We start from the raw sequence: 71,452 nt of genomic DNA on the forward strand, positions 1-71,452 counted from the left end.
GGGAAGGAGGGTGGCACAAGGCTTTGGCCTCTCGGCCTCCACCATACTGGGGTGCCCCGTGGTCACTACAGTATCCCACAAAGACATGGACACGGTAGCCAGCTCCACATGGTCACGTAGCAGGGGTGGCCCCAGGCCTCTGTCGGGGCAGGATGACGCTGGTTCTGCAGGGCCGTAGGTCCCGGCCGAGCCAGGCAGGCTTGGTGCAAACATGGGGTGAAAGGCAGCGCTGAACTTACGCTCATCTTCTGCAGCGCTGCAGCTGCAGCATGCTGGCCCTTTCCAGCTGGTGCCCTGGTCCTCCTGAGAGAGGGCGCACCTATGGGAGGAAAAAGACGGGGCACTGTTTTGCACCATCTCCATGCCACGCGAGCCAAGGCCCTAGCCAGAAGACGGGCTTTGGGAGGCCTCCCAGGAGACGTCCCCGCCGTGGTGAGACAGGGCAGAAGCAGCAGCAGAGCAGGGTGGCACAGCCGCTTCTTACCCCGACTGCCCCCCCGGCCCCCATAGCAGCAACCTGCCCCTGGGCAGGCGTCTCAGAGGCCTGGTGCTCTTTGGGGAGAGGGGAGCAGCTGCCCTCCTCCAAAGCCCCCACCTCTTCCCAGGGCCTCTGCAGCACGAGGGCCAGAGCCCCCTCCGAAACACCCCCCAAGGCTTCTCTCCCTCAGCAGACGCCCACCAGGACTCCCACTCACGGCGGGTTTCCCAAGCCCTGGGACTGCTGCGCTGCCCACAGCGCTCGCCGGCTTCTCCATCGTGTCCCCCCAGCCCCCCTTTAGGCTCTGTGGGTCCTACCTGCCAGCGGATGTCCCCAGGAGGAACAAACCCTTGTACCTGCTCTTGAGGACCTGAGTGGGCCCAGCTGCACATCGGTCCATGTTGCTGCCGGCTGTCCTCCTTGACAGGGCAGCACCTTGCGCTCTTGCAGGAGACTTTCTCCTCCTCATCTTGGGAGAAATGAAGCTCCCCTGCAAGCTCGTGTGTCCTCCTTCCACTGCAGGAGTGTTGCCTGCCCAGGGGAGGCCACTTGGGCGAGAGCCCCAAACTGATTGCCGGGAGGAGAACACCTGCCACGGGCACACAGCCACCAGGACACGGCGAGCTCCTTCCAGGCAGGAGGTTGTGGCCCACAGTGCCATGGTGCAGGGCGGCCAGGTTGACTTCACAGAGGCCTGGCCCCGCACGGTGTGAGGTCATGGCTGTGACATCACAGATGGAGCTACCAGGGGGCGGGGGGCAGGGAGAGACCCCGCCGCCCACTCGGCACTGTGTTTTGCACTTGTGACTAGACGGTGTTGAAAACACACCAGCGGTGTAGCTGATGCTGAACAGTGCTTGCAGAGCGCCAAGGCTTCCTCTGTTTCTCTCCGTGTGTCCCTGAGCGAGAAGGCTGTGCGGGTGGGCAAGAGGCTGGGAGGGGACACAGCAGGGGCAGCCGACCCAAATTGACCACAGGGCTATTCCATGCCATGTAACGCCATGCTCCGCAATAAAGCCTGGGCCTTTGGGCTTTCCAAAGCAGCCATTGCCCGGGGACTGGCTGGGCATCGGTCTGCTGGGGTCAACCCACCACAGCCTGTTTAGAGAAGGGAGGGTGTTTGCTGTGTGTTTTGTAGTCTCTCGGGGGACCAGGAAGGTCCCTGCATGGGGGCACAGGGCGCTCCGAGGACACTGAGCATCTGGGATAGCAGCACAGGGTTAGGGAGGATCCCGAGCAGGGCCTCCCGCCTTCCCCCTGCCTGGGCAGGGCAAACCCTGCCGGCCAGGGGGGTCCCCATGGGGCAAGGAGGGGGCGCTGGCTCTGGGTGACAGTGGGCTGAGGCTGCATGGGGCTTTGGCTTGCTCAGCCCCTCTGGCTCCACATCGGGGAACTCTGGCCACCAAAGTGGCCCCAGGCATGTGCCAGGGGCTGCTGCCCACCCCCATCCTCAACAAGATGCACGAGCACCCAGGACACTGCAATGGCTCCTTCTGGGGAGGCCCACAGACCCCAATGGCTCCTCTGGGACAAGCCAGCTTGCAGTCCCTTGCCGGGTTGTGACAAGAGTGAGCACCTATAGAAGAAAAAAGAGAGAGTCCTGCTGCGCACTCTCTCCCCCCCATGCGAGCTGAGGCAGGCGGGAGCCCCCAGTGCAGAGGCCCTGGCCAGAAGACAAGCCTTGGGAAGCTCCTTGGCAGGTGTCCCCACCACAGCTCCTCCACCAGCCACAGTCCCCCTGCCTAGTCTTGGTGCTTGTCCTTGCCCAGGCACCTGCACTGCTCCAGACAGCTTTGCCCGGTGTACTGGTGTATTGGGTGTCCCTGTCCAGATGTTGGCAGTGGCAGGACTGCCAAGGGAGCCTCTGTGGGCAGAGGCCGGGGCTGCCCCATGCCAGACATGGCCAGTCCCAGCCAGCTCCAACGGACCCATTGCAGGAGACAGCTGAGCACATCCTACACCTTCCTGTGGTGAGACCGACCCCAGGGGTCAGTAGTGGGTCCACTCCTGTTTAACATCTTCATTAATCATCTGGATGATGGGGCAGTGTGCCCTCAGCAAGTTTGCTGATAACACAGAACTGGGAGGAGTGGCTGATGCACCAGTGGTTGTGCTGCCCTCCAGAGGGACCTCAACAGGCATGAGAAATGGGCTGACAGAAGCCTCATGAAGTTCAAGGAGTGAAGGGCAAAGTCCTGCACCTGAGGGGGGAACAACCCCATACACCAGTACATGCTGGTGTTCATGTTCAACACCAATGTGCCCTTGTGGCAAAGGCAGCGAATGGTATCCTGCACTGCGATAGGAGTGTTGCCAGCAGGCAGAGGGAGGTGATCCTTGCCCGCTCCTCAGCACTGGTGGGGCCGCACCTGGAGTGCTGTGTCCACTTCTGGACTCCCCAGTACTGGGGAGAGTCCAGCAAAGGGCCAGTAAGATGTTGAAGGGACTGGAGCATCCCTCATACAAGACAAGGCTGAGAGAGCTGGGACTGTTCAGCGTGGGGAGAAGGTGGCTCAGGGAGGACCTCATCAATGTGTATAAATTCCTAAAGGGAGGGAGCAAAGAGGATGGAGCCAGGCTCTTCTCAGTGGTGCCCAGTGATAGGACAAGAGGCAATGGTGTCACAGTCCATTTGGATCTCTCAAATTTACAAGACCACGTACTCTGTGAATTAAACCTTATATTATGAGCTCATTAGGAAAGAAAGCAAACAAACACAACAAACAAGGGCTCAATCCCCTTTGTACAGACTAGTCTAGCATGTGAATTCACTAATTCATCACTTAAGTCATGAGGTTTCTAACTCGCAAGTTCTCTAATTCATAACGCACTGCTCGTAACTGGTAATTCGTACACCTATGAGCAAAATAGTTACCTAGCCAATGGTGAGAGTCCTCATCCTTTCTCCTCTGTCACGGTGTGGGCATGCCCTGTATCACACCAGGAAGCACAAAAACCTCAGCAGCCCAGCTGCTGTTGGATCCACTTCAAAAACTTTTTGGGTAAGCTGACATACTTGGAAGTTTGGTCTATAACATTTCCATGAGTTAGCAGATCCTGAAGAAACTGCCAGACAACCAATACGAAAGGATTATGGCTGCAGGAGACAGCAAGTTGCAGGTGATAGTGGCTGCATAATGACCTTTAGCCCTTTCTGGCCACCATGTCCTGCCTACATGTTGCCCTCACTTTGACCTAATGGCGCTGCTCCCAGCATGCATCAGGCCTCAGCATGAGCTGTGTGTTAGCCAAAACCTGAGCAGGAGTTGAGTGAACAGTCGTACAACGGGCACAGGCTGAAACACAGGAGCCTCCTCCTGAACATCAGGAAACACTTTTTTACTGTGAGGGTGACCAAGCCCAGGCACTAGTTGCCCACTGAGGTTGTAAAGTCTCCCTTCTTGGAGATACTCAAAAGCCGTCTGGACATGGACCTAGGCAACTGGCTCTGGCTAGCCCTGCTTGAGACCGGGGGGGTTGGACCAGATGACCTCCAGAGGTCCTTGCCAACCTCAGCCATTCTGTAACTGTGATACACAGAGGAGATGGGGGAAAAAAAAGAAAAAGAAGAAAAAAAAGAAACAGGGTAAAAAGAACACTGCAACAAAGTCATTCCAATCACTAAATTTGGTTAATTCTCCTTCTTCCATGGGGAAAAAAAGCAGTGTTTACTCTTGAATAGTATGGTGATACCAAGCTAACTAACCTCCATGTTTATATCACGCATTGTCTAGCAAGCAACCAGAATGCAGGCATAGGACAGACAGCATGCTTAAAGAATGAGATATTTTACTATAGTTGGGTTTATAGCATGGCTCCAAGTATTTAAAAAACTTCAAATGGCAGTCTTCCAAATGTTGCCCTGTCTGTTCTCAGTTAGTCCAAAAGATCACACCTGACAGTCTAGGTTGCCTCTTAAGCTTACCAAAAGGAAGTGTATCACTTCGTATCTCCAGCCTGAATAGACAATATTCATTGGGATAAGCATGCAATGCAAAACTAGACTCACATCTGAGCTGTAAGAATAGTTCTTTCTTCCCGTCAGTTGCTGTCATATACTTTGCATCCCCATCCCCATATAATTTGTAACGGAATCAGAAGGTTGTTTTTTTTTTCCCCCTTGGTGATATTAGAACAAGCAGCCTTGGCAAAGGAACTTTGTGACTGTGGACACACAACGCGCAAAACCTGGGACAGGTTTGGTCAAATTGGCATTTATGATGCTGGTAGTTTGCAAAACACTTACCTTGGGGGTCAATACAGCAGTTAATGAAATTAATCAACAGTGAAGAGAGGTGTTTCAGTTGTTTTAAACAGGAACTCATCAGAGACGAACTGCATTGTAGAGGAGGTACGTGGTGTAGAGAGAATGTGGTCACTGAGAAGTCACATGTGTAAAGACTCTTGAAGTGTCTTGAACTTACCAGATGGAACATTCCCATTTTTAAATGAAGTCACTATGTTCCCATTAACAAGTTAAATTGGCAAGACATTCTCTGTCAAGAACAGGTCTGTCAATTGTTTTCAGGCAGTTTTACATGGTACATTTAAGGATTAACATTGCTTCAAGGCTAGATTTGCCTCCCTATAAGTGTTCCTATTCCAAACCCATCATATTTATTTGTCTCAATCAAGCAACTGCTGTAATACCCAGAAGACTGAGCTCGTAAATACCATACTGCCTATTAACACTGTAGACAAGAAGTTCCCTGTCCAACCATGCCTGGGGTTATTACACTGGTTGTGCATTACAGCACACTTATTTCAGTAAATCCAAATGTCACCAAATGGCTTACCAATTATGTATGCATAGCATCATCCTGTGCCTGCACTGACAAACAACAGAGGTTTCCTCTAGGTTAGAGGCACACCAAGAAGGAGGTTTTCTGATGTTTTCACCAGCTGCCAGATCAGTCATGTCACTTCAGGTCTACTCATGCTCCCACAGATCTGGGTCCAGGGAGGAAATGAAAAGCCCTTTACCAGCTCCTCAAAGCATAGGTACAGTCATTCCTTTGCTTTCTAGAATTTATACCTCTAACAGCACTGTTAACCTTTCACAACCTTACAGACAGTGCACTGAGACAACATACACTCTGACGCTTGCACCTTTTGCCTCGCTTTTTGCCCAGCCGGCCTTTATTTACTGTGGGAACCTTCTGTTCTCCCTCCCTTGCTCCCAGCTAGGTACTCTTTCCTAAAGAAAAGAGAGAGTCTTTTCCTACATTGCTTAAACTCTGCCCCAGAATAGATAGCCAGGGACCTCTTGGGAACTTCACAAAGCCAGGCTACCAGTTCAGTTAAGGGAAAATGAACACATGACCACCCTACTGCTCTCCCCAATCTTCAGCCTGCCTCATCCTACTCTGGAAACACACCATGCTCTTCCAAAACTGCTTTCCCAACTAATTCCTGGGAAGATCCACCCACTCTTCCCTCTGCTGCCTATTTCTTAATTTATCCCCATGCCATACACCCCACCCTCTTCTAAATAGATCCAGCTGGAGAATCCAGGACCTCATCTTGATCCTCCTTCGTTTGACTGGAAGGCCTGACAGTTCTAAGATTTGACCTGTAGCAGCTCAGCTACTGATGTTGGCTAAGTCTTTTCTCAAATTTCTTTCACCGTGTCTCTGCCGGAATTCAGGGGAGAACACCTAGTATCTCATTACGTGGACAGAGCACAGATCAAGATTAGATCTTGTTTGAGGCCTTACAAGTGCCAGTAATAGAAATAATAGCAGAAGACAAAAAGACTCAATGCTTCTGTGGTATTGTATTACCACCCTTGCTCAGCCAAGGAATTTCAGTTTGCTGCCTCCTTGCCTCAGCTAGCTAAGGAGGAAACAGAGCAGGCTAGTGTGGGACAGCACTCCAGTTTATTTAAAACAAACAAACAAACAAAACTGCAGCAACTCTTTTCCCAGTTCTTGTGGAAATTAGTGTGTCACAGGGGATACGAATAGCTTGTGAACCCCTCATGGGATAGCACCAATTATCTGATGTGGACTCACACTGCCAAAAAGCCTGCACAAATATAGTATTGATCTTATTCAAAAAAGACCTTTGTGAAACAGATAGAAGTTCTCGCTGAGTGACTACTACGATGTCCTGGTGACTATAGCCTTGAAATGCTCCTTACTACAATAATAAATGTGTGACTAAGCAGGTGAACGTGATTTAGGCTGCAGCAAACATAAAGGACAGAAGGAAACGTTAATGTTTCAAACTTTTTCTGTGCTTTCAACTACCATAGCAGCTTACAGAAAGGCAAAACTGGCTTATTATGAGTCAAGTGTGATTCAAAGGCATATTTTACCCACAATTCAGAACAAAGCACAAAAAAATAAATGCAGATGTATGAAAAACATTTGTAGGTTTAAAAGTGGAATAAGGCATATAGCTGAATGTTAAAATACAGAAGTTATCCCTTTAAAATTATCACAGCATGTTCACTCAGGAACACGTCCATGATTTGGGATACATGCTTACTGAAAGATTCAGTAATAATCCAAGTCTAACTATATGACATCGCTCATTTCACAACATGAAACTCTGCAGGAAGGTGCAATTTCCATAGCTACTAGTAAAGACAAAGTTTCTCTCGAGGACTAGTCAAATTGTGACAGATTATCGCTATACTGAATTTGGCAAGGGATGCAAAGAAAAGTAAGAATGGCTTTTACAGATACATTGGCCAGAAAAGGAAGATTAAAGAAAATGTACTCCCCGTGGTAAATAAGACAGAAGAGCTGGTGACAACGGACATGGAGAAGGCTGAGGTACTCAACAATTTTTTTGCCTCAGTTTTCAATGGTAATTTCTCTTCCCACATCTCCCAAGCCCCTGAACTTCAAGGCAGGGATTGCGGGAATGAAGTCCCTCCCATGGTAGGAGAAGATCACGTTCAGGACCACCGGAGGAACCTGAACATACTCACGTCCACAGGACACAATGAGATGCATCCCAGGGTCCTGAGGGAATTGGCTGATGTAGTTGCCAAGCCGCTCTCCATCATATCTGAAAAGTCACGGCAGTCAGGGAAAGTCCCCAGTGACTGGAGAAAGGGAAACATCACACCCATGTTTAAAAAGGACAAAAGGAGGACCCTGGGAACTGATCCTCCTGGAAGACATGTTGAAACATATGGAAGACAGGGAGGTGATTGGAAACAGCCAACATGGCTTCACAAACGGCAAATCGTGCCTGACTAATCTAGTGGCCTTCTACAATGGAGTAACTGCATCAGTGGACAAGGGAAGAACTACAGATGTCATCTACCCGGACTTCTGTAAGGCCTTTGGTATGGTCCCCCATAACATCCTTACCACTAAATTGGAGAGATATGGGTTTGTCAGATGGACTGTTAGATGGATAAGGAACTGGATAGTTGGCCTTCTCTAACAAATTAAAATCAATGGCTCAATGTCAAAGTGGAAACCAGTAATGAATGGTGTCCCACAAGGGTCTGTATTAGGACCAATAATATTTAATATCTTCATCAACGACATAGTGGGATTGAGTGCACCCTCAGCAAGTTTGCGGATGACACCAAGCTGAGTGGTGCAGCTGATACACTAAAGGCAAGGGATGCCATCCAGAGGGATCTTGACAGGCTTGAAAAGTGGGCCCATGTGAACCTCATGAAGTTCAACAAGGCCAAGTGCAAAGCCCTGCACCTGAGTCAGTGAAATTCCCAGTATCAGTACAGACTGGGGAATGAATGAATTGAGAGCAGCCCTGTAGAGAAGGACTTGGGCGTACTGGTGGATGAAAAACTGGACATGAGCCGGCAGTGTGCACCTGCAGCCCAGAGAGCCAACCATATCCTGGGCTGCACAAAAAGAAGCGTGACCAGCAGGTCGAGGGACGTGATCCTCCCCCTCTCCTCTGCTCTGGTGAGACCCCACCTGGAGTACTGCATCCAGGTCAGGGGTCTCCAGCTCAAGAAAGACATGGACCTGATAGAGCCAGTCCAGAGGAGGGCCACAAAAACGGTCAGAGGGCTGGAACACCTCTCCTATGAAGAAAGGCTGAGCTGGGGTTGTTCAGCCTGGAGAAGGCTGCGGGGAGACCTTATTGTGGCCTTTCAATATATAAAGAGGGCTTATAAGAAAGATGGAGAGAGACTTCTTACCAGGGCCTGTAGTGACAGGACAAGGGGCAACAGTTTTAAACTGAAAGAGGGTAGGTTTAGACTGGACATAAGGAATAACTTTTTTACAATGAGAGTGATGAGACACTAGAACAGGTTGTCCAGAGAAGTTGTGGATGTCCCACCCCTGGAAGCATTCAAACTTGGGTTGGATGTGGCCTTGATCAACCTGATCTAGTGGAAGATGTCCCTGCCCATGGCAGGGGGGTTGGACTAGATGATCTTTAAAGGTCCCTTCCAACCCAATCTATTCTATGATTCTATGATACACAGCTTGCAGATTGGTTTACCAAAACAAAAAATGATCCTTACGCACACTGATCAGAAACGCTGAGTCAGCAAGCACCTAACAAAAGGAGGTCTACTTCCTGCATAATTCCTGTAAAGCATCCCTATCATGGTTTAAAAAAAAAAAAAAAAAGTTTTAGTCTCTGGAAAACAACTTATTGAGAAAAAAAAAAGTGTTATTATTTGTAAGGAAAATGATCTGACCTTTTCTGTTCATGGCTGATGATACCAAACTGGGAGGTGCTGTTGACTCTCTTGAGGGACAAGAGGCCTTGCAGAGAGAGCTGGATAGTCTGGAGCATTGGGCAATCATCAGTGACATCAAATTTAACAAGAACAAATGCTGGATTCAGCACCTGGGATAGAGTAATGCCGGGCACAAGTCTAAACTGGGAGAGGAGTGGCTGGAGAGCAGCCCTGCAGAAAGGGATCTGGGGGTGCTGGTCGACAGCAGGCTCAGTATGAGTCAGCTGTGTGCCCCAGCAGCCAAGAGGGCAAACCGCATCCTGGGGTGCGTCAAACACAGTATAACCAGCTGGTCAAGAGAGGTGATTATCCCGCTGTATTCAGCGTTGGTGCAGCCTCACCTTGAGTACTGTGCGCAGTTCTGGGCCCCACAATTTAAGACGGACATGAAGGTCCTTGAATGCGTCCAGAGGAGGGCAACAAAGCTGGTGAAGGGGCTGAAAGGCATGTCCTATGAGGAGCGCCTGAGGACTTTGAGCTTGTCTGGTTTGGAGAAAAGGAAGCTGAGGGGCAACCTCATTGGGGGCAACCTCATTGCTTTCTACAGCTTCCTGAGGAAGGGAAGTGGAAAGGGAGGTGCTGAGCTCTTCTCCCTGGTATCCAGTGATAGGACACGTGGGAATGGTTCAAAACTGCATCAGGGGAGGTTCAGATTGGACATGAGGAAGCATTTCTTTACCGAGAGGGTGGTCAAACACTGGAACGGGTTTTATCGAGAGGTGGTTGATGCCCCAAGCCTGTCAGTGTTTAAGAGGATTTGGACAATGCCCTTAATAACAGACTTTAACTTTTGGTCAGCCCTGAAGCAGTCAGGCAGTTGGGCCAGATGATCATCGTAGGTCCCTTCCAACTGAAATAGTCTGTTCTAGTCTATTCAAAGAAATTTCTTTCCCTGTACATGTAAATGCAGCCTAGTAATTGACACTGTCACATCTCTACTGTAACCCACATTTCTCTTAAAATACAGATTGAGAGCTTCACTCAGTCTCTTCTTTAAGGACAGCTGGGCTCTGCCACTATCATTAAGCCAACAGCCTGGCCCGAAGACTGGAAATCACACTCATTCCTCCGCTTAGTTTTCCTTAGGACAGCCAGGGATAAATGGCTGAGAAGGGCTGTCTGAAGGAACGCGCTCCCGGAAACGAATTCGCTCCGGTGTGGGGACAGCACCCCGCCGCAATGCAATCCGATGCAATCACCCGCCCGCCAGCGAAGGCGGGGCTCGCACCGCCCGGAGGGACGGGGCTGCCCGGCAGCGCCGCGCCGCTGCCGCAACGCCCAGCCACGCAGCAGCCGGACGGGCACCGAGCTTCCGTTAAAAAAATGTATCGATACTTTCAAACGTTTTAAACTTCAGTTAAGGACGTGTAGGTAGGGAGAGCGGAAGCGACGGCAGAGGCAATCATCACCGCTCAGCTGTCACCCGACCCACCTCTCCGAGAACGGCCCGCTGCGCGCTCGCTGTCGCGAGAAATTCGGCCTGCTGGCACGGCACGGCACGGCACGGCACGGCACGGCACGGCCCCAGCAGCTCCGCGGCCCTGGCGGAGGCGGGGGACGGGGACGGGAGCGACCCCGCCGCCGCCGCCGCCCCGCCCCTTGCCCTTTGACCTCGCCGCTGTCCCAGCGCTTCCTGTTCCCAACCACGTGGGCGCGGCGGGGGCAGCGGCATGGCGGGCGGCGCGGCGGGCGAGGCGCAGTGCCTCAGCTACGCGGGGTGCAACTTCCTGCGGCAGCGGCTGGTGCTGTCCACGCTCAGCGGACGGCCGCTGAAAATCCGCAAGATCCGCGCCAAGGAGGAGGACCCCGGCCTCCGCGGTGAGCGGGCGCGCCGGCACCGGCGGCCGCCGGGGGAAGAAGTCGGGGGGCAGGGGGACGGCGGAGCCCCGGCGCCGGCTGTGCCGGGGGCTCGCAGCCGGGCAGGGCCGGGCTCGCAGCCGGGCAGGGCCAGCCCCGCAGCGGGAGCTGGGGCAGCCCCGGCCCCTTCCCGGCGCGCCCCGCCGAGGGGTGGGGGGTGCAGGGGGTCCCGGCTGCGCCCCGGCGTCTCCCCGTGGAAAAGCTCTCCCCTGGGCGCCCCGCACAGCCGGTGCGGGCGGCGAGTCGCCGACGCCGTCTCGGGTGGGGCTGGCACACACGTGTGGCGGGGTTTTGGGAGGGGGGGCCGTGGGAGCGGCGCGGGGTGGTGAAAGAGGCCAAAGCAAGGAGGGTGTCACCGACCCGCCTCGTTTTGGTGGAAGCCGGCGTGCCGCGGAGAGACCTTGCGCTGGCGGCCCTGCGGCTTTCCGCTGGGCTCCGCGGCTGTGCCTTTCCACGAGGTCACGCTTTTCCTGCAGCGTGGGCCCTCGTGGGCCGGTGCGAAACGGGGCGCACGGGGCGACTGGGGATTGCGCTGCCCCGCCCGAGCCGCCCCGGTGAGACGGGGCGGGCACTGTCCCTCCCCGCAGGGCAGCTCGGCTCGCTCTGCTCCCGGCGTGAGGCGTTGCGGGTGGGGGAGCGGGCGGGGATGCCAAGCGCGGGTCTAACCCGCTGGCTCGCTTGTGCGTGAGCTTCGCCGACAGCCCCGCGGTTGGTCCGTGTCTCTGTAAAGAGGGCTCTTCAGTCCAAAGTGGCAGAACTTGCCGTCGTTCGCTGCCGCCTGCCCGGTGGCGTGTCCTCCATCTCCTCCTGGGAGCCCAAGTTACCACGGTTTTAATGGGTCAGGGTTTATGCTTTAGTTTTTATTTGGGTTTTGCCCAAGGAGCAGTAGAGGTGAAAGACGTGGAATCTGTTTACTTCTAATTTCTGAAAACTTCCGATGCTGCGGACTCCTTTGAGGGAAACCTTGCTTAGGGAGTACCCTCTTCATTCCTGTACGGGACCTTTGGCACCCCAAAATAAACTGCCTCATTTAACTCAAGTGAGGAGACGATAGGATAGAGATTGAGGAAGAAATGTTATTGTGTTCAGTTAGTTTTTGGCCAAGGTGTGAAGTTCAGAACAGGGGTAGGACCAGCACAGATGCTACGCTGCCTTCTGAGGACGCTTCAGTTTATAGCTAGAAATTCTCCTCCAAAACTGTCAAAACATTCTTGCGTACTTAACTTAACGTTTAGCATGACCCGGAGTATTTATTAATACTGTGGGATGTTTGGTGGTGGTGAAGTTTGTAGGTTTTGCCATGTTTTTTTAAAAGGTGTTTGAATTGCCTTTTTCAATTATGGGTTAAAATGTAAACTGTGACTGTAACAGAAGAAATAATAATAACAAACCCTGATTTGTGTTGATGATTCAACATGCAGTTCTCTCTGCTTTTCATGACTGGAACATTTGCAATGAAAACTCTTCTACAGGTTTGTTCTCCACGAGGGAAATGTGTATTCACAAGGATGCACTCTTGCACTGGAAGAGGTCCCAGTGCTGTCATATAAACTTGAAGTTTAGAAGTTATCATAACAGAGAGCAGAACCAGCATTGTGTGACTGGGGCATCAACCGTATTAGGAAAATGTTAACGAACTGTAATTTCTGCGGGTAGCTCTTCGGTTTAAATGTTTATTGCATCCTAGAAGCTTATATAGAAAGAAAAATTTGATTACTGTTTAAGAAGTAACACAGGGTTATTGCTAAGGAAGTTCTGCAGCCTACCAACTGTTATGCCAGTGCTGTTGGTCCTTAAAACTACCTGGGTTTTGAACTCTGCATATGTTCACATATTTTCCTTGATACTGAGTCTGTACCAGCTTGGGATACCTAAATACTAGAATACTAGCATATTCCTCTTTTTTTTTTGTTTTTTTGTTGTTGTTAAATATGCTTGTCCTTTCCCTGTGTCTCTGAGCAAGAGTCCACACAAACAAGGGAACTTGTTTCCTCAGAACAAACTGAGGAATTAGTTCCACACAAACTGCTATGGTGTACACAGTAAGCAAGAAAAGAGGCGATGGGGAGACTTGTATTTCTCTAGCCTTTATTATGTCAGTGACAGTTTTGAAAATGGGAAAACTTGAAAGTCTGCAGATAGCTAATTGTGTTTGTGGAACAGATGTGCAGCAGCAGCACTTCACATCTGAATGTCCCCTTCTTTTAAACTAAGACTTTTACAGAGAATAATGGGAAGCTGTTATTAGCTTGTCATGCTTAAATGTGTGGGGTCCTGTTTGCTAGGATTTGTATGTTTTGCTTCGTACTGAGCAAAATGTAAATTGTCAAAAGTTTTATCCTGGGCTTGAGTGATCCCTCAGGCCACTGTGGTCAGAAGCATCAACTTGTAGCACTCGCTGTGTGCCGGGGGGAGGAGTGTGGCTAGTCCAGCAGTCACATCTGAGGGCATCTCAATTGATTTGCGATGCCTATAAGCATGGAGGCTCAAATTAACATCTCTGTTTTTATAGTGAATTGCCTTTTCTCATATGGTAGAATTATACCACAACAAGTTGAAGAGTGAGGGTGGCCTCACTGTCGTGAAAGGCAGGAAAGGGAAAATGTACAAGTATGGTGTTGAAGTTCTTATTTTTTCCAGGAATGAATTTAAGGAACTTTAAAATTCTGTTTTTGTTCTGCTCCTTAGATTTTGAAGCAAGTTTTATTCGCCTGATTGACAAAGTGACCAACGGCTCTCGGATTGAAATAAACCAAACAGGTGAGAGATGTTTTTTCTTCTTCCTCTGTTCTGGTTTTCCCGGCTCTATCAGTTGCTGCAGTGAAATCAAAGTTTTGGCTTGACAGAGGTGGGTGTTCAGGTATCATTGACTGAGAATATCAGAAATAACTAAACTAAGAAGTTTTGTAATAATTGATCGCATGCAAGAAGATTAGCGCTCCACCGTAATGCAGAGACGTAAGGAAACTGTATTGCTCAAGAATTAAAATTAGTATGGTATGCAGGATTTTGTAGTGGGGGAGGTCCCTCTGAACCAGAACAGATTTTTGTAGAAGGCAAGGTTTGCCTTCTACAAAGGCAAACTTCTGAGCAAGACTGCTTGCCTAGTCATGCTCAGAAAAGGGGTTGGTTTGAGCACGAAACATCCCACATAAAAATCTCATCTGGCTCTTGTCCTCTTTTTCTTTTGTTGTTTTTTTAATAAGGATTATGGTTGGTCAGTAAAGCAGACAAACTACTACCAGATATGCCGTGATAGCAATGACCTGATCATCTGGTGAAGATTTAGCTGCTGTGGAGGATAATAATTGCTTGTATCAGCATTTTGGGGATTGCTAAGAGATTCTTGATTTTTGGGGAGAAGGGGAAAGGAGGAGAAATGATGTGCCAGACAGACAGACAGACACTCATGTGCGTTGGCCTATTTATTAATTGCAGACATAGAAATAGCGTGCTGGAAGTGCTACCATCTTTCATAAATTCTTCTGTCTCCAATTTGCCTGTATACATCGTTGCAAAGTGTCTTTATGCTGTAGTAATGGCCAGCGTGCTGACAGCACTCTCATTTGGTTTGCTTCCCTGGCACCTTCCCCAGGTACTACCTTGTATTATCAGCCTGGTCTTCTGTATGGAGGCTCATTGGAACATGACTGCAGCCCCAGTCGTAGTATTGGCTACTATTTGGAAAGTCTGCTCTGCTTGGCACCTTTCATGAAACATCCATTGAAGATTGTCCTGAGGGGAGTAACAAATGACCAAGTAGATCCTTCGGTAAGTAATAAAATTTAAGTACCAGAGGAGGATTTTTTTTTTCCCTTTAAAAAAAAAAATTAGGAAGAAGTGTCTAAAACATGTTGCATTTTTATCATCCCTTGCATCCAGAAGTATCCAGTGTTACTGCACCTGCCAGCAAAGTCTCTGAATCAATCAAGCACCAGCTAAACTGTTCCCTTTCTGCATCTCACTCCAAACTGCAGTTTGTAATCCACCTTTTGACTTTCAGTTCTGTACTGCTTCTGTCTTGTCCCCTGGAAATTCCCTTTAAATGCGATGTGAGACGCTGCCACTTCTCCTGTTCTCTTAGAAATTAGATGGGTTGTTTTTCCTACCCCACATACGTATTTACTGTACAAAGGGGAAATTGTCTTTAAAATTTGTGTGGTAAAGAAGGAAGCTTTCTTTTCTGTTGGATGCTGGACATAATTATACCAATGCTGCTGTGAAGCCTTCTTTCTGTTAGAAACAGAAGTCACATGACAATTATGAAATTACAGTAGCAAAAATATGTAGTAACTGATTCTTCAGAAAGATGCTAGAAGGTATGGTAGATCAAATGACTATGAAATGCTTGCCTTGTTTTCTATTACTGCTGACTTACAGTCCTTTTTTTAAATGTTGTTACAAAACTGAGCTATGGATAATGTGGGATTAAAACACTGAAGTAATGGTTAGTGGTTATGCTATTTTTTTTTTCCCCCGAAAAAACCAAACATAATAGCTTTTGGAGAATAGCACTGCTGTTTACATTTTGAATGGTGATTGGAGACTGCCTGTTTTCCTCTGAGTAGATTAAGGAAACTTTGTCATCTGAAAACTTAACCAGTTTAAATGAATACCAATACTATGAAGTATAATTGCAGATATTAGATGAGCCTCTGAGTCCTGCTGGTATTTATGGCTTTTCAACTGTGCTTCTCTTGTCATTTAAAAAACTTGTTCTCTCACCTGTGGCTCTGTGAGACACCCACATGAGTCAAAGGATGATCGAATTGGGTTATACACAGCACTGTCAAAAAAAAAAAAAGGAAAAGGGAGGAAAAAAGAAAAGTAAAATGGGAAGCATGTTTTGCTGACCTTTTAGTCACCGTGATTAAAAGTACTTAATAGAAATGGTAAGTAGTAAAAATCAAAGTCGTCTCTTTTGGTTGACTCTGTCTTTTTAATCACAATGGAGAAATTCTTGAAGAATTTGGACACGGAGAGCAGTCCAGTCTTAATGTTGCTTTCAAGTAAGTTTGGACACTCATCTAAGCAACTGAGTCTTGATTCTGGAAATTATCCCTTTTCAGGCATCAGCCACATGGGCCAATAGAGATTAAACAATTTTAGTTGAAATGGGTGCGAGAACTTGAGCCAGTTAGTTTGTGCTTGAAGGGGGCTTGCACTGGCCAAAGCTCAGACACAGACGGGTGTTGGCATACATCAGCTGAATCACAGTACCTGACACTAAGTGTAAATAAAATGCAGATGTGCATGCTAAGGAGTTACATCTTAAGTTCATTGTGCTGTAGAAGCACAACTGTAGTTACTGTGACTCAGCTCATGTGTATAACTTTTTAAGTGGTGATAACTGAATACCAATTCCTAAAGCTGGCTTATGTCTGTTTAACTTGCCTGAGTAAACATAAAACCTGGTGCACACAATAAACTACTTCAAGGAGTTTTACAAGATGTTTTGTATAGCATATGGCTCTGCAGGTTGCTGAGACTAAAAGCACACGTTTAAGTGCTACCCTAAGTGATTTATGTGCTTAAGTAAATGAAAACTTGGTTTTAAATTGATCTGGGCTTTTATTTTTCAGTAGGCAGAAGGTGTTTAGAAACTGGGTGAATGTTTACTACCTATGCTTGCCCAAAAAGGGATGCTTAAGTTTGTCTATCCATATGTACACTTTCTGGCTTTCCAAGGAGAAGGGGGAAAGGCAAACCAATGTAAATATATTGTGGGTAGTTTAAAATGGGCAAGGAGTTTTCCCTGCTGCTCTTCATGTAAGAACCTCTCCATCTCAACTTAGTAGGTAGAGTAGGCAAGACACCTGCTCATCTGCTTTGGAGAATTTTTGTTGGTTTTATTTGTCGAAGGAATATCATGTTTTGTAAACACGTGTCTTTATTTTGGAGCTAGATGACCTCTACAGGATGTATCCTCGTGTGAGTGTATTCAACATCTGTCACCTGCAAATAAATGTACAAAATCACATATGCATGTGTGAAAATACATATGTACATATGTATACATATACACACATATGATCCTATAGCACCCCCTTTGTGCTTGAAAGGAGAAAGTAGTCCTGCCCATCCTCCCTCCATATCTCCTGCTTTCAGCCACACAGTCCTGTGTACTCCAATACCCCAGACACTCTTCAGAGCCTTCCCTAAGCCAGTTCAACTAACTGGCAAAATGGCAGAGAGCTGTACCCCTGCCTTTTCTCATGGAGGCATCCACGAGGTAAGTAGCAGGAATGTGTGTGCAGCCAGAGAAGTGGGACCTTTCCCTCATGGTAGCAGTGAGGAAGTAGGCTGACCCACTGGGCTTTCTGAAATCCGTTCTCAGCACTGAGCTCTGAGCTTTTACACAACCTCAAAAATACCTGTTGGATGCCATTGCTGTGTTGTGGGTTTGAGGTTGCTCTTTGCCAGAGACCCCCTTGTCAGGAGGACAAAAGGGAACATGGCAGATCTCCTGCTGTGGGGAGAGTGGAAGTGGTCAAGGCAAGAGGAGGGGCGTTTCTAAAGGATGGCTTGTGGAAGGAGAGACTTCAGCTGAGTTCAGAGTGGCACAGGTCAGGCTGAGTTCCTGGACTATAAATAGTGTGTGTTTATGTTAGCATTTGTTTATATATATTAATAGCCCTCCAGTGGGGTGCAGTGGATAGCTCTTTGACAGCTGGTGCCATTCCAAAAGAGTACTGTGGCCATTGAAATACAGGGTAATGTGCACTTGCTTCGGGTTGGACCATGGTGATAATAGTGTGTGGTGAGTGATACATCCTTAATGAGTGAGAGGCATACTACTTTGCTTGCACTTGTCGGGAAGAGACGTGGCTGTGGAATACCAGCCTGAACTGTTCACTGGCAGCTTACATATGCATTATGTTTTTCTGCACGACCACTGGTGAGACCTGACCATGGATAGCTTGTGGGACCAGCCATGTGGGGCTGGCATATAGAGTTGAGGTAGTTTAAAGTTTCTCTGTATAGAGAGTATATATGTGGGGGGTGTCTTTGTAAAGTGCCTTTTTGAAGCAAATGGAGGTGGCACGCAAATGATAGCTCTTATTTTCCTTCCCTTCTCTATGTGTGGTTGCTCCGACAGATACATATGCTGCAGTAACCTGGTTTTAAAATAATCATTCTTAATGTTTGGGTTTGTAAGTGTTGGAAGTTTTTTTACAGCTATGCCGTGGGACTTTCAACTGAAATTACTTTCATGCTGGCATGAGACTAGCATATGAAGTTTTGGCTTGGGAGCAATCATCTTCAACGTTAATCAAAATTCAGCAGTTGTCTGTAATCCCAGGAAAACAAGAAGTTTTTCTTACTGACTTCTCTGTGGGTTGTTTTTTTTTTTTTACTTGCTAAACTCTGATTTCGCTCTTTCCCCACCCCTGAGTCTAGGTCCTTGTCCCCAGAACATAACGCTGTATGTATGGCAGGGATAAATGCTCTTCTGTGCAGTGCTAATGGCTATGCAGGCCAGCTAATCCTTGCCCCTTTTCTAGGTAGCCGTGTGCTGTAGGGTCTGTGACTGTTCTTTTGCAGCTTTGCACTAGCTAAGGGATTCTGCAAACCACTAAAAGATACTTTTTTTTTTTTTTCTTCAATCATTGTAGATTTCTTTAAGGGAAAAAGGTTTGTATTTACACTAGTTTGTGAACAAGCAATGTCTGTGGGACTTAGCAAGTTGTTGGCATTTGTGGTGAATGCATTGGTTTTATGATGCATTTGCTTTGGTACAACTTGGTGTTGTGTTGTTTGCTCTGGAGATGTAATGACTGTCCTTCAAGGGGAGCTGAAGGATGGTTTTATGGCTGAGTATAGGCAAGAGACTAGAAATACGGTTTCAGGTCTCAGTTCTGAAGTACTGGACCTCTCCTGCCTGAACTCCCACTCGTCTGCTAAGCAGAACAGCCTTTTTCACTTCTTCAAATACTGCTGATTACCTTCTCTATTTAGGCTGCAGATTTGGAACAGAGACAGTCTCTTATTCTGTGTCTGTCTGGTACCTGATAAGTATCATGCCTGGAATTTGTCTGAGGACTAACTATGACAAGTCTTGAGAAACAGACAAACCAGACTCAAAATTGATCCAGCTTCCTAATGCTGGCATAACATGCTTTCTCCAGAGATACAGACTTCAGTCCAGAATTGCAAAAGTGGAAATGGAGGAGGGAAAGGGAGTTCCTAACCTACACAGTGAAGCTTTTCTTTTTTTACTGGCATATTTTCTTTCCTAAGAAAGAGGGAGAAATATGTGTGTAGCTTCGGTGTGAACCAGATCAGCTTGTTGGAACTTCTACCAGTGGTATTCACATGTGTCTGTGTATGTGCGCATGCATGTTAGTAAAGGTTTTTGCTCTGAAAGTCAAATTTGTGTGATTAATGAATACTACTGAGGGGCCGAATTAAGGTAGCCTCGCTGTAAAAAATATAAAAAATTAATCATTGACTTACATTTTTTCTTAATGAAGACAATAAAATATTGATACTACCATTAAAAATAACACCAAATGCCTCTCTGTAAGAAAGGAAGTATGTTGGCCAGCAGGATTTGAAGAACAATGAGAACTGCAGCATACACTAGCAGCTACTCAGGTAGCTCTAACAGGTTGTTCACAGCTTTGTAGGTGAGGTATGTGCTACTACTTTGTCAGTGGCTTGCACTGTCTGCAAAGCAGAGAGAATGAAACTCAAGAATTGTGGATTCTGGCTGAAGGCGTGGGAAGGAGGGTGCTTTTTTTTTCCTGCCTCCTCAACTGCTGTCTACTGCATGCCTGTTTCCTTCACCTGAATTTAGTTCGGTTTTGGTCATGCTGTCCTGGTCCTGTCTCTCCCAAGCTGCTTGTCTTTGGTAACTCCCTGTGCTGTTGCACCACTAAATCATTTTTGTCACCTTTGGCAATGCTACTGAAGTTTCAGTAGAGGGAAGAAGACAGCAGTCACTGTTGTCTTAGGTCAGCTATTAGGAGGAGCAATGGCAAGGAAAATCCTGCTCAGACCTGGATCTGGTGAGCATCTGGCTCAAAGGGAGTACATAGATGATGTGTCACCCACTTCAGATTCTTCTAAGTATTTTGACAGAAGTTACCTAGAAGTATCTGTTTCTCAGAAACATGAAAGGAAGTTCTTGACAAAAGGATGAGGTTCTTCCTGCCAAATTAAGGGCCTGCTCCAAAATGCAAAGGTTCTTGCAATCATCATTTCTTTAGCTGTAGGAATTTTTTAGCAATGACAGAAGAATATAATTTTTTTCAATATCTGTTTTCAGAGAAACAAGTGAGCTGTTTTAGCTGAACCATAATAGAAATAAAAATCAGGCTGAGGAAGAAATCCAGAATAGGAAATTCCATCTCCCAGTAATTTTTTCTAGCTAATTTTTTGAGTAATGAGATACTGCGGTAGTCTAAGAGTAGCCGAAGCTCTCTATGCTGCATTACCATGTCTTCCCATAGAATACCTGGTATGGAGAAGCCTTGTCTTTGTTAGGCACCTCATAATGCAATGATTTTTAAATTACTGACTTCTGTAACTTCCAACAAAGTCTGCTTCTTTAATTCTGCGTTCTATAGGTTGATGTCCTTAAGGCAACAGCTCTACCCCTGCTGAAGAAGTTTGGAATTGATGGTGAAAGTCTAGAAATCAAGGTAAGACAATTTGTTCCTTTCTGTTCTAGCACATGTTGAAATGATACTTTTGCACTGCTTCACAGGTCCATATGCTTGCGGCTGGTATCTGTCTCTAGCAGATATCTAGTTGTAGCTACACACATTTCTAAAATTGCCTCTTGTTCTTGGCATGTTTTAAATGGCATACCAGCCACGCAGTGATTGAAGATGTGGTAGAAGAGAGATGCAAAGGCTAGAGGTAGAGAGGGTAAGGAGAAAGTAGTGACTCTTCTTAGTCTCCGAGATCTTTGCAAGCTAAGAAGCCTTTTTGCTTTCTTGTTCCTCTTTGGTTCATTTAATTTCTTTCTCCTTCTACTTGCTCTTCCTGCCTTGTGCTTAGGGCTAGGGAGTAGTAGAATCTTTTGCCTCCTTCACCAGCAGAGGAGCTGGATCTGAGCTGGATCCGTGTTTGGGTGATTGAGGTTTGCTTCCAGTTTGGAAAATACAAGAAAGAAACTTTTCTTTAAAGACTACACTCTTCCCAGGCCCAATAAATCTGGATGTAGAATACATTTTTTAGATTGGAGAAGGAAACTATAGCCTTTCAAAGTTAAGAATGCCCATTTAAAATGTGCGTAGCTGCACTACTAGTCTTTGCTTGTTCTGCCAAGCCCCCTCCAGGTGCCTCCCCCCACCCTGCCCATGGCCCAGGACCCCATGTCATCCCCCTAGGACTGTCAGCCCCTGCTCTAGGGACCCCGCAGCAGGGCCGGTCTCCAGCTCCCCACAGCCCTGCCCTGCCTGGCCATGGGCCCCCTGAGCCAGACCCACCCATGGGCCCATGTCCCATCCCCATCCTTGTGGACATTGGCTGGGGCAGTGGGACAGGCTCGGGATGGCCAGGCCTGTTTGCAGGAATGAGTTCATTCTGGTCCCCCATATACATACTAAGTATCAAACACTTGTAGACTTTCTTCAGCAGTGAGGTACAGATTTGCTATTAGAGACCAGTCTTAAGCCAAGGTTGCCTTCCTGCTAGAGGTGTTGTTTTTTTGTTTGGTTGGTTTGGTTTTGTTTGCCATTGAGAAGCCATGCCCTACTGTACTTGAGAGAGAGGAGGAAAGAACAAATCAGTTTTTGCTTACAGGTTTGGTGCAAAATCCATTTTTGCCTTTAGGATGTCTTTTTCTCGCCTGTGTTCACATAACACCCCTACTGATAAGATTTTATTATATATGAAATAAAAGCTATCATTTTTGAGTGTGTAAGTACATTCTCTGTGCTCTTTACTAACTTGCTTTTTTTCCTCCATTATTGTTTCTAGATCAACCGGAGAGGAATGCCTCCCAAAGGGGGTGGAGAGATACTGTTTGCTTGCCCAGTGAGAAAGGTCTTGCAGCCCATTCAGTTCACAGACCCTGGCAAAATCAAGCGTATCAGGGGAACTGCGTATCCTTTTTTTTTTTCTGCTTTTAAACAAGTTTGCCTTTAAACAAGTAAGTCTCCCAACTTGAAGTCACAGAAGTGCACCCATGTTGCTGAGCATGTATCCAGATAACACAGGGTGACATTACACAGAGGGATCACACAACTAGATTTCGGGACCGTGTCTCAAAATGGCTGTGTTCAGAACATTGATGTTCAAAAAGAATCCGTAGACAAGTAAATAAATTTAAAACTGAACAGCAGTATTTAAAATCTTTTCAATAACAAGAAAAAGTTAAAATACCTCATTACATCATGTAATGTAGCAGCACTAAAAGGAATTTTACCTTGTGTGTAAATCCAGCAGTAACAAATGTAGTTTTGTTATGCATTGAATAGGTGGCATCTTGGCTGTTAATGAGTCTAGCAGAATGTTGGATGGGAGCTTAAATTTTAGTTCAGTTTACACCTCACTGCACACGTGAACTGAGCTTTTTGTTGTGTTATGAGAATAAATTTGCTAACTCTTCACCTTCAGTAGTACCGTTGGAGATGGAAGCGGAGGAGGTTTTTCTTCCACACAAAGATAAGGGCACAAAATATTTTTGTGGCGTACTCACTTTTGCAAACAGAACTGCACATCTAGTCGATGTTTTGTTTGGGGTTCTTTTTTCTTTATTTTTCTCTTGTGTCTTTTATACAGTATCTCTCATGAATTTGCTGTCATTGTAGGAAGAAGGCAGAAATCCTTTACAGGCAAGGTATACTAAAGGTTGTATTTCCTGAGCTCCTGCTCCCTCTTGAGCATTGGCCAACTTGTAGTTTAATTTGCGATTATGAGACTCCCAAATATGATCAGGCTTTGATTACTCAAAAGGAAAGCAGGAATGGGGGCAGGTTTCTTGCCAGAGGTGCAGACTTGGAGCCTGCTCATCCTTTCACTTCATGGCATACCATCATAATTGTGTGTGAGAACAGCATGCTTTGACCTCTGTTTCCAACTGCGGCATTTGCATGAGTGCAGCATTGCCAAGTGAGACCAATTTTACTGGGTGCATGTGCTGTAGAATAACAAAGGAGGCAGCTTACTGTGCTTTTGGTGGTGTTTGTCATGGTCTTTCCGTGAAGAAAGTAATTTCCTTATGCCCCTGTCCACCTCTGTAGTAAGTAGTTCAATCCTCTGTTTCTGTGTGAAGGAGGAAGCAATGATCATGGCTTTAGTGCCGTCTTTCTAAATTGACGTTAATACACAGTGCCATCCACTTTGACTGGATTTGGTCAATGTATGTGAACTGCAGGTTTTTGAACTTCCACTTTCCTTCAGGTTTTCCTGGGCTTTTTCTCAGGGATAAAGGTTTGCCTTTAGTAAGGCCGGTGAGAGGCAGTCTCATTTTAGTTTGGCCATTAAGTGTCCTTCAAGCCAATAGAAAACAAAACATCTGGAAGGATAAGTGCTTAGGTCTTCTGTATGTGCATTTTTGTCCCTTCAAGATTCAGCTGAGCAATTCTGCTTCCTCACAGATGGGGAGCTTGTGTTGCAGCTTGTGTTGACCTTTTATAGTCATCCAAAATACTGAGTGCACCAACTGTGCAGAACGATCAGTTTTCTGATTATTATTTACTGATTTTGCCATTAAGATCTTAAAGCTTTTGGTTTACCCTACTCCCCAAGAGCATGCAGTAGAAATTTGTAGAAAAGGAAACTCCCTTCTGCAAACTAGGAGGTTTGAGAGTGTGTTTCTCTGCATTGCTATGTGCATGTAGGTGCAGATGGGTGGTTAAGTGTGCAGAGCATGAGTCTGCATTATGGTTGGGATGGAATTTGGAGCACAATGTGCTTTGTAAATTTGAAGATCTGTCAGGAATATCACTGAAGCAGCACCTGAGTAAAAGGGCACAAAGGCAGTTCATCTCTTGTGTACTGTGAGGAGGTGGGTTGGGGTGAGCAGGAAAGTGGTAATTTCTTCTTCCCTGGAACCGTTACCTTCAAATGTTGAGTCACTAGAGAACCAGTGAGCTTGATAACCTTACAGCACTGCAAAATAGTTAGAGAGAGCAAAGATTTTTTTTTAGCCTTTTAAAATTATTTTTTTCTTTCATTAATACATTTGTCTTTAATTTCATCTGCCTGATTTCTCCCTGATAGAAATAGAAAGACAGGATTTCTTGCAGCTAATTCAGAGAAACTTCACCCGTCACCGTCTTTCAATAGTATATGAGGAGCAGAGCACGGAGGGCTTCCTCCATCATAAGAAAGCACAGGATGACAGAACAGTAATTTCAAATTATTGAAGGGCATTTTGAAGATAGATGTTTACCTAGTCATAATAAGCTGTTCTTATGCACATGTTGTGTGTACCTCACTTCAACATATATCAGCGAAAAGACTGTATAAAGCACTTATGCACTTGTGCTTCTCTAAGTACAGGAAAATGGACCAGCGCTCATGAATGGATATATATGACAAAAACACATTTTTCTGAAATAATGTATTAGGACCTCTTGGCCACTTTTTTCAGTCTCTGGTTTAAATTTCTTTTGTGACCACAGTGAATTCCTTAGCTTGGAAATGTAGATACTCTGTCAGAGTGTCACCACAGATGGCAAACAGAATGGTGGAATCTGCAAGGAGCATCCTGAATAAATTTCTCCCAGACATTTATATCTACACGGATCACATGAAGGGGGTGAGCTCTGGAAAGTGAGTATCCAGGATTCACAGGGAACAGAAATGTAATTCTGCATTTGTTCATCTGCTGGGGTATTCTGATTTGTAATTTCATTGAGTTTTAGACCATGATCTTCCATTTTGCTGACTTGAAATAAATATTCCTCACAGGGAAAAAATGGAATGATTCACTAGAGAAGTTTGTTTTACTCGTGGTAGAGGGATAGAAGTTGTGTGTTTTCTTAAACAAGGAATGTAATACACTGTTACTGCCACTAAAGGCAACTGAGCTCTCTTCAGTTTTAAACCTGTTGCTTTGAAGTGAGATTAAGATCAGAGGTGCCATGGTATGTTGTGAAAACTAACATTCAAACTTGACTATACACCTTCTGATGGAAATGGTAGTATTAAGGATGGGACCAAACTGTTTTAGAAAGTGTTAGAGCTGTATGGGTTGTCTTCTGCTTTACCATTACATAAATAGCTGAAGGAGCGTCCATTCACTAGCGAGGACTGGAAAATCGAGACATTACTGTACTTCCACAGATTTTGTTTGCCAGCAGAATACAGAAGTGATGGATGTGATTCAGACAATTTTACTGATATCTGTCAGCTTTGTTGTCCTCTAGTCACTTTTCATTGAGGTTGAAGGAGTTCTGGATAACTAATCTGTTAGTCTTCCGTCTGTATGCTCAAATCCAAGCATGCACATTTTCTTTCACTGTTTCTGCTTTTTGAAATATTACCTTAAAGAAAACTTGTTGGGTTTGCAAGTTTACAAATCTAAAAATTGTTGACTCACTTTTAAGTATTTTTCCTCTTTTCCAATCCTTCATCATACTTAATATCCTAGGTTAGTAAGTCTTGTGGCTCCAGACTGTTAACAGTGATCAGAATTGCAAAAACTTTTCTGGGAGCTGTGAGGTTTTGGGTTCTTACTTTGTTTTTTATCTCTCTATAAAGTGGAAAAGCCAAATGAATTGGGTCAGCAGCATCACATTTACTACTTGCATGGGTAGCCCATGCAGAGGGATAAATAATAGTATGGGAAGATGAACTGAATCCCTCTCTGCCTTGCTGGTGCATGTGGCTTTCTGATGCTGCGGTGCTGTCACATTCAGCATAAGTATGGCGCCAGTACGATTGCAGCGTACCTGATACTAACATTGTGCCACTTTGGCAAAGCCTTTTTTATTACTTGGTTCCCAGTGCTTCTGTGTGTCTTGGCAGGACAAGGAAGCAAGGCAATATGCCTCGTCATTTCCAGTGCTGCCTCTGGTGATGAGTAAGACCAGCAAGGACTAGTTCAGCCCATCTGTACCCAGCCCAAACCAAGTCCTGATTTTATAATATAAAGCGTTGAACTTCAGCCCTTCCACAGTGCCAAAAGCTTCAGGGAATACATATCTGAGCATCTTCTGCCCCATGTAATGTCTCTCTAAGCAGAAACTTCCCGGTTCTGTTTTGAGCATTTGCAGCAAAAAGTTTGTGCAGATGCTTCCTAATACTGTCTGCACATACATGAGGCACTGGACGATTTTAATTTTTATTTAGGCAGATTGCCACATGCTACTGAACACTAACAACATCTGCCAGTGGGTATAGTTATTAAAGGATACTTGTCCAAAAAATAGCGTCTTTGACACTGTTCTTGTCTGGCTGTCTAGATCTCTCTCTCTCTTTCAGAGGAAAGAAAGGAGAAGAGAAACATCTTCAACATACCTTCTGTGTTGCTCAGCAAGTGCAGGCAGTTAAATATGGGTGGGAACCACTGATATCTTTTCATTCCTGCCCTACTGAAATGCCTCTGGAGGAACTGTTGTTTTTCTGGCACTGGGAGAGTTTGTGTGTATTGGTGTTTGATTTTGTGGTTTGTTGATGTTGGTGACATTCCTTACAGTTTTGGGTCAGTGTGACTATTTTAATTAAAAAGTTTGGGTGGTGGAGGCAGCAGGAGCCCAAAACTGTGGGAAGTTGTTAACCTTATTTTGAATGGCTAGCTACTGGTGCTTTTCCAGAGCCTGTAAGAGGATCTTGTGACTTTTTTTTCCTTCCTTACAACTTTCTGATTTCTCAGCAAGCTGTACTCAGCCATCTGTGACTTTCTCGTAGCAAAAATGTTTCTTAACTCTCACAGTAGCATTTTGTAGGATCCTAAGCTCTGAGGAAAATAGGGGGGGGTTGTTTTCTTTCTTCAAATCATATGTTCAGAACTCTTAGACGGTTGTAATGATTTGGATGGTATTGAACTGAAAGTGAAAAGAAGTGATTTGAAATACAAGTAATGTGGATCAGACTTTCTTTTTATTCTCCTGCTTGGTGCCATGGCTATGGCTTCAAGGGCAAGAGCTTGATCCCTAAAGAAAGTTAGTTTTGGTTTTGAATGTCACAGAGAAGAAACTCCAGATACCTTTGAAATTTTAATCAAATATGAATTAAATAAATGTGAAAGAGACTATTTTTTTTAATAGAGGGGGATATTTCTGAGGTTTGGATGTTTTTTGGTTTGGTTTTTTTTTCCTTTTTTCCTTTTTAAAGAGTTTGTGCCAGAAATAGCCAGCACAGTGTGTTTGGGGCAAGTGGTACTGGGTTTAACTCTTAAATACTGTTGTTAATGTTTTTCCAGGGTGAATCAAATGTATAGAACAGGAAATTTGTCAGCAAGTCCAGATTCCCAGTGTTCTCATATGAGAGGAGCTGTTTGTGACTTGAGGAGGAGGTTGGCTGGAAGTAGTTCTTGGCTCATTACTTGGTTTCTGTCCTTAAATCAAATGCACTTTTCCCCTTTCTTTCAGATCGCCAGGTTTTGGCATGTGCCTTACTGCAGAAACCATCAACGGCACTATTCTCAGTGCTGAGCTAGCCTCAAACCCTCAGGGCCAGGGAGCAGCTGTGCTTCCTGAGGAACTTGGCCAGAATTGTGCTAAGCTGTTGCTTGAGGAGGTCTACAGGGTAAGTGGCCAATACGTTTTGCGTGTATAGCTGTAGGGGAAGAAGGTAATGACATATTGGTAAAGGAAGAGGTGGTTTGGGGGGCACCCTCAGGCTCAGATCCAAACAGATAAATGATCTGATGCTGCCAGTATCTTCTTCATCCAGGTAAGGAGTGGTTTTGAAGGGTTCCATTGGCAGTGTAATGACTCACTGGGCCATGTTATTTCCCATGTCCAGGAGATGTAACTATGAATCATAGTAGTGGCAAATTTTTCTTTTGTTGCTTTCTGTCTGCAACAGAGTTCAGTTGGCTTCACATGGGCTCTTACTTTTTTAATAAAAAGTTGGAGGGGTAATAGAGTCAATGCTTTTAAACTAGTGGTTGGAATGGGGCATTATGAGTGGGAGAACATATGAGGAAGAAGAAGCGGGGGGGGAGCAGCTAGCCTCAATGGTGGCTGCTTTATGGTGATGATGACAAAGTCAAATGTGCTGAGATCTGTTGGTTGTGTGAAGAATTGGCTGACTGGTTTGTTGGAAAGGAGCTAGGACAGTGTTTGCATAGGAATCTTAAGTGCATCACAGTCTTCCGCGGAGTAATTTTCTTTTTGTATTAAAATGTTTTTCATTTGTGGTGAGACTTTTAGTGGGTGACCAGCTTTCAGTCTTACAAATGATTTGGCAATTAGCATCATAGCGAGTTTCTGATTTAATAAAGAACCTACCTGCTTTTGTTGTGTATCTCCACCAAGGTTAAAAAAAGTAGCTGGTAGTATTGACAAAAGACATTTGGCCTTTAGGAGGCAGTCATCTACAGATTGTACTCACTGTTTTAAAAAAAGTAATTGCTCTGAACTGGAATAACCTGATAGGACTTTGCAAAGTATTAAAATTGCCGTTAATAAGATTCTGCATTAGGTAATGCAGATATCAATTATAAAAATATCCCTTAACCTCATCAGTCACATCCATGCCTGTAGTTCAGATTGTTCATCTGTGCCCATGTTAGCATTTTCTTTCTCTGCTGCAAACCCTTCATCTGTCTTGAATTACCAACTTGCCCACTTGTTCCAGTCTTCCATTAATATTTTGTCTTTGTTTATTAGGTATATGCACCATGTTGCTAGAGGACCTTCCCTTTCTAGCCCAGGGTTCTTATCTCATAGAAACACCACAAACAAATATTCTTCCTGGGTATAGTCCAGACCCCTTGAATTTGAAAGTCCAGCATGCATGGAGAATGCAGTCACAACTAGTGACTGAAACATCTGTCTGTTTCTACAATTATGTAGTGACAGGTAGCTATTTTTATTTGAGGGGTGAATTGTAAAATCTTTCAGCTTCCCCTCCGCACTCCCCCACCTCCACCCCCCCAAAAAAAAACCCTAAAATTTGGTAGGTTTGTTTCTTTGTGTAAACCTCTTGGAAAACATATTCAGGTAGTCAGATGATTGAAGGCATCAAAAATCCAATTTCCACATACTTCTACCAGCAGCAATAGGTATTTTTTTCCTTTGAAAACCATCCAGCACTTGACAGATTGAAACTAGTTAGGGAATTTGTCCAGATATTACACTCTCTTCAGAGTCAGATGTCAGAGAACTTCTGAAATGAAGAGGGCTGGAAAGACCTGAACCAGGTAATTTTCTGCATTAGTGTACTGCAGCCATTTGAATGTGATGAGTTAAATTCTGCAAAGCACCAGGATAGTAAGGATCTTGGGACAACAGAAAAAAAGCATTTGAGGAGGAAACAGGGTCAGGCAAGTATTTGAATGATAAAGTGGTAGGCCATGAGGTTTCAATGTCTTTGAAGATCAGATTCTGAATGAATGAGGTTGTTAGCTGTGGCCTGCTATGGTTCCGCTAGTGCTCCTGGAAGGCTCTTTTATGTGTGGACTGCTTCAGTCCAAGAGTGACTGACAAGTGCTGAGCAGTGTATGGACTGCTTGTGGTCCTCCAGTGCGGCAGCTCACGGTGGAAAAGTTCTTGTTAATTAGCATTTTTCGCTATTGTGCTGCTTGTCCACTGGAGTGCTCAGTCCTTATTCAGTGTTTATAAATTCCCTGCTCCCTCTGTCATGGCAATATGGTGGGTTTTGTTCTGTAGTTTTCAGAATGCACACTTGAATTTATGTATGACACACATGCTCACACAGCGCTAGCCAGGAATTTGGGAAGATGGGCTTTCTCATTGATTTTTTTTTTTTTTTGAGCTTAGGTCAGTTTGATCTAGTGTTGACCCCATAGAGGATAGAAAAACATGTTGCAAAGCATGCATTGTTTGTTTAGTTTGAAGATACTTTTTAAAGTTTCTTTGCCTAGATAAGATGTCTAGTGAAACAGTAAAAATTTGGGAAAGCTGTGCGTGGAGCAAGAATAGGTTGCTCTGAACAGGCACTCTTTACTCTCTTTACACCAGCTGCTCGCTGAATACAGGGCTCAAGGGAGAATTTGTCTCCCTGTGTTTAGATCCTCTCTTTGAGATTGTTCCTCCATCTGTGTCTTTGCCTGTAGGTACCATACTGCAGGAGTGAGGGAGGGTTGACTAGAAAAGGGCATCCTGGGAGCATTGGAGATAATTCTCTGTAGAAGGGTTTTAGCTGATGGGGTCACCCACAAATCTGCTGGAGTTCATTACTGTTTAAAGGGGCCCAGGGACATCTCTTAAAGTGCTTGCTTAATGCTTGCTGTTACGTGAACTTTACCACCTAGGAAATCTAAGCATTTGAGTCTTGCTATGTGAAGTGCTAAATGGTTCCTTTTACTAAGCCTTCAAAAAGAAATGAAAGAGGTCGTATGATTCTTGGAATCAGTGGAGCTTTTTTTATGTACATTTGTTGATGGAAAGATATCAGAGCTAACTGACTAATAATAAGGGCACAGTGGTAATTACACTGGCCCTGAAAGAGGGAGCATGGAGTGACTGGCTAGCATTGTCTTTACAAATCCATATGGAGTTCTTACCTAAGCTTAATTGTAGAAGGCCAGTAAGGATTTTCCTCGTCTTTGAAAGGCGTTGGTTATGGAAGCTTTATGTAGCAGGTGATTGGCAGAATGGGAAGGCCTGGAAGAACTGGAAAAGGATTGAATGTTTATATTCCTTGTGATCATGAAAAATAGGGGAGGATGCAATACCTATTTAAGGCTGTGTTCTTTAATGAAGAAAGGTTGATGTTAGGGGGGCTTGGAGAAGCAGGAGGGGTAAGGCTGTTTGTGTTATTTAACTAGAGCTAAAATGAGTGAAGCATTTCCCCTGAAGGCTTAATTTTCAAGATGGCCTTACTTCAGTGTGACAAGGCTCTGCTCCATTCTTCTGGGGAAGAAAAAAAAAACAACAAACCAACCAGCCCTCTGCACTTCACATAACATTGAGGCATGCAAGTATGTACCGTACGGCTAAAGGAGGAAATTGTGTGTATGCCAAAATATAACCAAGACTAAATCAGAGCTGGGGTCAAGCTCAGAAGAATAATCCTCTTCGAAACACTGTTGTCCAATACCCAGAGTTGTGGTATTTGTGTGTGCATGTCAACTGTGGTATTTGTATAACAACATTTCAAAATGGACGGGATTTTAAGTGATCTGTGTCTCTAATTGTCACATCCAGCTGGATCTGGCTCTGTTGTCAATGGAAACAATAATGGAGAAACTGCCATAAACTGAATCAATATGGACTAGAAGCTGCATCCTAGGTTGGTAACAAGTGCCAGCTATTTTGGAACAAATGTCAGTACTTTAGCTCTGACTTTGCCCATCCCATTTCTCTTGGGAGGGTTGGTTTTGATTTTGGACTCTTGAGTAAGTAAGTGGCAGGTGGGTTGAGAGAAAAAAGTTGGGAGCGGCATGTCCTTCATTTGGCACGTTACTGTTCTGTCATCATTAGATTACAAGCAAATCACTTAATTTCCCTGTCTGGCAACTGCCCATGTGGGAGTGGGCATAACAGTGCATTGCTAATGCACAACAACAGTGGGGACGGCTGACTCACTGCAGCAAGAGAGCTTATGTAAGCAGCTAGGACGTGATGGATGCATCCTGTTTTGCTATATTGTTTAGGACGTGGTTGTCTCCATGCTGATTGAAGCTTTTGTATAAATTTGGTCATAAAAATAGATGTTTTATAATGTTTTCAGCTTTAGAAAAGCAAAAACAAGCTCAAAAAATGTGAAGTTTTCATCCAAGTGATAAAGAGCATTTTGAATTATTAACCGAACTACAAATACAGAAAGTCCTGTGTCAGGAATACTTCTTAAACTCTCAGCTGCTTCTTGCACATGTTTCAGATTGGCAAATACAGCTGGTGAGAGCTGTGGCTCTAGATGGCACCAGCAAATTCTGCAGGTACACTGTTCGCTCAAGATAAAGCACAATTTTTATCAGTCCCATAGAGGGCATTAGGTTGAGTGCCTGAACTTCACTTTGGTATGGCAGGTTCATGCAGTTAAAAGGGCAAGGGCTGCTGTAAGAGCATGTTGCGAGGAGTTAGGTCATGATAGTGAATGTAATGAAGATGTTTCCTTTGTTGTGGTGTATAATTTGTTGCAAGAAGTGCAGGAGGCTTTTTTCAGAACGGAGCTGAGACTTGTCACACTGAAGCAAGGCCATCTTGAAAACTAAACCTTCAGTAACTGTCCTTGGAAAGGTCCTCCTTTCTGCCCTCTCACTGAGTAAACGTGCTGAGGGTGTCACATCATTGTGTTTTCTTAATCTGTGTAGTCCAAAATTTATTTTGCCCCTCCCTTGCCTTTTTGGATGGTGTTAGCTCTTAAAATGAGGGCAGGTTACTCCTTGCCCACAAAGGTGACTGTCAGTTTACCTCATTAGAGAATTTGTTTTTAAAAGGATGAATTTTTAGTTCTGCTCTCTCCAGAGACCCTATTCAGAGGGCTTAGCAGTAGGCCTGATCCAGCAGGAAACTGTTCATAGATTTCATGTGGCTGTGGATCAGGACGAATGGACAGTCCGAAATAATGTTATGCCAGATATTTTTTCTATTTTTCAATGCGTTTGCATAGTAATAGTTGGTAAATTCTCTCTACAGCAGTCTTGACTGAAAGTATCCCTTTTAATTTGCGTTCAAGCTTTGTAAACGAAGAAAGCTTTCCTATTCTAATTTACGTATGCATCATGGTTAACAACTTCCACATGCAAAACAATTTACCATGCATGTATGACTTACTACAGTCAAATATGTACAAGACTATGTGTAGTTCTACATAATTTTATGCATGGCTTTTTCACATAGCAGTAAAAAAAAAATTCCCATTTTAAATATAGGGGAAAAAATGTTTGCAAATGTAAAACCACAGAAGTTAGCAGCAAGGGCTTAGGTGGATGTGTGTGAAACAACTTTTAACTTGCTGTTTTGCACCTGCTAATGCTGAACTATTTGTCCGAATGTAACTTTATAGTTATGATAAAGTGCTGCGATTCATGGTATCGTCAAATGCACATGAAGTATAATTAATACCTATTTTCAACTTAATGCAAAGAAATTCTTCAGTGCTTACATTCTGTGATGTTAGAAGAGAACAGGTTGGGAGAGGTGGGAGGGATCTTTAATGTGACCTTGTTACTGCTGTTTTGTTTTAGTTCTGTTCCTTTCCCAGCCTGCCATGTGAAATTAATTTGTCATTGTTAAAAAATCTAGATTTTTATCTTTTTGGCCCTTGAAAATTGGGAGCGGTAATTCAGCCTTTTAAGTGTATCTTTCTCCTTCATTACTCTCCTCCCATCCCAATTTCTGGTTTGTACAGAGATTAATTATTAAAACATTGTGGTTTGCAGGGAGGCTGTGTAGATTCAACAAATCAGAGCCTTGCTCTTCTCCTCATGACCCTTGGACAACGAGATGTTTCCAAAGTCCTGTTAGGACCTCTGTCTCCGTACACGTAAGTTGTTTCGTTCAGTTTAATTACCCAGTCTTGTTTAATTCACTAGTTTTATTGCACAGCTATTTTTTGTATATGGAAGACTTTGCCTGTGGCTATGAATAGAACAACTTGTACCTGTCTTCAAATGAGACAGGTGGTGTAAGTTACCTGGTGTTTATTTCTACATGTTAGAAGATGATTCCCTTACTGTTCTATATTATTGCTGGTTCTGAGAATTGCAGAGATGGGGTTTATTGTTGGTTCTTAGTCTTGCATTTTATGTGTACATCAGTTTGCTTTTTGTTGCCTAGCGTACACTACCGTGTTTTCCTAGGGATCTCTCTGTAGCTGTGGCACTACATTGGCATGTTTCAAATAGCTAGCCAAATGCTAAAGCTGTGATTGTCCGTAGGAAACAGCGTAAGAGTTTAATTCATGGAGCTATGTGCAACCCCAAAGCTTTAGCCCTATCGGGCAGCAGACTTCTATCTAGTGCTTCGGTCTCAATTTTCATTAAAGCTTTGTCTGCAGCTGGTAGTGGTTCAGAGGATAGAAAAAGACTAAATTTCTTACATTGCTAGTTGCAACACACAGGTTAGGGGAAGGGCATCTAGTATCAAAAATCTCATTTACTCTATCAGACTGACAAGTGACCAACTAGATCACAGTTATTCGTAGAGACTGAGCAGTTTTCATTTAATCAAATGGAGGGAGGTTTGTTTATCTGACAATGGCATCAAATAATAAGACTATGAACTGTCCTTTTTCGGTTATCATGGTACCGGTGCTGTATACGTGAAAGGTACAGTACTGTGATAACTGAAGAATGGTGGTGCCATCACATGAGAGCTAGAAATTGCCTAACTGCTATTCTCAACCCTTGTTATCTTGGAAACAACATTCATCAGATTTTGAGGGGAAGACAGGGAAGCCTCCCATTGCACAGGGGTAAAGTAATCCCCTGTAAAGTAAGTATACATGTGAAAGGCTTACAAAGAGTAGGTATCGGCGCTTGAAGTGCACAGTTAAGTATGTGAAACAAACCAATCGCTTGTCATTGTCCAGTCTTTTTTTTTTGTCTTTTTTTTTTTGATGCTATGAAAATCACGCAAGCACACTAGTTTATTTTGTAAGCAGGCTGATTTAAAATAGGTGGGTTGTCACTTCTTCCAAGCTAGGAGCATGTGGCAGGGATGAAGGTCAGGAGCAGACATCCTGAAGCAGCATGTGTCACATGAGATCCTAAAATCTGTGATTCTCTGAGAATTTGTGACTCATCAGTCCTATGAGGATCTATTCAGAAATCATGCAGCTCTGTCTGCAGCACCCCTGTGCCCTCACTAAGGCAGCTCATAAAGGGCTGAGAAATCTGGCTTGCAAGCAACTCATCGGATGCACAGGCTTTTCAAGTAAATTGCAGTAGTCATGTTCCACTTCATTGTCCCTTCTTTTCTCTCTTGGGGCTGTGACACCTCTGCATTTAACACTTTCACCCTACAGATTCCAAAGTTATTTATACACCGTGTTATGCTAGATTGGCTTCCCTGTCTAGCACAATGTAGCATAAATGTGACAGTTCAGCTGGCAGATGAGAGCACTGTGTGGGGACATAGTGCTTTGGAATACGTCCATCAGAATGAGGAAACATCTCCCATATTTGTGTATTTCCACGAGATACATCCTTTGCCCCTGCTAATGGCATGATGGCAGGCAACACCATGAGCAGGGCTGTCCTGAGTGGCACTGGGGACACCAGTCCCAAAAAGACCACTTGGCCTGTGGCCATCTGGATTACCTCCTCTCATCTTATGCTCCAGATTTCACAGAAGCAAGCACCTCTCTGTCAAGCTGAGCTTAAAATCAAATGCAGGGTGCTAGCTGTGTTGCCACCTCGCAGAGATCAGTCTTGCAGGACAGGCTAGTCTGCATGCAGGTGAATTGGCATGAGCCAGGGGTACGTGAAGGAGAGCAACAGGAAAGACTCAGTGCCTGGTTTCGCAAGGGTTTAGGGGCTTCAAGCTGAGGGGAGCAGGCCAGGCGCAGCCCCTGAGGCGGGGCTGCCTCGGGCAGGCCGCCTCTTCCCGGCCGGGCCGCCGCTTTCGGTTGTACCCCGAGCCCTCCCCGGGGTCGGGGGTGTCTGTCCCGCCCCGCACCCAGGCCCTCGGCCTGTCTCCCTCCCCGCAGCCTGCCCGCTGCCCGTCGGACCGGGGCCGGGGCCTCCCCGCAGCGCGGCGCCCCCTGGCGGCCCGCGCGCCCGGGCACTGGCCGCAGGCCGTGTCCAGCAGCCGCAGGTCAGGCCCGGCTCCCCCCGGTTTCCCCCCGGGCGACGGCCGGGGAAAGTCCCCGGCGGGACGCTGGGGAGCAATACCGGAGGCCGTCGGCGCTGCCAGGCTGTGCCCTGTGCTGTTTGTGGGGCAGTCGAACCAAGAAGGCGTTGCTGATGCGCAGGTCTTCTCTCGCACTGATCTGCGAGTTGGTCACTTTGCCCTGACAGGGAGCTAAGATGTGTGAAGTGGTTATGTACCTTTTGGTGTTGCTTAGCAGGCTTCTGGGAAAAGATAGCACTTAGATAAACAGACTTTTTTTTTTTTTTGGTAGTACAATGGTTTTTTATTTGAAAGCGGCTGGCCCTGAGGAAAACCTCCACTGGGGCTCATGTAGTTGTCCCCAAGCCTAAGGACAAGTGTTCAGCTCTGCCTTGTTCTTGCCTGAACACACAGTCTACATTTCCAGCAAAATAAGCTTCTCTATACCTCTCCCTCCCTCCCTCAGTCCTCCAGTCTGTACGTGTATGTTTGGTGCAGCCTCCACTACTATTTGAAGTGCAAACCCTCCCACGTGTGACCCATATCAGCCTCAAGCTAATATAAGTATGCTTTCTGCTGCCCTTCTGTCACATATCCCTGCCTTTCCCCCCTCTTTTTCTCCTATTTCCAGGGCTCTTACCACTTGTGCTTCTACTGCTACAAGACAGAGCTGGCCTCTTGTTGCTCCCAAATTCTCCCCCAACATCCCCAGGCAGCCTCCCCTTTGCTCCCACTCCTGTGAGCCTTTCCCATGTACCTGGGGGCTGTGGCAAAGCCCTCTTGCTTTTTCCTCACTCTGCCTTTATTCAAAAGGGAGAAGAGGTAGAGAAGCACGGTTGTCCACATATGTACAAAGAGAGGTACAGAGAGAACTGATCCCACCAACATGTTGCAGAGTTTGCTGATGAGCTTTTAGGATTTTTCCCTGAGCCTCCGGCTCCACGCTGCCTCTGGCATTTGTACAGTTTATTCTGTGCCCTCCTTGCAGTTCAGCATGCCACTCCTGCTGTTCTGGGCTTGGCTGCTTTCTTGTCACACTGCCAGAGCTCTGGGAAAGGACCCAGCTAAGGAGGAGGCTGGTACAGATCCTGTTGCCTGTCAGCTTTACTTAAGCATTTGTGCCAGCATATGCCCATTTGCCTATTATAGCAGCAACCAGAAACCTTGCAGCTGGGGAGGCATGGAAGAAAAGGTGCTTTTCAGTTCATTCTTTCAACTGTTAATCCATCTGAGCGATGAGAGAGCTGGTGTCTGTGCTGAGGCCAGGAAGGTGAGGTAGAAAGGTGTACATAGCATGGGGAGCCAAGTGCCCACATTTACCCTGCAGAGGTATTCAGCTGACTGCCCCAGAGATAACTCTCTGATCTTGCTAAGCACAGACCAGTGTAGGTAACAGCAGCCTCTCTTTGGCTCCTGCTGTTGCCCTCCTCTCCCCATGCACATACCCGAGCGCATGCCCAACTGAAGTGGATAAGGCAATTCTTGCTCCTGCAACTTTCATTGTGCTTATTCACAATTTCTGTGAATAGGAGCTGCCAGGAGGCTTTCAGAGGCTACATGATGTTAGAGTGGCGACAGTCCTATGCTCTTGGTCTCCTGCTTCCCATTTTGTGGGTACTTTCTCTTGATTTGGTGTAATGATGTAAGTGTGATTAGCTTGCGATTGTGCTCTCAGCATGCAGCGCAGAGGCTTTTTCCAGATTGCCAGCCAAACAAATATGCGGACTGGATGTGCACATTCCCTTTCTTTAAAGGTTAAACTTAACCTAAGAAGGGCACATACCAATTGCTGCAGGAGATTGAACCTTAGTTCAAGACTGCAGACTTGCTTGTGGCCATGACTAGAAGAGACCAGACTTCAGTCAGGAGCAATTACCAGTTTTATATTTGTATCCTTTTGGTGTAATTGCTTATTCCTGTTTTGAGGAAGCCAGTAGGAATGTTTTCTTGGCTGTTTTTGTTTTTGTTCTTTTTTTTATATTTTTCAGTAGTTTTTCCTGTCACTCGCCCTCCAGTCAATGTGCGTTTAGGAGCGCTGTGTCTGTTTAGTCTCTTCGTGCCTCTCGTTCTAAAATGATGAAAGGAAAATTACTCTTTTTTCCTGAAAATGAGGAGAGAAAACAGGAAGAATTCTGAGTCTGAATGTGATCATAACAAAATATTTAACTAAGAAGTGGACAAGTTAGTAATACATACCAAATACATGCTTTAGGATCTGATGTCTCTTAAAGTATGCACCAAGGCCAACCTTTTGGCTATCCCTGTTTAACTTTTATTTCTGCTTTAAACATTGGGGGGGGGAGTACTACAGGTTGGTATGGGGTTCATACAGCCCTGATGGAGAGTCAGCATCATGAGTGAGTGACCTTGCCTGGCTACATCTCTTCTTTCTCCTTCCTTTCTTCTTCCCTCACCATTTTGTCTTGCTATCTTATCAGGCATTCCTTCTCTCTCTGCTTATACAGAGAGTGCAGTGGTTTCAGTAGGGGTCACTAGCCACTTCGACAACACAAGTGAGAACAATGTTTGGAGCCTGTAGGCTTGTTTATGTGTACTAAGCAGTATTTTCATGTTCTATTCACTGTGCTCTATGTTGCTGGCATAAGTGTTAGTACATACTGCTAACGGGCTTTCTGTTTCGTTTCTTAAACTCTGTTGTTTTCTCTCCCTCAGAATTGAGTTTCTGCGACACCTGAGAAGCTTCTTCCAGATCATGTTTAAAATTGAAACAAAGACCCCTGAGGAAGAGCACATGGGCGGGGAGAAAGTCTTAATGACGTGTGTTGGCATTGGATTTTCCAACCTTAGCAAAACTATAAGATAAGAAACATCTGCAGACTTCATGAAATGGGGTGACAGAAAACACTGCGAAGATCTGATAAAACCTGCCTTTCCCTGTGCTTATTCTAGCACAGGAAAACCAGTGATGATTCCAGTGCAGAGGTACCCAAGCTTGCTGCATGTAAACAATAAAGCTGACTTTAAGCATTTTAGACCTCTACTGTTTATAAATGCAACGCCAGTATTCTGTGCTGCATGGAACGGCTGGCTGGCATCTCAGCTGGCTTGGGACGCTTTGCACTGTATTCCACTGCTTGGGACACAGTGCCTCTTATGTCCCTGTGCCCTCAAGCCTTAATGCAGTGGGTGTTCTAGTTTTGTGTATCTACAGACTCCACCCTTAGCTTTTTCTGAAAGGTTTAGATACAGAGGGAAAATAAGATTGACCAAAATGAGCTTTGCAGTGCAAAACAAATGATCACAACAGAAACATTAGATTCTTGAGGTAATTGCAGAGACAATACTGGCATGGAAATAAAAGTAAAGGTGTGACAATTTTTTGTTTATACATTACATGTGTATAGAATTTGTCAGATGCTTCACTCCTGCATACATTGACTAAATTACAGTTTCACAGGAAGAAAAAAATATCTGTCTTTTCATTTTTCTTAATGTTAGAATACTGCAGAAGAGATCACAGCCTATACTGACTTGTTTTAGCCTCCTCTGCAAAGATGGGCATGGGAGGAGAAACCTCCTTGACAGTTTTTGACTTGTCGCATATATTCTTTGTAGGTTTGTTCGGCATGCCACACACTGCAGTTCACAACTAGTTGTGAAAGGTAGCAAAAAAGAGCTGTAGGCTTTGAGGGAGAAAAATATTTTCAGTTACACCATCACACTTTGTGCAGCTGCTCCCTTTTGGAAGAGGGGATAATGGTGTATGGGCACTGCTTGGACAGGTGCAAAAAGTTTCTACCAGGATATAAATACTTACCCAAGAAAGGCTTTTGGTAGATTCCAGGCAAACCTGCTGAAGTTAATGCTGAACTCCTGACACAAGGAAAGAAATTTATACTTGACTTCAGACTACACTTGATGTGTCTGGAGTAAAATAAAACCATGTCAAAAGCTGGTATATAAAGAGAGCAAATACTAGTGACTGTGTTATAATGGTCTTACAGACTTTATCTGATGCCACTGTAAAGTGGGCATTACCTCTGTAATATGAAAAATGTATATTGGACCCAAAAGGACTTTGACAAAAAGTTAGGTATTTGGTTAGTGTTTTATTAACTATTGCAAGCTGTGTGAGTAATTTTTGTACTGTACTTTGTTCTTGTTGCAATCTGTCTAAACATGTTTTGGAAAAATAAAGTATTTTTTCCTAAATAAGGTTTTATTTCCCTTCAAAACAAACAACAACCAAAAAAACCTTTTCCCCAGCCCTATAAGATGGCACTTCAAAAGATAAATGGCTATTTTGAACTGACACATCAAAAGAACAGCTTTGGGAGTTGCCAGGGTGGGAGGAAGGGATGGGAGGAAGGGAGAGGGTGAAGCCCTTCTTACAATTTACTAGCTTTCCAAAATTTGATTTGCAGCTAAGGAAACCCTAAATAAAACAGTAGAATGTGAAATAAAATTCTTTGACTATATTTTTTAAACTTCAAGTTACATTAGGAAAAAGTATGTGGACAAGGAAGAATTCACCTTGCTCCCTTCTGTCACCTATGCAATGAAAAAGCTAGAAACTCTCCAAATTAAAATTACCCTAAATACACGGAGCCACTGATCCAAAAGATGGAATGTACAAGCTGAGATTAATAGCCACTAGAATAAAAATATAAAGCTTACACTAATTAGAGATACAAGTTTGTAGCACAGCTCAGATTTCCAAAATTGGCCTAAGTAAAAATTTGGAAGTACTGTCACAATTTCAAAAATCAAAAGCTTTATTATCTTTAAACTTTTAAAGCTCTTAACTTTGAAGCTGTGACAGCTTTTCCAAATGTTCCAGTTGCACCAAACATAGAAAGGGCAATGTGTTGCCCAGGTAGCAGATTCTTTAGCAATAGAGTAATTATGTCATAAAACTACCTGTGCTTAACTGAACATCAGTGTTAAAGTTAGACTGCTAACCCTTAGCCCTGCTGCAAATTGCATAGCTTTACAGCAGAACGCTTGCCATGACTCAGAGTTGCTTGTTGCTTTACAGAGAAAAAGATAGGTATATGAAAGGAATATGTTTTTCCAGAACAGCCAGTCGCTGGAGAAACGGGAACAATTCTAGAGGAGGTTTTAGGTAAGAGCTTTCTTAAAATTGTTTGACCTTCACATTCTGTGAAAAGTACTTATTAGGAGGATATCCTGCAGATAAAAGCTGTTTGTTTTTCGGCAGAACAGCTATTAACACCTGTTTTGGTGGACTGATCCCACAAGCAGTAAGATAGTTCAATTTTAATGCTGGACAGAGGAAATGAATTTTTGGTGAAGACAATACTCTTTGTAGCCACAGACTTTATGGTAAGGATGCTAGTTACTAGGAGATGCATCATTCATCTCAGTCCATCATGGCAGATTTAATACTCAGATAACTTGAATTTGAACTGATTAGCTGTATGTGAATAATCCTGTATTCTTTGAGCTATCCATCAGCAATTTAGTTAATCCCTTTGGGTGAACAATTCTTGTAATACCCTTCTGCTGTGATTGGAAACTTTTCTGCTTACAGAAAAATTTAAGGCTGGACCATAAGGAGGTACAGGTATGGGGGGGGACTAATTAAGAGAAGTATTTCGTAATGTGCATTTTAATTGCAATAATTTTAACATATGGGGAGAGGGTGAAGAATGCACAGGTTTGGGAGAGAACTAATCAGAACACCTCATTAAATGGAGAATCTCTTCCTTTAAACTTGCCTAACAGGAAAGGCTGCTGCAGTGGTGATATCAAAAGACTTTGCAAAATGTGCCTTTACCTTGCACCCGCTTCCACTTTTGTAATATCTATTGTCAAACTCTCTTCCATTTCTAAGCTAGGATGGTAACTTGACTGCATCTTCTGTGGTTATGTCAGAAAATTCACGTTAACTTGCTGTAGGACAGGTTCTGGAGTAGTAGAGATTATGTTGAAGGTGAAATCGCTTCAGTCCAAGCCGGTGCACTTTACTGAAGGCGTATGACTAGAAGCTGGTGCAGTAGCTGGGGAAGCACACAGTAGGTAAGTTAGCTAGGCCAAAACAGTAAGTACATGGCTGTCTTGGGTAATGTTTTCAAAATGGTGATTATGTTACTGCCAGAGCATAGACATTCTCTCTCTTCTCCTTCCCCACAGGTGATATTATGAGTCAAACGGATTTTGTTTCAAGCCACTGAGGCATAATTCTGCTGCTTGCAAGCTCTGACATTCACTTCCCCATTTTTTCAGTCATGCTCTTGAGACAGCAACAGGAGGGAAAAAAGACAAAGAAGAAAAGTACCAGCTTTCAGGAGGCGTAATTTTGCCTATGAGTTTCTTTCTCATTTTTTGATACTGTATGGCCATTTCCACACTTTTATTTTGTATGTCTGATGAAAGCATTTCTATTTAGTCTAGATCCTAGGGGATACCAAGTGAGACATGCAGCTGTCTCAGGGTAACTCTAAATGAAAGAAGGTTGAAGGGGCATCTTTTACAGTTACTGCTTAGGTCTTGGTAAGCTCTGTCTTAAAAGATCATTCTTGGTGGGGTATGTACAGTTTTCCTTGTGTCTGATCTAGGAGCAGCACTGACAAGCGCTGAAAAACACGTTATTACTTGTTGTCAGTGGGAGGGGTAAAAAGACAGAATGTCCTGCAGGGAAGAGAGTGTGTGGGTTGAAACTCTGCGGTGACAGCATTGTATGTGTAATGAACGTAAGTCATGTACTGCGTCAGAGCATCACAATGTCCAAATAGCACTTATGCTAGCTAAAGTTAAGTTAGACATTGTTATAAGGCAGATTTGTTAGGATGATTTGTAGTATATCTGTAGCAATAGATGTTGGGTGTGAGTGCTAATTTCCCTCCTGGAACAGTAAGATTATTATATATACACACACCAAGAAGAGTGCACAGACCTGTATTCCCTGTGTACGAGAGAGTATAGAAACAACTGTGTTTGTGGAGGTGGCAATCAGGAGACCCATGGAGAAAATGCTTTATTATAAACTGGTATTGATTAACGATCTAACCACAAGAAAACAATGGCCAAAAGCAACTCTTTACATCAGGGTGAACAGTGGCTGGGAGCCTGCCACTGCTGGCAACCCCTCTGCACAACTGTGCAGCTTTTAAGGGGGGCCCTTTGTGCACACCAGGGATACACTGGTGTCTTTGTACATTTGCCCTCATGCTGTATGTCTGCTAGATTGTCCACACTCACCCTGCGCTTCTCTGCATTGGTTTGGCCACACTTCCCTAGCAGCCTCCACTGTGCTGTTCACACAACAAACATCAATACTCCTTTAACAGTGAGCCCGTGGTGGAAATCTGTAGGGTCCTTATGGAGACTGATCCATGTGAGGTACACAGTGCTTAACTATGGATGAGCTAGTAGGATTAAGGGCTTGATTCCAGTGATCATCACTACATGTCAGTGACACATTCCATTATACAAAATGTGACAGGCTCAGTAGGGCACCTGTGTTTGCAGGCTGCATCGACAGTCACACCGTTTGAGAACAAATGTCTTACTCCTCCTTAACTTGCTTCTAACCTGCAACCACTCTGCTCCTTGAAAGTTACTTACACCTTTTCCAACCCTAAACTGCCTCCATGGAATAAGAAAAGAAGTTGCTTTAGCCAGCGATGAATGTAGATATATCCTGTAAGGTAAGACTGTGGTTTTGAATGGTCATCCCTCAGCACCATCAGAGCAGACAATTCTCTTCCATGTGTCTAGAAATGTAGTTTTGATTAGGTATAAAGTACTATGCATCTGCAAGCTGGGTCTAGACCAAAATACGTATGAGTTTTGATTATTTATTCTCTTTTTTTTTTAACATCACCAAAGTGGAAAAAAGAAAAAAAAATAAATTATGGCTTGTTTGTGTGTCAGCATTCAGAAGGGGCCTGATTCAGTAAAGCTTCCCGAGAGATTTGTTTAAGTATGTGTATTGAGAAACACATATACAGATTCAGAATGTGTCTGCGGGAAAGGGTTTCTACTGCAGAATGCTTCTGAGCACTGAATGTAAAAAGCCACTTCATAATTCACACCACAAGTGTATTATCCACTATTTTCACCTTGTTCTTTGTGACTTAAATAATGTATGTAATGTACTTTCAAAGAAAACATCCACAATAAATCAGGGCTAAATAAGACAGCCCAGAAAATGTTATTCCCATTTCTTTCAGAAATGTGTTTGTCAGGTTGTTAATAAAAATACTGTTTGCTTATCCTTCACTATTCATGTCAGTAGTGAGTTTTCCCTTGAAACAGTGTAAAGACCTTGTTCTAGTCTTTTCTAAGTAATGATGTATGGATTCAAAGTGAAGAAGAGCTGATTTGAAAAGATCTGGCTTTTTCCACGGTATGTAGAGCATCTTAGAAGAACAGGCTATTACACAACGCACAGGCTCCTTAACAGCTTCTTACTCAACAGTAAGGCAGGGAGGGGGGGGACTAATCTGAAGCTACACCATCTGGGGCTGGCCTTGTCACGGGAAGAATGTGGCAGCTGCCTTTCTTCTTAATTTTCAGTTTCGAAGCACAAATAAAGAATGAACATCTGTTTCAGCTTGCAGAGTTATTAAGCGTTGTAAGCAGATGGTTTTTAAGACTTGAAATTTACGGTAAGAAGTGTTCATGAAAAGAGGGTGTAACTAACAGCCAAGGAGATGGATCTTACAGAATCCTATTACCCTTCCTTTCCCTCCCCAGCCCCACAGGTTTACACAGAAAAGAGCAATTTGGTCAGAAATTGCTGAATAGCTGTTGAGACATTGTAAGGAAAATACAGGAAACTATCAAAATCCTTACTCGCCTGACAGAAACATGGCATAACAACTTAACCATGCTTATGTTCACGGCATTTTCTTCACTGACCCAGCTTTCGAAGAAAAAGCTGCTATGAGACAACTTGACTGAAACTTTTGTTTTCACACCTTTTCAGATTTCAGTAAAATCCCTCATTGATCTCCTCTGCCTTATGTCTTCACCGGGCAAGAACAATGCTATTAATTAATGAACTATTTGAATTGTTTTTGCCAAGTCATAGGCATATAAATATAAAAAGGTGCATTGCTTGCATTCATGTAACGAAATTCTTGGCTTTATGGATTTTTATCCTCTGTTCCAAAGTCTGTGTTTTGGAGAACTGCCTTTGTGCCTGTGGTACAGAAGAATGAAGTGATTCATTTGTATCCCACAGGGAGCTGGACTAGAAAATATCAAGAACCACAGGTTCTCAGGTCTGTGCGAACATTTCCGCCCCTTATGAGGCCTATAAGCACATTGTGGCTCTTACAAGCCCAAATCTCCCTGGCTTATTTCTGCTCTTTTTTCCTGTTTTTTTTTGTTTGTTTTGTTCATAGGATTTGTTTGGGCTATTTTGTCTAATTAGATTCTTGTAAAGACTAAACCCTGCCATTTTTACTTGAGAAAGGTTTCCTTTGTGACACATCCCCTTCTCTGCTCATCTGTTCTCCCTCCTCCTGTTAGCTCCATGGCCTTTCCTCCATCGTACAAGCCCCCCACCATGCTGCTGTGGGGTTCTGAGTTGCTGGATCATTTCCCGCCTCTCTTCCCTGGCATGTACACGGATTTTTCTGGAGGCTATCTCCCTGGCCACTCACCCAGACAACTTCCCTCTCTTTTGTCCAGCGGTCACTGATTTGCCTTATTGCAGGGACTTTCATCCAGGGTTTATAAAATGGAAAAGCGAATTGATACATTGGAGTTGTTCTAACTGAATGTGCCCTAGTAGTCCCTGCTGTGGAAACAAAACATTGTCCTCATCTCTTCCACCTCAGAGGTCTCCTTGAAGGCTTCCCATCTTGAAGTCAGAGAGTTTAGGACCAAGAGGGGTTGCTAATGGGTTGCTAACCCCAAGAGGGGTTACCCCATGCAGCGCTACAGGCTTGGGGAAGAGTGGCTGGAAAGCTGCCTGTCGGAAAAGGACCTGGGGGTGTTGGTCGACAGCCGGCTGAACATGAGCCGGCAGTGTGCCCAGGCGGCCAAGAAGGCCAATGGCATCCTGGCCTGTATCAGAAATAGTGTGGCCAGCAGGAGTAGGGAAGTGATCGTGCCCCTGTACTCGGCACTGGTGAGGCCGCACCTCGAATACTGTGTTCAGTTTTGGGCCCCTCACTACAAGAAGGACGTTGAGGTGCTGGAGCGTGTCCAGAGAAGGGCAACGAGGCTGGTGAGGGGTCTGGAGAACAAGTCTTCTGAGGAGCGGCTGAGGGAACTGGGGTTGTTCAGCCTGGAAAAAAGGAGGCTGAGGGGAGACCTCATCGCTCTCTGCAACTACCTGAGAGGAGGTTGTAGCGAGGTGGGTGTCGGTCTCTTCTCCCAAGTAACAAGCGATAGGACGAGAGGAAATGGCCTCAAGTTGCGCCAGGGGAGGTTTAGATTGGACGTGAGGAGAAATTTCTTTACTGAAAGAGTGGTTAAACATTGGAAGAGGCTGCCCAGGGAAGTGGTTGAGTCACCTTCCCTGGAGGTATTTAAAAGACGTGTAGATGAGGTGCTTAGCGACGTGGTTTAGTGGGCATGGTGGTGTTGGGTCAACGGTTGGACTCAATGATCTTAGAGGTCTTTTCCAACCTCAATGATTCTATGATTCTAATTACACAGTCTGACCTCCTGTATATTGGTACGTTCTTCCTCCTTCAAGGGAAATGACAATTTTCAGAAGGGCCTCCAGTCTTCACCAGAAAAACTGAGACATGGTATTTCCATTACACAGTTTTGTGAATTTGTTCTAGCATTTAATCACTTGCTGTTTAAAAACAAGTACTTATTTTACTTGGTCAGCTTTCAGCTCCTGGTTCTTACAATGCTAGAGAGCCCTGTGGGATCCAATATGTTTCCACCCCATGAGTAACACATGAAAGACCTCAAAGGAAAAAGATTTCTGCTTTGGGATCAGAAAGCTTTATCTGACACACAGAGGAAAAGTAATGGTCTTCCAGCTGAACCCTCCGAGTTTTAAAGTGGAGCAAGAAAGCAAACTGTTTACTAACACTAAAAATCAAAGTTTCTTGCTGATTGGCATTAAAATGTATGGGCTGCTTTAAAACCAGTGGCACATCATGCTACTAAACGGACAATGGGCGTGTTCTTACGAAGTCCTGGGGCTATGGGCTGCACGAGAGAAAACCTTGACATACAGCTCCACTCTTATGAAGCTGAAAGATTGTATTCTTTTAGGACCCTCTGTTAAGGAAGCAGACCTAGTGTTGTGTTTACTTGGCAATATTGTGGGTTTTGCTCTTATTAACCTTCCACTGGTGAAAGCCCTGACTGTGTTTCATTATATAAGGTATCTACCACTGCTACTACAAAGGCTATTATTTCCAACACAAAGACAGCGTTGGCTTAAGAGCAGGAGTTCTGGGGACTAGATACTATTTTTTAGCTCCTTGCTTTTCAAAGAAGCAGGGCAGGGAATACAAATTAGAAAAAAAGCAGGAAAAAAGTCAGAGGTACAAAAGCACACAATGGAAGAAACGAATGTAACTGTGCTAGTGTTTCATTTTTATCTCCTTATATTTAAAATAGTTAAAACTATTTTAAAATACTGTTCTTTATCCCACTAACATTTTATAGAGAATAAAAAAAAAATTCACAACCCTTGCCAGAATATTTTTGCAGCACTAGCTCATATAAAAAAACAAGAAATGCAAATGCTAAGGATTTCAGTACTGTATCTCACCCACCATTCTCATGACAATCCACTCCTGCTGGTGTTACTGCAGCTGCGAGCCAAATACTAAACTCGGCAAGCTGTGTGTGTGGCATAGTATGTTAGTTTCATTTCTGGGGAGAAGCAGAAAAGTGGCGGTTCCAAGTAAAAGCAGCCTCCTTCGCAATCTTTTCAGCTTGCTTCCTCTACCATTCACTGAACAGTAGCCCATCCGTAGATCAGTAGAATATTTATTTCTGTTGCCTGCTGCAGCATCTCTTCTACACAAACTGGCTCCCATTTTCACAATTTCTGCTGACCAAAAATATCTCCAGCTGGGTTTGCTGGTAGCTCTAGGCTTTCCACCTATGGCTGACTCAACTGTGTAGTGGCAGAGGAAGCAGAAGAGAAGACATTCAAAACTGGGAGGGATGGACTCACATGGCTCACCTCAGAGGACTGGGTTTGCCCCCCAGGTCTAGCTGTGTCAAAGGTGGCACCAGGGCTGCAGGGCGTTCTTGTGGCTTCTCTGGCCCCAGGAATGCCAGATTCAGCAGTGCTCGGCACTGGATAGGGCATTTAGCAAAAATGATGAAAAATAGCTTTCCTTCATTTCTGTGGATGAGAACCAGCTGTACTCTTTCAAACAATTAGATAAACACTTCTAATTGGTTTGGTCCTTCACATGAAAGTTACCTTGGGAATGATGTATTTTGAAGCTACTCCCTGCAAGGATCAAACTGAGTTAACTACTGTTTCTGCCTCACATACAACTACCTCAGTGATACCTTTTATAAACCCACAGAAGCAGGTTAGGAAGCTTGACAGCTAGTGATACATAACCCTTTGCCTAAGGGAGAACTTTCATGCTTTATTTTGCATGTTTGCCTCAGTGTGAGGGAACACTTGCTGGAACTGCTTATCCAAAAATGTTCCTCCTCCAAGAAGAGGAGTTTGTGGAAGCTATTTCTAGATCCTGAAATGCTCTCCCTGAGAGCTTCAATATGTGGTTTATTTCCATTACGCTACAAAAAGTGGAATGAGGAACCGATGTTTTTAAACGAAATAGTTGCTGGGTGCCATTTTTTTGGAAATAGGAAATGAAAACAGCTGAATTTGATTTATCGTTTTAATTACAAAGAAAAGACCTAACCGATGTGACAGGAGTTCAAAAATAAAGGAGGAGAAAAAGAAGAGCGACTGACACAGGTTTGATGTTGTTTATACCAATGTAATTCCAGAGCAACAGTGAAAGTTACTAGTTAATTAAAATTATGTAGAGTCTGACCCCACAATTAATTAATTAAAACAGTGTTACCCCACTGGTGGCCTGTGGGACAGACCTCTCTCTTCATAAGAAGTGCTTTTTAGCTGGTTTGCGCAGGTACCTAGTAGGGTTCCTTTTTGAATCCAGACAGGGAAATTTACTTCTTTGTGAAACCCCTGTGCTTCTGCTAGTTTTAACTGAAATTGGCCAAAAGATTCAAAAGCAATACAGTTATGCTAAAGATATTTAATAATTTATTTTTAACCTAAAATAGTTTAATGTTACAGTTTTGCCAGTGTGCACATTTGATACCTAGATGCTTCCTGAAGTAACTTACTTTTTCAGAAATATTGATAAAGCAAAGTGTCTCATACTGACTCTCATTTTTACTTAGCACTTTTGAAAATCAGCACAATGGATATTTTTATAATTTTATTTCAAACTGAAGTATGTTTCTGATTTTAAACTCTGCTCATCCTTTTCCAAGACCGTGAATCAAAACACGACTTGCTATTACTTTGTACTATCAACCAGAAGTAAAACTGAGTAGAAACAAAAGTGAAACTTGGTATCTTTGCTTCACTGTCTAATACTAAGATGAGAATACCAAGTGGAAAAATTAACTACAAACAAATGAAATGTTTCACTTTGAATTTACTGTAAGCAATTTAAAGAGTTTTAGAAACAGTTTATAAAAGGTTCTTGTTCATATATTTGTGTGTGTATTAAAGGTTCTTGCTCTGCAAGGTCTCTGGTGATTGATGTGGATACAGTAGGCAGTTTGGAAAATGCACAAGATAAACTTGGTTCAGTTTTATGACATTAACTTCCATATTGCATTCAAGTAGCCTAGTAATTGTATCTTAATCATACATTAAAATGCAAAAAAATAATTAAAAAATATCATTTAGGTTGAGCTCTCCAGTGACGAAATTCCAAAATCTCAACAGTTGACCTTAAAGGGATTTAGTTACCCTGTTATGTTGTCTTTTGTCCTTTTAGTTTATAGCTGTATCACGCTCACATCCTGTCACACTGGCTAAGGCAGATTAAATTACATGAACAGATTAAATAATAATAAAAAAACCCAACAGGATAAGAAATTACTGGCTGAAATGAATTTACATAAACATTAACTTTTGAAGCTTACTGACTTTCACAGATAGATAAGTGCTGCCAAACAAGTTCAGGAAGGTTAACTTTCCATAAGGATGCAAAGCAAAAGCACCTTGACAGAGCTGCAGTTCATTGCATTTAAAATCAGATATCATTAATCATTAATCAGCACATATTTAACTTCTAGAAACCTTAATCTGAAAAGTCCTTAACAGAGATTTCCATCTAAATGTCCACAGATATCTTGAAATGTAAGAAAAAATTCTAATGTATGTACACGTGTGAAAATATCTACTTCAAATAACAAACTTACTTTCCACAAACTGATGCCAGGTCCACCCAAGTCATTATGCAGTCCTGAACACTGCACAGGATGAAGTCCTGGAGAAGGCATCTATGTGAACCTGAGCTGGAAACTTTTCATTTTGCATTAAGAGTACTTCTGGTCAATTTCTGAGTCCCTCTGAATGTTTGGAAACTCCAAGGCTGAAAGCAGAAATATTAATTTGTGTATATGAGGGAAGTGGGCTGTTTCCCGTGTTTGACTAATGTAAGAAAGGCTGAGGTGATTTTGCTTAGATATTTCAAAAGAAAAAAAACGAACCCCGGTCCCTCCAAAATCTGTTACAACAGGTTTTCAAGTTAGTAGACTTCACTACTCCCAAGGGATTTTCAAATACATTTTTTTGGGAGTTATAATCTATTTTCTTGGTGATAGGTAGATCCAGGAAGGCACAACTTTAGCTCCTCTTTATTACAAATATAAATACATTCAATTTGTATAACAGTATAATCAAAACCCATATGAAATCACATATCATTGTGTTTAGGCACCAGCTAAACACAGAGGATATCCTACGCTAAAGATGGAATAGTCTTGGGGGAAAACACAACAACAAAACAAAACAAAACCTATGCAAGCAAAATTTGATTAGGAAATAAAGTGTAACTCAATGGAGACCTATACTGATGGACTCCAGAAGCATCTGTATTGCAATCACTAGGAGTTTTGACTGCAGAGCCACTGGCAAACACTGCAACCTGAGGTTTGCAGCGTCTACACTTCGAGGTTCTCCTTCAAATCAGGTTGCTGTTTTATTAATTTTGCTTTCTTTCATTCTGTTAGCAGATTTTGTTAAGGAAGGAGTACCTCACACTTTTCTTACTGACTCTTTTCCTCACTGGATGGTGCTAGCAGATGTTATCTGTTTACTCCGACACCAAGCAAAAAGCTCTGAAAGTCACAGAGTGACAGCAAAATTGTGGCTCCCTGTAATGCCGTTTATACCAAGCCATTTCCCATCAGTGGACTGTATTTCAAAATTTCTTTTCAAGAAGTTCTACAGTTAAGACAATTGCATGCACTTACTTGCCTGCCTGCTTTTTCCAGCTACATAACTGTTGGCTGCGTGCTAGGTTTTATCCTGTAATAGGAGAAAGGCACATGTTCCTTAAAAGGAAATCCCATGCTGCTGCTCAGTTGTGACTCAACTCACTTGGCACGAAATGGATTTACTCCATCGCCAGATCAGATCTACACCAACCTGTGCTGAGCCACATGGATGGTGAATGTTCAAAGGCTTGGAACATTTAATAGAGCCACGGGCAAGTGTGGAGATCAGCGCGGGCATTGCTGTTCACATGAGGCAATCAGGTTCATTAAAGAGTAAATAAAAAAATTACTTAATCTTTCTCTATTTGCAGAAAACCTAACAGACTATTGAAACCAACAAAACCAGAATAACTCAATTTGAAAGATACAGAAGAAAATCTTATGCGCTACATGTGGTTGATCTATGTATATGCTACCAATATAGGTAAGCAATACAGCAATACCACTATGTCATCTTTTTTTAATCCAAGTTTTACTGCCACTGCACGTCTGGCGCACACACCCCCATCATACAAACCAAGAATGTGGCAGGTAGAGCACTATTCCTGATCACTGTAGGCTATAAAGTGGACTTCTTCGCTGTCTTCTCCTTGTACCGCTTGGAGGGAATCCCAGAGAGCTGTTGGAAAGCGGCAGCTTACCTAGCCCCTGGAGAATGCTATGGAAGGGAAACAGGGCAGTTGCGGATACAGAGGTGGGGGCAGCATTATCTGATTTTATTCCTCTCTGTTTTATAGAAGGCCTTCTAGCGTGTTAGTCACTGTAGTGTCTGAGTGCTTTTCAGATGCTCAGCCGTTGAACTGATGCCTGTTCTTGTGGTTTTTTCCTGTGGGTTTTTGTTTGTTTGTTTGTTTTTTACTTTTTCCTCTGGGATTGTTGTATGATGCAGCATTTTGTACCTGATCGACAACACAGGGGACTGTCAGGGAAGGTAGTGTCAAAGAAGTGCACCTTCCACCAGGAGCAGTGTTCAGGGTAGAATTTAGTGTCTGGGGAAATCCATTTTGCATTCTTAGGCATACGCTCCAAAAGCAGCCTTTGCAGAAATGCATTACAGTGGTTTTTTAGGTGCTCTCTACTGTCTCTCAGAGGAACAGTTATCAAGTGAATGTCTAGAAGGGGACAAACTTACGCTTACCATTGGGACCCTCAAAGCTGAGAGATGGCTTTTTTCCCCAAGTTTTTTTTTTCCAAAGTGGATGAATTAGAAGCGTGTCCTTTCGGGAGCTGAATCATATGCAAACCTGTATTTACAGGTGCTTGTTCCTCTTTTCTCCTCCAGGAAGGAGGTGTTCACTCATATCACTCAAGGAAATAGGTTTCAGAGAATGACTTTAAATAATGAAAAAGTTTCCTTCAAGAGAGTTATTTGTGCCATACATTTAAAGAAAAAGCATGTTTTTTAACTGAAATATGTTTTTCTCTAAGGTTGGGCCTACACAAGGAGAAGGAGAAAAATTATTACAACACATGTACTTACCTTTAAACATTAAGAATTTTACATTCTACTCCAAAAATAGAAGGAAAAGTGAAATACATGCAGACAGCCTGACTTCATAGATTTCACTTCAATGAATATCTTCCTTAGCCTTGTTCTAATTTGTTAGTTTTGGACATAATCCCCCCCCCATCATGAATACGGAACATGCTTTGACTTTAATTTCAGCTGAAAATGATAGATCTAAATCCAACTGTGAGAATTTTTGAAGTAAGTACAACAAAATTGCTTCTATCATTTTTAGCTGTTTGAATATGAAACAAAATTTATTTCCTGGTCTGTATGCTAAGCTCAGAATTTGGAACACAGAAGTAATCAAGAAAGTAACACTAAGCCTTTTGCACAGATGGCAAGTGTTGTAACTTGCCTTGAAAAGCAAACTAACTCTGAAGGGAAGTTGTTACAATAGTTGTAAAAATCATGTTTCATGTATAATTAGTGGTAATTTTGTCCATTATTTGGGGGTATGTTTACTAAGTTTAGTGTTTTACATCCCTGTTTAATTTAGGATTCTGTGGTTATTATGCCTGTGTTACTACACCCTACACATATTTGACATGGCGTGAAGTATGTGAAATGAAATGTGTAAACAGGATGTAAACATGATACTTCAATCCTTTTAAGTTCCCACGGGTCACAGGCTGACAGTTGTACCCAAGCTTATTAACATGCAAATGTGTGGACACTGTGTATGGTCATTTGGCAAAGAAAAAGGAAAGGGGGATGCTTAAATGGTAATAAGATGCAAATCTGAGGCGCTGACAGCTTTTGGGTGCAGGTGCCTTTGAAAGGACTTGTTAAAAATTAACAAAAAGTGGCAGGAACACCGTTGAATAACAACGCTAAACAGACTAGTGAAAAAGAGTATTTCATAGGACAATAGTGTTTCTTGCTATACTATGCTAAAATGTGTTTAACCTAATTATAATAGCTGACAAACAAAAGTAAAAATGCCTGGTATCATTAGATAAGCTGTAATGTTTGGAGTCCTAATATAGATTGGACTTTCACAATCTCGTCAACTGTTTATCAGTCAAGAGTTTGGCAAGTTTTGCAGGTCCAACTAAACCTGACCCTGACAAAATGTTGAAATTTAATAATATAAGAATTTCCCATCTATTTCGGTAGAATTCTTTGTACTTCCAGGTTCTGTCCACAGAGATCTTGATGAGCAGAGTCTTAGATATGCAGTGAGCACAACCAACATAGCATGCTACTCTCCGAGTCTTTTAAGTGGTCTGGATACTGGTGGTATATTAGGTGATTGTATTTGGAAGGCATCAGAACATTTTTGTTTTGCAGTTTGTTTCCTTGCCCTATTTGCGAGAAGTTTTCAGTGTCACTGCAGTACATGCTTGTATGAGTTTTCCACATTGCAGCCTGGAAAGAGAGAGACGTTAAAAATGAAAAGCAAATTATTAGAGGATGTAATACCACAGAAACTTTCAGTGAGATCAGGGAGTAGATATACTAGAAGAAAACATGCTGTAATTGACTTTATTTCAAAATCACCAGCTATCCTTTAAACTGCATGTTCAAGGAAACCAAGTATACAAAGCAATGTACACACCAAGTTAAATTCTAGTTCTGAATTGGCCTAGATTTTGTTTTCTGTAAAGTGATGTTATATGACATGGGCATACTCTTTTCTTCTGCACAAAGATTAAAAACCCCACATATAACACTGTAGAAATGACAGTGATAAGCTTGTCCTTAAAGAATTGTATTTTATTTGACAGTACCAAATTGTTAGCTGACAGTTAACAGCTTGCTTTGAAATCACTGGAAGTTATGAGCATGAGCCTGTAAGTAGTTTTGAGACTCATCATCTAGCAAACTTTTACAGGGCTTTTTAGTTGTTCCCTGTCCCAACTTCTGTTCTTCGTCTCCTGGATGAAGACTTCACAGTATGTGTTTGTAGATCAAGTCCTCTGGCTCTGGTATTCTTTCCTTAACTCGCCATCTCTTCAGGTCAGCAGCCAAGCCCTTTCTCTTTTTGCTCGTCTGTAACAGACAACCCAGTTCCAGAGCTTTCAGATGAAGCACCTTTATTTGGCACGGACAAGAAAATAAAGAACAAACTCATCACATAAATAGTTACATAAAAGCATACATTCGCAAGGTTAGAACTGTGCAATAAATCCTGGGAGCCGGGACAGAACTAGCACACACACGCACTGCTTAAGAAAAAAACCCGTGCATTTTTCCTTTGGCCCAACTAACACAGACACTACTGTGAAGCCAGACCACAGCACAGACGCACTGCTTTTGTTTACCACGGCTGAACAAGGCAAGGTCTGTCCCTCAAACTTGTGCTTGCTGGTCCAAGGCCCTTTCCCTCACTTTCGTTCAGTTTTTACCTCACAGCAGCTCCCACTGGCGAGGGCAGAGGGAAACGGGTGGGAGACGAGCAGTCCTTGTTCCCCACAGGGACCGGGGGGCGGGGAAGGGGGCAGAAAGCAGCTGCCGCCTGCACAGGAGAGGTTCCCCTTCCCGCATTTACCCACCCCTGGCGCCCTCTCTAGCGCCTACGAGGGAGGCTGCTGCTCGGTGCTTCCCCTGTGGTCGCTGCGCTGCCGGCAGCCCACGGGGCTGACAACCGGCCCGCAGGACGGTTTCCCTGAGGCGAGTGACGTCCCGCCGCGGCTGCCCACCGAGGAGCAGTTGTGCGCGGGGCCAGGGGGGGCCGCCTCCCTCTTCAGAGCGGCGGCGCCCTTCCGCCAGCGGAGCGGCGGGAGGGAGGCTGAGTCCCGCAGGAGCCCCGGCCCCGGCCCGAGCCACGCCCCGCGCGTCGCCTAGCAGCTGCGTGATGACGCAGGCGGCGGGGGCCTCGCGGCTCGCGTCCCGCCCGGCGGGAGGGCGGCTGCCCCGCCCCTCCCCCTCCGCTCCCCCGCGCGGGAGGGCGGGGCGGCCGCGCGGAGGCAGCGGGCAGAGCGCGGCTCGGCACGCCGCCGCCGCCGCGTCCCCCGGCGCCGTGCATGGGGCGAGAGCGGGCGCCGAGGGGGGAGCTGCCTGCGCGCGCCGGTCTGCCTAGCCGCCGCCGGGGTGAGTGGAGCCAGCGCCGCCCGGCGGTCGTTGCCCGCTGGCCGCAACGGCCGGGGGGGGGGGGGCGCGGGGGATGAGTAGGTGGGGGTGGCGGGGTGGCGGTTACACCTCGGCGTATCCCGCCTCCTGTCCCGCTGACGGGGAGCTCCGCCGGCCGGCCCGAGAGCCGCGCGTGGCGGCTGTTCCTGCCCGGACCCCGCGGCCTGTGAGTGGGGGGGGGCCGAGAGGGCGGGGGTGCGCGGCGGGGCTGGCGCTAGGCAACGCGGCGGCGGGGGGCGGCGGGCAGCGCTCGGCGGGACAGCCGCCCCTCTGTAGGCCGTACCTGGGGAGGGAGAGGGGCAGAAGGGCTCTCGGTCGGCACCGAAGCCTCTTCTTGTCTGGCGGTGTGTGTACCGCTCGCTGCTGTGTTCCCCCCGCCGCGTAAACAGTGCTCCCAGGGGGCTGGCCGGGCGCGGGTCTGAGCTGGCCGGTAGAAGACCTGGAAGTCCGCCGTCCCTCTTCTGGCTGCCGCACCTCAGTGAAGGTGGTGTATTTTGCTGGAGAACTTCCTCGAGAATACTTATTTGTGCCGTTAAGAGAAATTAAAAAAAAATCATCTCATTGCAGAAGGAGGGCACTCACAGAAGCATCTGTGGTTTTTCTCTATACGTCTGTATTGAATTTGCTTCTGGGTGGGGAAATGTTCCCTTAGATGTGGATTATGAATTAATGAATTTAATTTATTGTCACAACAGATATGTTGGGTTCTGGGGGTTTTTTTTAGAAAAGAATTGCGGATAAAACTTTTCCAGAATTTTTTTTTTTCTTTCGTGCAACTGAAGTCTAATTAGAACCTGATTGGCTCTGTCTTCAAATTTTCCCTTCTCACCTCTACAGTCTGTGACAGGTGAGAAATTAACACCTTACTTTGGTTATTCGTAAGTTATTTGTTGCCAGAGAGACATAAACTGTGTTCATTTTGGTTGTTGGGCAGAGGGAAACATAATTGGGAAGACTGTGATGGCTACTTACAGTTTCAAATGTGATTTTGCACTTGAGATTAGCTGCTTAATGGTCAGTGTTTCTGACATCTTAGCACTGTGCAGCTTTCCAGTTTATCATCTACTTCTCCATTGGTTCTATTGTTAGTCACATTTAGTATGTATGTAGTTTAGGTGAGAGAGAAATATTTCTAAAGTTTGTATTTTATGGAAAATCAGCATTGACAGGAGATTGTAGAGAGAGCATGTGCACTGTTAAAAAGGGTAGTTTGGATCAGTTATATGGATTAGCTCTTTTTTTCTTCCCCCCTGCCCGGTCTTCCTAGTAACTGATACAGGAGTAATATTGTAGTGATGTTTCTTGGGCATGCCTGTGTATCTTCCCTGCTTAGGGTTGGTGACAGTAATTTGAGGAGTCAATAGGAACACAGTAGCCATCACTGTCTTCTCTTGATGAGTCCTTAGTGAGTTCAGTGGTGTAAATGGTCAATTTTGTAATAAACATCAGTATTGTAGTGTGAAATGATAGGGATTTTAAGCAGTGGTGTGCTTTCCAGAGAAGCCTTAAATCTGAGCTATTTACAGAGTTTTTCATTTTCATAAGTGCCAACGACAGCAACATAGGGAAATAGTGTTTGCTGCTGGGAGGGGAAGTTTTAGTGAGCAAGAAGCTTACAGAATGCAGAAAATGGTTCAACATTCTTGTTATCAAATCACATTGACTGAAACTGCAGAATGGAAAATGAAAGGAGACTGCTGTTGCTTCTCACACGTAGCTGTTAAGAGTGGTGATTGGGCTAATAATAAAACAAAGTTGAAATCTCTGTAGAATAACCATTTCCAAACTATGTGGAGTTAATGTTATGCATGACCACAGAATGCTACTAAAGTGAATGTCACTGCCATCTTGTACTAGCAATGGTACCTTCTTGCTGAAGTAGTGAGAAAAGCAGTTACTGAATGGGGTTGTCATTTTTGCCGTTGGTCTCTTTATCTCAGCCTTGGGGCATTTTTACAGTATGACCTTATGTAAACAAAAAGCTAAGTGATGATGTTTGCAGTTACAGGAAATAATCTAGCGTATCGGCTGTAAGAACCTTAAGAGGGAAATAAACAAGATTCAGAAATACAGTAGTATTAAACAGATACATGAATTAAATGGTGCTAGTTATGGATAGAAGGAAACTACTATCAGAAGTTACAAAACTTTCATTAAAAAGCAGATTAACATAATTAAACATGCAATAATTAAAAAATATTTGTTTTAATGGTGTTTTGAAAAAACAACTGATGTGGAAGAATGCAACCAAAACCTCATGGCTTTTTTATAAAAATAACTGGAGCTTTGAGTAGGAGGTTGAACTAGATGCCCTCCTGAGGTGCCTTTCAACCCAAATCATCCTATCCTAGCGCTACTATGCTGTTACAGGCTAGCATTTCTGTTATAATACCCCCCTTCCCTTTTTACCTAGGCTTGTATGCAAATATTAACACTGTTATTAGGCAATACACAGTTATATTTTTTCCATTGAACTTAATAGAGCTGCAGTTTCAAAGCCTTAATAGAGCTGCTGTTTCAAAGCCTCTGATCCTGGCTGTGCACTGATTTCAGTGGGTTCCGTATGAATTCGTATGTCCACCCACAGCGTTCTCAGCATGAGCCCAGTAAGATGACTAATATGAGTAAGACTAGCAAGATCTGAGTCAACATTTGAGCTCATGCTTGCATTTTTATTTCTCTAACTTGTTTCAGATGTGATTTCTTATCAGAAGGTAAATGAGGAGCTTTCTTGAATTTCTGAATAAGAGATTTTGCAGATTATTCCATAAGGTAGATCTGTCTTTATGGAGACGTGAAAAACAAAGCAAAAATACCTATATACAGTGAAGCTTCTTTATAGTAATTCTGCTGGAAGAACTGTAATGCACCACATACAAATAGGTGCTTTTTGCTGCATGCTGTGTTGATCTAGAGAGTACATTATATCTCTCACTTAAATGGGTTATATGCCTTGCGAGACAGTGAGAGCTACAAGGTACAAGTGTAAGGTATCTTGTCGCTGTCAGTTGCAACCTGTGAGATGCTGGAAGAAAAAAGGTGCCTCGCTCCAGTGTTAAGCTCTCTGGGTTATGCAGTACTGAACGCAGAGAGATCTGATTCACATGGACAATGATATCCCCTTGTGTTATTGTGGATATTGAGGTACAGCTGATTTGATCTTTAATGCCTAGTTTTCTTTCTGTCCTGTTGACCTGTACTAGAAAGCAGTTTTCTGTGGAGGAAAATCCAAGTACTTCTTGAGTAGACAAGTAGAGTGACTTGCCTGGAAGATAATTGTCCATCTAATTTTGATTATGCAGTCACTGTATCACACAGTCAAACATGAATATTTAAATCTGACTTGTAGAAAAAAAAATTCAATGTGGTGCAGCCAACTATTGACTTAAAATCAATACAAGCATTGTTCTTTTATGATGTGAGTTGTCTCTGTGTCTATGTCTTTGACAGTGACTTCCACAGTAGTATTACACAGTTCCTTTTGTTGTTAGTAGATTGCTTTTTAATCATCATTGAACATTTCCTTGTGTTAGGAAGAGAGGCATTTAGCTCTTGATGTTTTGATTTTCCGTACCTCTGTCCTTTCTTCTGGGCTTTCTTCTGTTTGTGGGTTTTTTTTTTTTCCTAGTATCTTTAGTATTTGTCCATAGTTCAGATAAATCTATGAATTGATTCTGGTTTTCTGTGATGTTACAAAAGACAATATTCTAGGTGAAATGAGAATGTTTTCTATCCCATTCTTTGTTCATTGGAACACGCTGTTTCTTGTCTTGCGTGTGCCTGTAATAAACAGAGATTCTGTTGAGCTGCACATCCTGTGTATGGTTATTTTATCTGCTTACATTTGGCTTAAAATTCAACGCCGTGTGGGAACAGCTGCAAGTTATTCTTTCAGGAGTTTATTATTTTGTATTTGTTGACATCAAATGTTATCTGTCTTTTGTTTTTTCGCTTGGCTAGCTCTCAATTTTGATCCTGCTCAAGTCTCATGTTAACCGGATATCATCAAAGTTGTTTTTAGGTTGCTGTTAAAATACTTACTAGAAAGCTGAAAAATATATTCAATGCCAGGCCTAGGAAATAGAACTGGAGCATTTTTTGGACTTATGAAACTGAAGTTTGATTACTTAGGCTGGGACTTTGAAAGTGCTTATATGCTGGCATAAATATGTATAGTGTGGTATTTCTTGCTCTGTGTGCATCCCCATGTAGAAATTTTTCTCATATTTACCTCAGTTCTTGAACTATGTGTTGTTCTGGGTGTAAAATTTTTTATTGACAGTCTAGTGGAGCTATCTTAGCTGATATTCCCTTTATCATTTTGCTTATGTGCTCAAGCAGTTGCAGTAGATTTCAGGGTTTAAGAAAGTCTTTTACAAGTGTTTTAAATAACTGAATATATTATATATGTTCAAAGTGATGTGATTTAAAGTTATTTGCATGTATAATTAAGAATTTAAAAATGTTTCTTTATGTTACTTTATTGGTCTCAGTGATTTCTTTTTTGTAGCCTTTAATAAGAATAATTATCAAATCAGTTGAAATCAGTTTGTAGAGACTTTTTTTGCACAAACTAAGTCATCCTGTTTTCCAAAGACGGAGTACGGGGACAAGAACTTTGAGTGTTTGTTGGGGGTTTTTTTGGGTTTTTTTTGGGTTTTTTTGTTTTTTTTAAATATTTGAGAGGAATAGTGTTAACATTTCTTGGTCTAGCATTGATGCTTTGCATATGTAAAATGGATCTTTAAGAACATATCTAGCATGCTTTAAATGAACATTTTCCATCTTTGTTCTCCATTAGTCTTGGTTGACTACTAGGATTTCGTAGTTATGAACAAAATGTTCATCCTTCTTCAGTGTGTTGTGCTACAGCCTGGGTTTCTAGCACTGTGAGATATTTTTAAATTAAGAAAAACTTTGACTTCTAAATGTCTAATCTTGCTACATATAAATATACAGTGAATTTGGTACTTGTATTTCTCAAACAATTTTTAGAGGCCTCAGTTGTTCAGGTGCATTTAGATTGGGAGCCCTGTTACCTTCAACGTGAAATTATGGGATTGCTTGCACGGATTCAGTTATAGAGATAGGGCCGCAGGTGGTGTCTGAGTTTTACTGAATATATTAGGTAAAACTTGACTACGAGACTAATGCAAGACCATTTGAGGACAAAAGCTATTGGAAAACAACGATTAATTCCTAATGAAAAGAGGGGGTTTTTTTGAGTTAAAAAGGTGCTTTGGAAACCTATTAAGGTAGTCAAATAACATAGGAGGCTCTGAGGTTATAAAGACAAAAGCCTCTTAAAAATACAGCTTTCAAGTGAGGGTTTGTGTTGGAGGGTGATGTTCAGAGAAAAATATAAAGTCTGTTATGTGTGGTATAGTTGGTGTGCTGCATACTACAGTATGCAGTATAAGCCAGCAAAAATCTTCTCTTTTGCAGCATTTCCCAGTTGTAGGGAATTCTGACATTCTTTAATGTTTGGTGCTGGTTCTTCAAAATGTAGCAGTACTCTATTATGTTTGTTCCTAAGTTAACTATAATACAGTTGCAAGGGACAGCAATCCCCAGATCTCTCTATGCTTCTCTCTGAAGCAAAGGAGCAAAATGTTGCCGAAATGGAGAGGGGAAATAAAGCTGCTTATGTGTTTGTTGCATTCCGTCTATACAAAGGAGTACTCCTGTATGCTCGGAAGTCAGGAGTTGGGGCCAAATAGCAACTGGTCTGTATGAGGGGGCATCCCCTCAGGGATAAGCAGAATCAAAAACATTCTTATTCCAATCCTATAGTCTACAAAGGTAAAGAAGGCAAAATGTTATCCTCAGAAAATGGAGGGAGTAAAAGGAGTCGAATTAAGCAAAACCTTTAAAACTATTTCCTTGTAGTTGAAGGAATCAAAATTGGACACAAAGCCAGACTATTTCCATTTTATAGGTTACGGGAAGACTGGAAAGAGGATTGGTGAACCTGAAAGCTTGCATGTTTTTCAACTTTATCATCAAACTACTAACAACATCTCCTCTCACTATGAAATGTATGTCACATGGAGAGAACTGCTTCTTGTACAAACTGATTTTGGAAATTACAACTGGCATTTCTGATCTTATTCCTGACACTATTTTGCCATACTTTGCAGTACTGGCGGTACAGGTTCTCTCTTTGGATTCTTTTTTGAATCACTAGAAGTTTTATTTTAATATGGAATATATTATAGTCATATAATAATACATACATAGAAATGTCTTCAGTTTTTATTGTCTTGTAAAATCAGATTTAAGCCAGTTCTACAAGATTGTATTCTTTAGACTCTCAGATTAGTTGTGTGAGATTTGAATGCCCACTTCTGTGTATTAAGATCAGTGTTAATATGCAGTTTTTAAGCAAAAGATTTGTTTCTATTATATTGACAAATTGTCTGCTATGCATAGTTTTCAGTTTCCTGCACTGAGTAAAACAGTGACTCTCTTTTGTTTTTCTTATATTTTGATACCTTGAGGTTTTGCTCTTTGGAGCAGTAGAAAGCAGACTCTACCTACTTAGCAACTGATAGCCAAGGGACAAGAGAGTTCCTAATGCTGGGGAAAATGGGTGGGAATCCAAGCAAAGAAAGAGTTTTGGCCTTTCTGTCAGGAAATATAAACCGTGAAGTCCCAGAGACCTAAGAGTAAGGTAGAGGTTGTAGTTTCATGATGTCTGTTAAGTGTCCTCTTAAACTGTCTCTGGCGCACAAGATGTTTCTTTCCTCAGTCTCTCATAAACACTGGAATTTGCTGCTCCCTTAGTTTTGTAAACACAACAGCTCTTTGTAGGGCTGTGCTGTAAACTGTATCACAACTGTGACCTAAGTTAAAATCAAATCTTTTTTTTTTCTCTTTTGGAACAAGTGGCACAAGGGAAAGGGAACGGACAGAATAACTTCTTAAGCTGGCTTGCAGTGCCAGAGAAACATTGTGTAACCACATTGTGGATAACCCCAAAGATGGACTGAGCTACAAAAGAAATTTTGGGTTCCCAGTGGAATCTGAGGACATAGGATTGCACAAGACCCAGATCCTCAGCTGTGGGCAATAAAGCATGTGTCAATCCAACAGCTGGCTCCCAAAAGGTTGAGACTTTGGAACTATTCTAACAACTGTGTAAATAGGTGCATGGTTATCTTTTAATTGCTGTATACCTGGGTCTTCATAAACCTTTGTAACTATGCTGTCTATCAGGGGTTTTGTGAATAAATACTTCTGGTTGCTTTTATCTTAACCTGGCTTCAGTTAAAGGTGATTTCAAGGTAGCTGGCTAACATTAGGACATTCTGTTCCTATGAGTCTTTTGATCCCTAAAACTGGAGCTTAGTACACTAAAATGGTGGTTTGGGCATTGAAAGGATGATGGAGTTGCACTGAATTCCAATGAGTATTTCAGAAGCATGCTTGCAGAAGTTGGGGAGAAGCATGTTAGACTTAAGTTAGTGATAATGAGAATGCAAAACTCTTAGTAGGACTTACGGGCCCTGTGCAAGGTGGGTGTAAAAAAAAATCAGCTGGAATCTTCACTTTTCATTGTTATGCATTGGCAGACCTAAAAGTAGTGTGATGAAATAGATTCAGGTCAAAGTGGAGAATAAATAAACCAGGAGGTCTGTGTGGTTGAGGTTAATGAGATTACACCACTGTGAGTCAGAACCAAATCAATTTGAAGCTATGTCTGCAATATAGTTGTATGTGTGATGATAACACACATGGGTACACCTGAACTAGCTCATATTTCAGCACCTGGAAGCCACAGCAGTGTAAATTGCACAGGACACTGAAAATTTCATGTTGCCTTTGCTACCCAAGCTGGTTCAGGTATATTAACAGTGTTTAGAGGGGTATCTTTAGACTGCAACAGACTTAAGCCATACCATAATTTCCTTGGGCTTTGGTACTTTTCCAAGTCTGTTTTCTAAGAGCTCTGCCACTTGCTCAGACTGATAGCCTATCAATATTTTTGCCCGTGAACTCACAAAACCGAGTTTTAAACTAACTTTAGACTGTTAAAGTGTTTTTACTTTGTTTTGTAAAAAAAGATTGTAATATTTGTCAATCTTATGGTGGTTTTATGAGTTTTGACACATAGATTTTTGGAACTCTTGAACCTGAGGTAAAAATTTTGGGGTAAGTTCATAATACGTGATGTCTCTTTTTATCGTTTAAGATACTTTGCTGGGATTAGAAGACTGTGCAAGGTGGTGAAATAACATTTCTTACAGTCAGACTTTTTAGAAGGAAATTTGAAGTTTGCCATTACCTGATATTACAGCAAGTTAACCACATGCCATAATATGCTAGAAGGCATTGTCTGTCTAGTTTCTTATTCCTGCATTAGCAGGAATTGTGGACTGCTCTACCAACTTCTGTGAAATGTCTCTGAGCAGCTTTATATGTAGACTACTTGAAGCCATTTCTGGAAATATGGAAAAACTTTACTTTTAAACAGCATGTAGGGCACTTGGTGCTTTGTGTTAATGTGTCAAACTACTTTTCTCCTCCCACATCTGAAGTCTGTCTTGGCTAAGAAACCTGGTATTGTTTTGACTTGCCACAATGTAGCTGAAGTATTTCTGACTGAGAATGCCTAAGGGCAAGTGACCTCGAGTGCCCTTTATCATACTGTTAAAACAATAGGTTAAATATGCATGGAGCCAGGAAAAGTGGTGGTCTCTTTTCACACTAAATGGACACGCAGAAAGAAAACAAGAGCATATCATCCCTGATCGTGGGTGGACAGACGGTTAATGTAGAGGAAAAGGATTTCTTTAAATTACTGTTTGTTTTAAAGAAAACCATTTGGAGGCTATTATTACAATTCTGCTAAGGCCTAAATTTAGTCAAATAATGTAATTTTTAATTAAATAAAGATACTGTATTCATAGAATCACAGAATAATTTAGTGTGGAGGGGACCTCAGTAGGTTTCTGTTCCAAACTCCTGCCAAAAGCAGGGTCAGTAATGAGGTCAGGACAGGTATCGAAGTTGTATCCAGTCAGGTCATAAAAACCTCCAAGGATGCAGACAACACATCCACTGCTGGGCTGTCCTCAGGATGACAGACTTTCTCCTTATATCTTTTCTGAACCTCTTGTATTTCAACTTATGATTGTTGTGTCTTGTCCTATAAAGAGCCTGGCTCTGTCTTCTGAATAACCTCCCTGTTGGTACTGGGGGCTGCTGTTAGGTTCCCCCAAAGTCTTGTCTTCTTCAGGTGGAAGAGGCCCTGCTCCCCAGTCTGTCTTCACAGGGTCTGTGCTACAGTCCCTGACTATGTTGGTGGCCTCTGCTGTGAACTTGTTCCTGTTTGTCAGTGTTTTTTCTGTGTTGGGGGGATGGGGTAAGGCCTGGACACAGAATTTTAAATTCAAAAAAGATCTGAATATTGGCAAAGTTCTAAAGAAAAGCCAGGACAGTAGGTGGTCAGAGATTTTTCAACAGCCAAACCGGGAACATTTTCCTCTCCCAGTTTATGTATAAAAATAACCATAAGATGATGAGATACATTGGTTTTAAACCCTTGAAGGACATTGTGACCAGAAACAATCTGTTCAGTTCATATAATTATAGTGCTTCCCTTCTTTAATGAACTGCTCAGTTTGAAATGTAAAATGTGTTTTGATAAATTTATTTGGTTATGTAGCATTTCTTTAGAAGTGTTGCATTTAATAATGTCAACTGTAGATTTTTTCCTTCAGTTTTGTATGTTTTTGTTACATTTCAATTTTCTAAATGCAGTGTGCCAGAAATAAGTTAAAAATTACTGTCTTGAAAACCATAGCCAACATGCTTGTTAGCATAATGTAATTAATTAAAACTCAAAGTCTAGGTAGAACACATTAAGTTCTATTGCTTTTTACATAAAAATGCAACGTAATGTGTCTTGTTTAATTGAAAAATAGTACAAAGAACTATTTGACTGCTTCAGTGATTAAATGTGCGGAACAACAGCTTAAAAAAAATGTGCAAAACGAGATTTATATTAAATGTTCTCTTCAATTTCAGTCATAACTTAAGCTATTTTAAATTAGTTTGAATAAATCAATCTGTCTTGCCTTCAGATTGCTGAGTAGTTAATTATACACAGTTTATACGCATGTGATACATGTATTTATATTTGTGGGTGTTTGTTTTTTTTTTTTAATTCCCTTTAGTGCTGTAAGATTATGGACTGTTAAACCAACTGGAACTTCTGGAGTATTATGGCCCTTTGTTTTTGTCAAGTCATTAAACTTCAGCCAGTTGAGACCAATGTATTCTGTTTTGCTGGAATGTCTTCTCGAGCTAGTTACAAGGGTATGCCAGTGGGATTTGGTTCTTTTATCAAGCTGGGTTCTTGAGTATGAGTTCACAAGTCAAGTTAGTTTTAATATTTGCCTTTCTTAACAGTTGCTCTGTAACATCTTTGCTTACTAATAAAGTTAATTGTAGAATGTAAGTTTCTTCCCTTGAGGAACATAAATGTATGATGAATCAGTATGCCATTTTTTGCATCATTTAATGACACCTAAATTTGTTTAATAAGAGCTTGTACTATTGATATTATTTGTTCCTAAAATTCTTTTATTTCTTACTGAGACGTAGTGTTGTACTTGAGAAGCTAATTATGTAGGTAATGTTAGCCCACTTGCCTTCTGTTTCCACTTCTTGTTTTATATTGCTTTCTAAATTTCATGTTGCTGCCTCTATTATCAAATTAAGATAAGCTAAAATATTAGGCTGTTTTCTTGATTATTTGCGATTAGATGAAAAGGGGAAAGAAGAAATTTTAAGAAATCCCAAATTGTTAAGCAAAATATCTTTGTCTTAATTATTTTCTTCTATTTGAGAAATATATCTGTTCAGAAGCAGTAAGCATGCATGTATTACTTCTATGGTGTTACTAGTTGAAACTAGCTTTGCTTATTTCTGGTTCAAAAGCAAATATAAATTCTCATCTAATAGTTAATTTGTTATAATCCATTACAATGAATTTAGAATACTTATCTATTGTTTGATGCAGTGTCTTTCTCATCTTGACATAATTTCCAGTTACTCGTTGAGCCTTTAGAGAAAGAAACAAAGCAAAGCAAACTGATGGACATCCCTTTGCTGTCAGGGAAATAAGATGGGAAATCATCTGCCCTGGTAACATATTAAGGAGAAGAAAGAGAGACTAAGGAAACAAGAACAATATAAAAGCCTCCCTGTCAAAAACGTACAAGATGCAGCAACAGAGTTAAATGGACTTGTACACTCATTTGATAAGCTTACACAGCAGATGACAGAAAAAATAAAAGTTTTTTAAAATTGTAAAATTGGACTTTCTAATATGAATGATACTGCACCACACACAAGATAACTTATTTTGAACCTACAGATTAAAAAAGACGGTCTCGGTCAAAGACACTGTGGGGAGAGCGTAATATATCCTTACTGCTTCTGAATGGTTGTGTTCCCTATGCTGTAAGAAAAGGAATTTTCTTCTTTTCCCACAACAGTAAAAATATTGTTGCTTTCCTTCCTCGCAGTAGTGAAGCAGGAGGTAAGTTTACAGGCAGAAGCAGGAACTCAATAGGATTCTGGAAACAAAATGGCTTAAAGTAAGGAGGGAGCAAGTGTGTAAACAGCTTTGTCTCTTCATCCCTCCAGATGCCTCTCTGTTCTTTACCTTCTTACCATCTCTTTATTCTTTTTTTCAGAACTTTTCTGTCATGTTCGGTCACACCTCTCCTATTGTGGCTTTGTTGCTTTCTTACATGCCTTCCTCCAGTCCCATTAATAAAAGAGCCATTAGCAGTGCTGTTGTTCTGAGTGTCAAGTAGGTTTTAAGATTGCTTTCTGATCTTGACAGTAGTCAAGGTCTGACCTACTTGGAACCAACCTTCAGGGCCCAAATCCAGCCAAGTATTTCATTTTTTGGTTTGCATTGGTGAAACAACCTTCTGTCTTTCTGGATCCATTGTTGTCTTCAGCTTTGCTAGAGCAAACTCCCCAGTCAAGTTTTGAGCAACTCTGGATGGGAAAATGGGAAGAAAATAAAATAACCAAAAAGCACATTACATAAAAGAAATATTAAGATCAGAAACTATATCCTGAATATAGTTATATTGGCAAGCTGGGCTAAACTGTATTAAAATTGTCTGGGAGGTTTGAAAATTGATTTTCAATTGGAGAACTGTTGCTGGTTTTGAAGAGGAAATTAGTTTTGATTTGTTAGTGGAAGAAACAAATTGCTTGTGAAAAATAGAGTGTGAGAAGATTCGGTTCTGTTAGCCTCAGTGGGCAAGGGTGTGGTATTGTGATTAGAATTTATTCTGAAGTGTGGGGTATGAGAAGAATCGATATTTGGAAGGAAAAAGAGACTGGCAGGTGGCTTGGCAGTAGACTGGATGAGATCTGATGTTTAGTCTGAAATACAGGGATAATGGGAGGAAGTCAAAATGTATTGTGAGTGAGGGTTAAAAAAAACATGACAGAGATGGGTAAAAAGGTGGAAGAAAGTGTGGGTAGATGAGTGGCTCTGTACTGGAAATGCAGACAGTGCAAGTCCTTGTATGTGTCTTTTTAACCTTAACTATTAATATACATGCTTAATTATTCCAGCAGTTATAGCTGTTGGAAAGTACAGTGTAATTTCAAATTTCAGTGAGGCTGATGTGTTGAGAATGGAGAAGTCCTTTCTTGTGATAAGACTTTGGAAATTTTCTTTTGTAACCTCAGTATAGATAATTGATCTGGAAAAAGATTGATGCTGGTAGGCTTTTGGGGCTGCTGTTCATGCTGTGTCCGAGCGTCTTGCTCACTTTTGATTCACCATGGTTGAGGGTCAGACACTGGCTATATGTGAGCATTAAAGAATTCATAATTTGAACTAAAATTATCTCTAAAATAAACTAGAATTTATTTCCCCAGCAAATACTGTATCTAACACACATGCATGCACACATTCCTTACTTATTTTTCACCAATAGCTTTTTAGTTTCTTCACAGTGGAATGAGCAGAAATATCTATTTCAGACTGTGGTCCTTTCCTTATTTAGACCATGTGGTGGAATAAAGTAGCAGTTTAACAAACCTTTTTGTTTTATCACATCTCTGTTTTACTGTCACAGATAGTGCACAGGATTAGTTTTGCAATCGTAATTTGTGATCTCTCCTTTCCTGTTTGTTCCTATATACTTTTATTTCCTTTTCTTTTATCTGTTTAATGGGTGAGGTCCTTTTGAAGGCATAATTAAATATCAGATCACAGTACTAACGATGGGTAGTGAATTGCTACATAAGACTAGAACTGTTTAAGTTACTGAAATAATTTTATACTCATAAATACATAATTGTACATGCAATGTTTACAGTAAAATGTTATACAATTCTGATGTTTTTTATGAGAGGGAATCTTAAGTAGAGTATCATTGCATGCATAAATATACATTTATCACTCTATTTAAAATTATAACATGCCTCTGTTTTATGGAATGTGGGAGTTACTCCAGGTCATGATTAGAAAATTTCACATGCTTTCAAAATGCAATTAGAGTATTGCAAATGTATTATTACTAATGCTACTGTTTCTGCTAGTTTCAAAACATTTGAAAAGTATTCTCTGTGTTTAGCAAGTAGATCAAAATGCTACTGTTGGACTCGTTCACACAAAGTCTGGCTTTAGCAAATCTCATTATATGATTACAGCCATACTTAAAGTGTTAAATAGTGTGTATGAGTAATGAAAGAAATGGCAGGTCAGCCGTGGATTACACAGACTGTATGTGGGAGTGTCGGTTTGTTAATTTGTCTTTCTGTTTTTGCCCTTGTAACCTGGAAATCCTGGTTGAGTAAAGAACATCATGTTTTACTGTCAAGACTAATATGATAATTAGACTATTTATTTGGAACAAATGCATGATATCTAGACTCAATAACAGTAACACATCATTTGACATCTGCAATTCTGTTTCTTTCACACAAAAAGTAGAAGATGAAAAAAACCTGTGATTGTTAGCTCACTAACAGTGCTGGCACTAATGAAAGTAACGCTGTAATCTAAACTTGATCATGGTTTGGTAGAAATGAAGTAATTGGCAGCACAGGAGCAAGAAAAATTTGGCAACACTACCCTTAATGATAGCATGAAAATGAGTTTTCTAGAACCTTTTTCTAGATATATTTTCTATATCTATTTCTAGGGTTTATATAAATTTTTAAGTTAACTTGTTTCCCCATTAGAAGTCACTCTGTGAGTGCAGCCTGTTTGCAGATAATCCTGTCTTGCAAAGTTCAGTGGTCACATAAATATCCTGATCAATAATTCATACGTTTAATGGATTATTTCTAATTACTGACTTGACAGCCGTTACACAAGAAGACATTGCAGATTATCAACTCCAAAAGCAACTTGTATGCTCTTGCGTGATAAGGAAGCGAAATACTAGGGAGAGCTGGCTTTTTTGTCTTCTACAGAAAGGAAAAAACCACTTAAAGCTCTCAAAGGGGCAGAATGAGTTCTTTTGAGGAGTCCTGCTGCTAGGAAAGGAAGGAGGAAATGGGAAATGGAGAACGCACAAAACAAACGAAGGAAAAGGAATTTAAAGTGGAGAACTTGACAAAATACAGAATAGAGCAGGGGTTATAGATTAAAGTGGAAATAACAGAAGAGGGTGTGGGGTTTCTTTTTTCCCCTCTCTTTTTTTTCCTCCTTTTTTTCCTTTTGTCTTTTTGAGGGCAGGGAGAGGATTATGATGTATGAAAGAGAAGGGAAGAACATAAAACCAGAGGAAAAAGTTGAAGAGGATTTAGCTGCCAGCATAATTATAGTACTGCTGGACTGGAGGCCAGCTTGAGAAGTATTTTGAGGCTTTGCAGGCCCAGTATAGGCAATATATTTGCATTTGTGTGGTAACTGGAGAAATACTTAGTCACTTGTCTGAGTCATGCTACCACATTGGAAAAGCTTGTGAAATGAAGGGCCAGTAAAGGGGGTCCTCAGGAGCTGGGCAAAGGCAATACCGAAAGGACTGATTTGAAAGCAACTGCAGCTCTAGGACAGTTGAACTATGTATGGGACAGCTTTGGATTTGTAAAAGGAAAAAGATGTAATGACATTTCAGCTGTTTTGGCCATAGTGGAAAATACACTTCTTCCAATGAGCATGTTGTCCATTCACCAGGATCTGGGCACTGGCATAGGAAGCCTTTGACTGTCTAGCTGTACCTCCCCTATTAGTGATGTGACAGAAGTTTCCCATCCAATATGTCGGTTACTCACAAACACATAAAAGCAGGGTAAAAAGGAGAACAACAGCACAAGTGTTTACTATTTTGGTTTGCTTATAGAGTAGAATTGCTTATAAGGTGAGGTGGACAGTGTTAAGGGGAAGAGGTTTGGCAAGGCTGGGATGAGAAGGTATGTGGAAGCTTAGTGTCACTGTTATCAACACTTCCTACAAACCAGCCTGATAAACAAGAGGAATGAGGTCCTCAGCAGAAAGCACTGAGAAGAGAGAGGGATAAAAAAAGAGAAAGGGTTAGAAGTTTTGAGTAGCAGACAGGTAGGGCCATGCTACTGCAGCTGTTCCTGAAGGGCTCCACAAGATGGGG

General features: G+C 42.8%; 1 protein-coding gene and 2 long non-coding RNA genes across 3 annotated transcripts; 2 read left to right on the plus strand and 1 right to left on the minus strand.

Annotated features, from left to right (window-relative positions):
• The first annotated feature begins 10,743 nt into the window (after positions 1-10,743).
• On the plus strand, positions 10,744-40,015 carry RCL1 (RNA terminal phosphate cyclase like 1). The gene is made up of 9 exons (XM_076362629.1): positions 10,744-10,985; positions 13,713-13,784; positions 14,620-14,795; positions 20,597-20,671; positions 21,957-22,081; positions 24,633-24,758; positions 27,521-27,677; positions 33,448-33,551; positions 38,513-40,015. Exons 1-9 carry the CDS (start codon positions 10,838-10,840, stop codon positions 38,661-38,663), a joined length of 1,134 nt encoding a protein of 377 aa, XP_076218744.1. The 5' UTR covers positions 10,744-10,837; the 3' UTR covers positions 38,664-40,015.
• An 811-nt stretch (positions 40,016-40,826) lies between these two features.
• On the plus strand, positions 40,827-42,921 carry LOC143172572 (uncharacterized). Its single transcript, XR_012997364.1, has 3 exons — positions 40,827-40,925; positions 41,723-41,842; positions 41,957-42,921. It is a non-coding gene; the product is annotated as an uncharacterized LOC143172572 (long non-coding RNA).
• Positions 42,922-54,639: 11,718 nt separating this feature from the next.
• LOC143172932 (uncharacterized) lies at positions 54,640-55,288 on the minus strand. The gene is made up of 2 exons (XR_012997437.1): positions 55,127-55,288; positions 54,640-54,812 (listed from the first exon to the last, which is right to left on the minus strand). It is a non-coding gene; the product is annotated as an uncharacterized LOC143172932 (long non-coding RNA).
• Between the last annotated feature and the right edge of the window lie 16,164 nt (positions 55,289-71,452).

Source organism: Aptenodytes patagonicus, chromosome Z, assembly GCF_965638725.1.
Source record: "Aptenodytes patagonicus chromosome Z, bAptPat1.pri.cur, whole genome shotgun sequence".
Classification (NCBI taxonomy): domain Eukaryota; kingdom Metazoa; phylum Chordata; class Aves; order Sphenisciformes; family Spheniscidae; genus Aptenodytes; species Aptenodytes patagonicus.

Coding starts and splice junctions, on each gene's coding strand:
- RCL1 (XM_076362629.1), top strand. CDS start 10,838: ATGGCGGGCGGCGCGGCGGGCGAGGCGCAGTGCCTCAGCTACGCGGGG. Junction 13,785..14,619: donor GATTGAAATAAACCAAACAG/GTGAGAGATGTT, acceptor CACCTTCCCCAG/GTACTACCTTGTATTATCAG. Junction 14,796..20,596: donor ATGACCAAGTAGATCCTTCG/GTAAGTAATAAA, acceptor TGCGTTCTATAG/GTTGATGTCCTTAAGGCAAC.